General features: G+C 47.1%; 7 protein-coding genes across 7 annotated transcripts; 3 read left to right on the top strand and 4 right to left on the bottom strand.

The window, feature by feature from the left end:
* Nucleotides 1–25,787: 25,787 nt before the first annotated feature.
* On the top strand, nt 25,788–26,788 carry LOC120951493 (endocuticle structural glycoprotein ABD-5-like). The gene is made up of 2 exons (XM_040370255.2): nt 25,788–26,069; nt 26,197–26,788. Exons 1-2 carry the CDS (start codon nt 25,897–25,899, stop codon nt 26,435–26,437), a joined length of 414 nt encoding a protein of 137 aa, XP_040226189.2. The 5' UTR covers nt 25,788–25,896; the 3' UTR covers nt 26,438–26,788.
* Nucleotides 26,789–27,665: 877 nt separating this feature from the next.
* Nucleotides 27,666–28,787, bottom strand: LOC120951494 (endocuticle structural glycoprotein SgAbd-5-like). Its single transcript, XM_040370257.2, has 2 exons — nt 28,258–28,787; nt 27,666–28,178 (listed from the first exon to the last, which is right to left on the bottom strand). The coding sequence occupies exons 1-2, from the start codon at nt 28,395–28,397 to the stop codon at nt 27,923–27,925; spliced, it is 396 nt and encodes a 131-aa protein (XP_040226191.1). The 5' UTR covers nt 28,398–28,787; the 3' UTR covers nt 27,666–27,922.
* Nucleotides 28,788–28,845: 58 nt separating this feature from the next.
* LOC120951491 (uncharacterized) lies at nt 28,846–30,079 on the bottom strand. The gene is made up of 3 exons (XM_040370254.2): nt 29,843–30,079; nt 29,629–29,768; nt 28,846–29,081 (listed from the first exon to the last, which is right to left on the bottom strand). Exons 1-3 carry the CDS (start codon nt 30,022–30,024, stop codon nt 28,951–28,953), a joined length of 453 nt encoding a protein of 150 aa, XP_040226188.1. The 5' UTR covers nt 30,025–30,079; the 3' UTR covers nt 28,846–28,950.
* Nucleotides 30,080–33,129: 3,050 nt separating this feature from the next.
* Nucleotides 33,130–34,739, top strand: LOC120951490 (uncharacterized). Its single transcript, XM_040370253.2, has 2 exons — nt 33,130–33,504; nt 33,576–34,739. The coding sequence occupies exons 1-2, from the start codon at nt 33,365–33,367 to the stop codon at nt 34,333–34,335; spliced, it is 900 nt and encodes a 299-aa protein (XP_040226187.2). The 5' UTR covers nt 33,130–33,364; the 3' UTR covers nt 34,336–34,739.
* Nucleotides 34,740–34,919: 180 nt separating this feature from the next.
* Nucleotides 34,920–35,843, top strand: LOC120952571 (uncharacterized). The gene is made up of 2 exons (XM_040371964.2): nt 34,920–35,046; nt 35,125–35,843. The coding sequence occupies exons 1-2, from the start codon at nt 34,970–34,972 to the stop codon at nt 35,564–35,566; spliced, it is 519 nt and encodes a 172-aa protein (XP_040227898.2). The 5' UTR covers nt 34,920–34,969; the 3' UTR covers nt 35,567–35,843.
* A 429-nt stretch (nt 35,844–36,272) lies between these two features.
* On the bottom strand, nt 36,273–37,465 carry LOC120952570 (uncharacterized). Its single transcript, XM_040371963.2, has 3 exons — nt 37,047–37,465; nt 36,867–36,967; nt 36,273–36,784 (listed from the first exon to the last, which is right to left on the bottom strand). Exons 1-3 carry the CDS (start codon nt 37,376–37,378, stop codon nt 36,657–36,659), a joined length of 561 nt encoding a protein of 186 aa, XP_040227897.2. The 5' UTR covers nt 37,379–37,465; the 3' UTR covers nt 36,273–36,656.
* Nucleotides 37,466–37,768: 303 nt separating this feature from the next.
* On the bottom strand, nt 37,769–38,492 carry LOC120952572 (uncharacterized). Its single transcript, XM_040371965.2, has 3 exons — nt 38,280–38,492; nt 38,075–38,205; nt 37,769–37,999 (listed from the first exon to the last, which is right to left on the bottom strand). Exons 1-3 carry the CDS (start codon nt 38,408–38,410, stop codon nt 37,878–37,880), a joined length of 384 nt encoding a protein of 127 aa, XP_040227899.1. The 5' UTR covers nt 38,411–38,492; the 3' UTR covers nt 37,769–37,877.
* Nucleotides 38,493–69,566: the final 31,074 nt, after the last annotated feature.

The raw sequence follows: 69,566 nt of genomic DNA, 5'->3' as shown, positions 1-69,566 counted from the left end.
TTCAGGATAAGGATGCACTTCACACGCGAACACTTTAACAATGCCTTTCGTACAAACTGCACTGCACTGAAAAAGTCTTATTTGTTTTTTTTTTCAACTCGTCGCCACTGTTATATTTTTGTTTTATTTCTAATAACGCTAAAGAAACGTTATCGCGTTACTTCCTTTAAAACGATGCAATCGGAATGTCCTAGTTTATTATAATTTACTTGTAACCGATTTGTAAACACTTTGCTCCACGACCTTGCTCAAGCGAGCGCCATATCTTTCTCTTCTCCGATCGGGATTCACGCAACGTGCCGAGCGCGCGTTCGCTGGGAGGTCAGCGGATAGATCGCACACACACTTCGATCCACGCCCGATGAGTGTCCTCGGTGGCGATCTACGGGACCATCAGGTTGGTCCATAACAATTCCGGTATCCTATTCCTGATCTCTACAGGTGGGAGCCGTTTTGTGTTGCACAGAACAAAACAATGTCACATCGGTGGGCGCGCACGCGGCCTTACGCTTGGCCTGCAAAGGAAATGCCCAAAATATGTTAATTTCCGCCGAAAATCGCTGTTTGTTCTAGGCAGCCGATTTTCAGGGCGTTGTGAGAAGTGGGACATACGCCCGCGAACATGTACTATACGCGAAGGCATTAGGAATTGGGCTTCGTTTGCGCTTTTATTAGGGCACTGCGCGCCGTTTGGGGAAGAAGCAGTTCCTACCGTGGAGATTGTTTTTCGTTTTGTCAATGAATAAGAGCAACTGCACTTTTTGCAACCATTACACACAGTACTTCACTTCACCGGACAGACAGAAGAGAATACAGAAGAAGGGTTATTAAAAGCAAGCTGTGTAAAGTTATTACTATCCGAAAGTAACGTATCATTAGTGCAAGGCAATAGAATTCTTGTAGATATAGTAATTAAAAGTTTGTGTCCCTGTCCCGGCGAGACTCCGCTCAGTCGCGTACCAGTAACGCATGGTGATGTTGTCGTCCCGAATCTTCCTCGTGCTGTGTAGAATAGCGATCGGAGTTATATTCGGTGCCCTATCGCCTACTGCGGAAGTTGCCAAGGTACCATCCGCTCTCATACGTTTTGTGCAAGAATGTTTTCGCCAACACTCGAGAACGCTGTACTTGGTAGGCTTGGAGGGAATGGTCAGCTATCGAAGTTATCTCGCCCTGCCATATCCTAAAGTGATCGTACAGAGCGGCGTCTCCATCGGTATGCCCGATGAGTCAAGTTTGATAGTATTGTTCGTGGATTGTAGGACACGTGTGAGTTACTGGACCACTTTACGTGGTATTGATTTTGTTTTAATCTGTGTGTTTTTTTTGTTTTGCTCCTCCCGCTGCAGAGCTTCATGTACAACACACTGAGCATGATCTTGCGAGACTTTAACCGAATCGTTCGGAACGGAAAATACCTCGTGCTGGTAGAGGATGCTCTCCTGCGGCACGGAAATGGTACGATTTCGGCCGATCTTGGGCACTTCTTTGCAACGTACAACATCGTGTACTGGTGTGTGACGGGATTTCGGCATGCGGCAGTGCTCCAGTACTCTTTATATCTTGCCCGGCATGTTCACACGATCGGCAGCACGCTGACACACGCACCGGTGTTTGAGTGGAGGCGAGGACTGTGGCGTTATGAAAGGTCAACAATCAACGGTATTGCGTTTACTTCATTTCCATACGTATACTTGCGAGGGGAAGAGTATCGTGGTATAGATGTGACAGTTATGTTCACTATCATAAAGAAACTTGGGTACGTACTGGAACTGCACGTGGTAGAGCCGACGGACAATAGTGACAGTGATGTTGTGCATATAGTTGATAGTTTGAGTCGCATAAAGGACGACATAATGCTCACGCGCAGACACGTGGATGCGGGTATTCTGCCCGTTGTGTATATTGCCGAAGCGACCTACTTTTGTCTGGTCGCTCCACGCGCTGGGGAAATCAACCTAACGCAATTGCTGTTGCGCCCGTTCTCGTACGAAGTGTGGCTGTTCATCGTGGGCTGTGCAGTGGCAATAAGTGTATTGAATGAGCTCTCGCAGTACGACACCCGGATGGGTGTGTGGCTGAGGTGGATCTGTTCCTGCCCCCCGCTGCCTTCGTTCTACAGCACCTGTTTCGCGGTCATTTGCTTCGTCCTTATCGAGTCGTATCTCGCTACGGTGACATCCTTCTTTCTTGCCTACCGGTTCGTGCCGGATGCGAAAACGTTGGAGGAATTTTTCGCCACGGGCATTCCGATAACGTTGGAGGAAGGAATGGACACATTTTTGAACAATCTTGAACCACGCGTAAGAGATCTTATAGTAGCACGAGGCGTTCGCGGTACGGAGTGCGAAGAGTTCTCTAGCGGATGCGCCCATTTGGATACGTTCGCGAGAGCTTCGGTGAGGATTAAGGAACTGGTTGGGGTAGATCCGATCAGTGGCCGCAAGCGATCGTACATTGTGCCGGAGATGGTGGCAAGATACAACTGCATGTCGTACGCGTTTGCCCGCGGCTCACCGTTGACCGATCTGGTGGCGATGTACCTACGGTGGATGTATGAGGCCGGGCTGATGCGTTTGTTTCATCAAGATTACGAGCAGTATCTACAACCGAACGATCATGCACATACGCTTGAAGATTCGCTGGCGTTTGAGCATCTGATGTCGCTGTGGGTCTGTGTCGGTATCGGTTGGGGAGTGTCGTGCTGTGTGTTTATTTTGGAACTGGTCCGAAAGGCTTTAAATGAGCATCTGTGAAGCATACATTTCTATCGCAATTACTATCGGAAGCACTAATTAGTAGCAACAGATTTGTTTCGATGTGTAATTATCTCTCCCAAGAGACACAGCAGGAACGGAGTGGTCCATGTTTTGAAAGAAACACACTGGAAACACAATACAGAATTATAATTATTGGGAAGATATAGGCAATCTATTGCTTTGAGAGTAACATATCATTGGCTAGGTCAATACCATGATACCATTACACGTTATTTGGATAGCAATTAAAGTCATCTTGGGCTTAGGATACTCAGTAGGATACTTTCACACACTTCAGTCATACCGGTAAAGCACGATGGCATGGAAGCGAATGGTATTGGTTGGGCTGGCTGTTGGAGTTATATTCGCTGCTGCAACTGAAGCTACGCAAGTTCCCAAGGCAATCTCCAGTTTGGTGCAAGAATGCTTTCGCCATAACTCGAGAACGTTGTACTTGGTAGGATTGGAAAAGCTTGCCGCTTATGAGAGTTATCTTGCCTTGCCACACCCTAAAGTGATCGTACAGAGCGGCTACTCCATCGGCACACCCGATGAATCAAGCTTAATCGTAATGTACATGGATTGCAGCACATTGGTAAGTGTTTTGCAGTGCTTAACTTTGAGTTATGAACCCATTTTACTAACGGTTACGTTTTTCACCTTGTTTTAGAGCAACTTGCTCATCCAATTCAAAGCGATCATGCGTGACTTTACCAGGATCGTTCGGAATGGAAAATACATCGTGCTAGTGGAGGACTCGTACCTTCCTAAAGGCAATTTAGCAGTCGCAATCCAGCTTGGATCTGTGTTCTCAACGTACAACGTCGTGTACTGGTGTGTGACTGGGTTGCACCGGGCGGAAGAGCTCCAGTACACACTGTTCTTTGCGTCGAACGTTTACTTTATGAACGGTCCACTGACATACGCACCGGCGTTTGAGTGGAATCGCGGCCTGTTGCGCAATGTCAAGTTCGATATATACGCCCAAGCATTGATATCCTTTCCATACACCCACTTCCAGGGCGAAAATTTCTCGTTTTGTGGGATTGATATGAACATTTTTGATACCATTATGGAACGGATTGGTTGTCAGCTGCAGGTGCGCATCTTACAACCGACGGATAGTAGTGAAAATGATATCGCGGACATAACTGGCAGTTTGCATCGGTTGAAAGCGGACGTAATGATGACGCGCCGACACGTGAATGTGGGTATTCTGCCCGTCGTATACATCCCGGACATTACGTACTACTGTTTGGTAGCTCCACGCACTACGCAGATCGACTTGACGCAATCGTTGCTGCGTCCGTTCTCAGGCACGGTTTGGTGGTTTATCGTAGTGTGCACGGTTTTGATAAGCGCATTGAATGAACTTTCCAAGCAGCACACTCGGTTGGGACGATTGGCGCAACAGCTTTTCACTCGCCAACCAATCGCATCCTTCTATCGCATCTGTCTCGCGGTCATTAGCTTCGTCCTTATTGAGTCGTATCTCGCTACGGTGACATCCTTCTTTCTTGCCTACCGGTTCGTGCCGGATGCGAAAACGTTGGAGGAATTTTTCGCCACGGGCATACCGATAATGTTGCAGGAAGGAATGGACGATTTTTTGAACAATCTTGAACCACGCTTGAGGGATCCAATAATGGCGCGCGGTGTTGGCGCATCCGTGTGTGCGCCATACTCTACCCAGTGCGCTCATCTGGAAAGCTTCGCAATGGCTTCGTACCAGATCAGTGAAAACGTCGGCATTGATCCGGTTAGCGGTCGAAAGCGGTCATACATTGTGCCGGAAATGGTGACAGGATACAGCTATTTATCCTACGCGTTTGCCCGTGGCTCACCGTTGACCGATCTGGTGGCGATGTACCTACGGTGGATGTATGAGGCCGGGCTGATGGGTTTGTTTCGGCACCAGTACGAGCAGTATCTGCAGCCGACCGTGCACGTACACACGGTGGTGGACAGTTCGCTGGAGTTTGAGCATCTGATGTCGCTGTGGATCTGTGTCAGTATCGGTTGGGGCGTATCGTGCGGTGTGTTTGTCGTGGAAATGGGTCACGGATGGTTGCAAAGAGTTCTAAAAGGAAGGCGCCAGGTTGCTGGAAAACAGGCTTGGTGTAAAGTGGCCAGCAAAACGGGTCCAATGGCTGGTACGAAGAGTGTGAAATGAATTGCCCTGCCACCGGAGCATATTAACCCCTATTTGCTGAGGAGCAATCGATGTCGCACTAATTAAAAGCACACGTTTTATTGTCGCTAATTGCACCCAAGAGTACAATAAAAGTATCACCCTTTTGCACTGCCGAGTGGTTGCAAACACAATGGTGCTTTGAACGACTTATCGGACAACACATTTTTTTAGTTTACTCAGGGGTCGGTAAGCTTTTCAAGTAAAGGGCTGGAATGAAAAAAAATCCCTTATTACGACTCTGTTTTCGAGGGGTTGGAATTAGTACGTGTACCCAAGTTTGAATATGTGATGACACATGTTACCACTCTGCACGTGTCCGGATAGGAGTTAAATAGGAGAGCCTATATTATCCCTCAGAAGGGCTTCGGATCCTATCCCATTGCAGAGCACAGAAGAATCAAAGCAGCATCATCGAAGAATTTCCAATTCTATTATGTTTTCCTAAACTAGCTTAATCTTGGCATATCTCTCTCTCTCTCTCTCTCTCTCTCTCTCTCTCTCTCTCTCTCTCTCTCTCTCTCTCTCTCTCTCTCGGTTGGCCTGCTCACTATAGAGCACGTCTATGTGACATGGCCTGGTCAACAATAATTCTCCAAGATGCTCTGGCCGCAAGATGGTCTCTGGCCGCAGCCTCCCATCCATGTAGACACCCGATCTCCGACAGGTTTCGCTTAACCTGATCCTGCCATCGAGTTCGCTGTGCTCCCCTGCGCCTAATACCCGTGTTCGGGGATCGCTGTCGATCATCTTCTTGGTGGGGCATAAGTTCGGTATCCTCATGACATGCCCCAGCCATCCAGCTTCTCATAAGTTGTTATAAAATAAAATAAAACTGTTATCGTGGGTTTCAAGCAATAGTTGTCAGGGTTATCTTGAACAGGGGTAAGAAAATGAAGCCGTCGGTATATGAAAAATGCTAAAGAAATAGTTAGAATCCTTTCAATAGACTCTTTGAGTGCTCAATTACGATTTTGGGCAGATCTAGAAAATTAAGGCAGAATACAATAATCTCGCGGGCCAGATATACCACATTTGACCGTGGGCTGGACTTTGACGTCTTCTTCGTTGGACAGGTCGTGGTCGTGGAGATGGTAACGGCGATGAGGTCATACCACGGACCCCGTTGGATGATGATGGTAGGAGCGGTGAGGATATCACTGTAGGGTCCTCAACTGGCACGACATCTCTTGACATCTGTCTGCTGCAGGGAACGTCACGCCGGATTCTGCCTCGAACCGAAACTCGTTGATGCTTCCTGCCAAAGTATCTATAATCAGCTCTGGATTCCTTGGTGCTGCGGGCTGCTGTGCATATTGTTGAGCCTACCGGGCTTGTTGTTGGGGCTGCGCTGTCGTGTGTGGTGTTTGTTGCATCATGTGTGCCATCATTTGTTGCTGCTGAGATAGCTGTTGCTGCTGCATTTGCTGCTGCATAAGATTCAGCATTTGCAGAAACATTCCCGTTTCAGAACCGTTCATGACCAGTCCTGCTTGTGCCGATGAAGCAACGGGATTTTGCGATGGCGGTTGTGCTGGTTGCATCGGTGCACTTTGCGTTGGCTGAACAAAGCCGGGGTTCAGAGCCCTTGCACCGTTCAGAGACAAACGTCGCTACTCTTCCATCTCGGCATCGCCTTCAGGATTAAAGGAACTCTGTTCTTTGAAATACATTGGAAGTTTTTTTTATTTAACAAATTTCTCTTTAATGCGACCGTTCTCGTCAATGGACGATTTGCGACTAACTTGTAATGAAACGATCGTTCCTAAATCTATTAAAGACTACTTCGATTACACGCGGCTACTTCGTTTACAAGGATTAAACATTTTAATGCCGCTTCGATGAAATTGCCTCTCTTTTCCGGATAAGGATGCACTTCACACGCAAACACTTTAACAATGCCTTTCGTACAAACTGCACTGCACTGAAAAAGTCTTATTTGTTTTTTTTTTTCAACTCGTCGCCACTGTTATATTTTTGTTTTATTTGTAATAACGCAAAAGAAACGTTATCGCGTTACTTCCTTTAAAACGATGCAATCGGAATGTCCTAGTTTATTATAATTTACTTGTAACCGATTTGTAAACACTTTGCTCCACGACCTTGCTCAAGCGAGCGCCATATCTTTCTCTTCTCCGATCGGGATTCACGCAACGTGCCGAGCGCGCGTTCGCTGAGAGGTCAGCGGATAGATCGCACACACACTTCGATCCACGCCCGATGAGTGTCCTCGGTGGCGATCTACGGGACCATCAGGTTGGCCCATAACAATTCCGGTATCCTATTCCTGATCTCTACAGGTGGGAGCCGTTTTGTGTTGCACAGAACAAAACAATGTCACATCGGTGAGCACGCACGCGGCCTTACGCTTGGCCTGCAAAGGAAATGCCCAAAATATGTTAATTTCCGCCGAAAATCGCTGTTTGTTCTAGGCAGCCGATTTTCAGGGCGTTGTGAGAAGTGGGACATACGCCCGAGAACATGTACTATACGCGAAGGCATTAGGAATTGGGCTTCGTTTGCGTTTTTATTAGGGCACAGCGCGCCGTTTGGGGAAGAAGCAGTTCCTACCGTGGAGATTGTTTTTCGTTTTGTCAATGAACAAGAGCAACTGCACATTTTGCAACCATTACATACGGTACTTCACTTCACCGGACAGACAGAAGAGAATACAGAAGAAGGGTTATTAAAAGCAAGCTGTGTAAAGTTATTACTATCCGAAAATAACGTATCATTAGTGCACGGCAACAGAATTCTTGTAGATATAGCAATTAAAAGTTTGTGTGGACGGCCCTATCCCGGCGAGACTCCGCTCAGTCGCGTACCAGTAACGCATGGTGATGTTGTCGTCCCGAATCTTCCTCGTGCTGTGTAGAATAGCGATCGGAGTTACATTCGGTGCCCTATCGCCTACTGCGGAAGTTGCCAAGGTACCATCCGCTCTCATACGTTTTGTGCAAGAATGTTTTCGCCAACACTCGAGAACGCTGTACTTGGTAGGCTTGGAGGGAATGGTCAGCTATCGAAGTTATCTCGCCCTGCCATATCCTAAAGTGATCGTACAGAGTGGCGTCTCCATCGGTATGCCCGATGAGTCAAGTTTGATAGTATTGTTCGTGGATTGTAGGACACGTGTGAGTTACTGGACCACTTTACGTGGTATTGATTTTGTTTTAATCTGTGTGTTTTTTTTGTTTTGCTCCTCCCGCTGCAGAGCTTCATGTACAACACACTGAGCATGATCTTGCGAGACTTTAACCGAATCGTTCGGAACGGAAAATACCTCGTGCTGGTAGAGGATGCTCTCCTACGGCACGGAAATGGTACGATTTCGGCCGATCTTGGGCACTTCTTTGCAACGTACAACATCGTGTACTGGTGTGTGACGGGATTTCGGCATGCGGCAGTGCTCCAGTACTGTTTATATCTTGCCCGGCATATTCACACGATCGGCAGCACGCTGACACACGCACCGGTGTTTGAGTGGAGGCGAGGACTGTGGCGTTATGAAAGGTCAACAATCAACGGTATTGCGTTTACTTCATTTCCATACGTATACTTGCGAGGGGAAGAGTATCGTGGTATAGATGTTACTGTTATGTTCACTATCATAAAGAATCTTGGGTACGTACTGGAACTGCGCGTGGTAGAGCCGACGGACAATAGTGACAGTGATGTTGTGCATATAGTTGATAGTTTGAGCCGCATAAAGGACGACATAATGCTCACGCGCAGACACGTGGATGCGGGTAATCTGCCCGTTGTGTATATTGCCGAAGCTACCTACTTTTGTCTGGTCGCTCCACGCCCTGCGGAGATCAACCTAACGCAATCGCTGTTGCGCCCGTTCTCGTACGAAGTGTAGCTGTTTATCGTGGGCTGTGCAGTGGCAATCAGTGTATTGAATGAGCTCTCGCAGTACGACACCCGGATGGGTGTGTGGCTGAGGTGGATCTGTTCCTGCCCCCCGCTGCCTTCGTTCTACAGCACCTGTTTCGCGGTCATTTGCTTCGTCCTTATCGAGTCGTATCTCGCTACGGTGACATCCTTCTTTCTTGCCTACCGGTTCGTGCCGGATGCGAAAACGTTGGAGGAATTTTTCGCCACGGGCATTCCGATAAGGTTGGAGGAAGGAATGGACACATTTTTGAACAATCTTGAACCACGCGTAAGAGATCTTATAGTAGCACGAGGCGTTCGCGGTACGGAGTGCGAAGAGTTCTCTAGCGGATGCGCCCATTTGGATACGTTCGCTAGAGCTTCGGTGAGGATTAACGAACTGGTTGGGGTAGATCCGTTCAGTGGCCGCAAGCGATCGTACATTGTGCCGGAGATGGTGGCAAGATACAGCTGCATGTCGTACGCGTTTGCCCGCGGCTCACCGCTGACCGATGTGGTAGCGGTGTACCTACGGTGGATGTATGAGGCCGGGCTGATGCGTTTGTTTCATCAAGATTACGAGCAGTATCTGCAACCGAACGATTATGCACATACGCTTGAAGATTCACTGGCGTTTGAGCATCTGATGTCGCTGTGGGTCTGTGTCGGTATCGTTTGGGGAGTGTCGTGCTGTGTGTTTATTTTAGAACTGGTTCGAAAGGCTTTAAATGAGCATCTATGAAGGATACATTTCGCAATTACTATCGGAAGCACTAATTAGTAGCACCAGATTTGTTTCGATGTGTAATTATCTCTCCCAAGAGACACAGCAGGAACGGAGTGGTCCATGTTTTGAAAGAAACACACTGGAAACACAATACAGAATTATAATTATTGGAAAGATATAGGCAATCTATTGCTTCGAGAGTAACATATCATTGGCTAGATCAAAAGCATGATACCATTACACTTTATTTGGATAGCAATTAAAGTCATTTTGGGCTCTCAGGATACTCAGTAGGATACTTTCACACACTTCAGTCACATCGGCAAAGCACGATGGCATGGAAGCGAATGGTATTGGTTGGGCTGGCTGTTGGAGTTATATTCGCTGCTGTAGCTGAACCTACGCAAATTCCCAAGACAATCTCCAGCTTGGTGGAAGAATGCTTTCATCATAACTCGAGAACGTTGTACTTGGTAGGATTGGAAAAGCTTGCCACTTATGAGAGTTATCTTGCCTTGCCGTACCCTAAAGTGATCGTACAGAGCGGCTACTCCATCGGCACACCCGATGAGTCAAGCTTAATCGTAATGTACATGGATTGCAGCACATTGGTAAGTGTTTTGCAGTGCTTAACTTTGAGTTATGAACCCATTTTACTAACAGTTACGCTTTTCACCTTGTTTTAGAGCAACTTGCACATCCAATTCAAAGCGATCATGCGTGACTTTACCAGGATCGTTCGGAATGGAAAGTACATCGTGCTAGTGGAGGACGCGTACCTTCCTAAGGGCAATTTAGCGGTCGCAATCCAGCTTGGATCTGCGTTCTCAACGTACAACGTCGTGTACTGGTGTGTGACTGGGTTGCACCGGGCGGAAGAGCTCCAGTACACGCTGTTTTTTGCGTCGAACGTTTACTTTATGAACGGTCCACTGACATACGCACCGGCGTTTGGGTGGAATCGCGGCCTGTTGCGCAATGTCACGTTCGATATCTACGCCCAGGCATTGATATCCTTTCCCTACACCCACTTCCAGGGCGAAAATTTCTCGTTTTGTGGGATTGATATGAACATTTTTGATACCATTATGGAACGGATTGGTTGTCAGCTGCAGGTGCGCATCTTACAACCGACGGATAGTAGTGAAAATGATATCGCGGACATAACTGGCAGTCTGCATCGGTTGAAGGCGGACTTAATGATGACGCGCCGACACGTGGATGTGGGTATTCTGCCCGTCGTGTACATCCCGGACATTACGTACTACTGTCTGGTAGCTCCAAGCACTACGCAGATCGACCTCACGCAATCGTTGCTGCGTCCGTTCTCAGGCGCAGTTTGGTGGTTTATCGTAGTGTGCACGGTTTTGATAAGCGCATTGAATGAACTTTCTAAGCAGCACACTCGGTTGGGACGATTGGCGCAACAGCTTTTCGCTCGCCAACCAATCGCATCCTTCTATCGCATCTGTCTCGCGGTCATTAGCTTCGTCCTTATCGAGTCGTATCTCGCTACGGTGACATCCTTCTTTCTTGCCTACCGGTTCGTGCCGGATGCGAAAACGTTGGAGGAATTTTTCGCCACGGGCATACCGATAATGTTGCAGGAAGGAATGGACGATTTTTTGAACAATCTTGAACCACGCTTGAGGGATCCAATAATGGCGCGCGGTGTTGGCGCATCCGTGTGTGCGCCATACTCTACCCAGTGCGCTCATCTGGAAAGCTTCGCAATGGCTTCGTACCAGATCAGTGAAAACGTCGGCATTGATCCGGTTAGCGGTCGAAAGCGGTCATACATTGTGCCGGAAATGGTGGCAAGATACAGCTATTTATCCTACGCGTTTGCCCGTGGCTCACCGTTGACCGATCTGGTGGCGATGTACCTACGGTGGATGTATGAGGCCGGGCTGATGGGTTTGTTTCGGCACCAGTACGAGCAGTATCTGCAGCCGACCGTGCACGTACACACGGTGGTGGACAGTTCGCTGGAGTTTGAGCATCTGATGTCGCTGTGGATCTGTGTCAGTATCGGTTGGGGCGTATCGTGCGGTGTGTTTGTCGTGGAAATGGGTTACGGATGGCTGCAAAGAGTTCTAAAAGGAAGGCGCCAGGTTGCTGGAAATGCTGGAAAACAGGCTTGGTGTAAAGTGACCAGCAAAACGGGTTCAATGGCTGCTACGAAGAGTGTGCAATGAATTGCCCTGCCACCGGAGCATATTAACCCCTATTTGCTGAGGAGCAATCGATGTCGCACTAATTAAAAGCACACGTTTTATTGTCGCTAATTGCACCCAAGAGTACAATAAAAGTATCACCCTTTGGCACTGCCGAGTGGTTGCAAAACACAATGGTGCTTTGAACGGCTTATCGGACAACACATTTTTTTAGTTTACTCAGGGGTCGGCAAGCTTTTCAAGTAAAGGGCTGGAATGACAAAAAAAATCCCTTATTACGACTCTGTTTCCCGAGGGGTTGGAATTAGTACGTGTACCCAAGTTTGAATATGTGATGACACATGTTACCACTCTGCACGAACAGGGACTTGTCCGAATAGGAGTTAAATAGGAGAGCCTATATTATCCCTCAGAAGGGCTTCGGATCCTATCCCATTGCAGAGCACAGAAGAATCAAAGCAGCATCATTGAAGAATTGTTTAAAGTATATATTTGCCTTAGCAACACCGACATACATCAACATCAACTCGGGAATTTCCCAATTCTATTATGTTTTCCTTAACTAGCTTAACCTTGACAACTCTCTCTCTTGCTTGTTGGTCTGCTCACGATAGAGCACGTCGATGTGACATGGCTCGGTCAACAATAATTCTCTAGGATGCTCGGTCCGTGGTTGCAGCCTTCCATCCATATAGACTGCGCCAACCGATATCCAACATGTTTCGCTTCACCTAATCCTGCAATCGAGTTTGCTGTGCTCCCCTGCGCCTTATACCGAGCTGGGGATCGCTGTTGAACACCTTCTTGGTGGGGCATGAGTCCGGCATCCTAATGACATGCCCCAGCCATCGTATCCTGCCAGCCTTTGCCACCGTCAGGATGCTCGGTTCGCCTCACCGCCTCGCGGTTGTCATGAAATTAAATGAAACTCTTATCGTGGGTTTCAAGCTTTAGTTGTCAGGGTCATCCAGAACAGGGGTAAGAAAATGAAGCCGTCGGTATATGAAAAATGCTAAAGACATAGTTAGAATCCTTTCAATAGACTCTTTGAGTGCTCAATTACGATTTTGGGCAGATCTAGCCAATTAAGGGCGTCCTTACCCGGCGTAACTTATAAAGTGTCTTGCTAAATCAGAAATTGTTAATTTGTCTAATATATCCCAGTTTTGTAGCTTATGGCCTTATTAGACTACAAGAAGAAATAACTGCACTCATTGGTCCATTGCAAAGAATTCATCAAAATGTGCCCAAAACTGTCCATACACGTCTATACATACAATTTATAAATTAAACAGCGAATGCTTTTTTAACAATCCAATAATCGTTTGGATCCAACTACATACCGATACAATAGTTTCGGGGGCCAGATAGACCACATTTAACCGTGGGCCGAACTTTGTTGATCCCTGGAATATCTGATCGTTATAGCTAAAAAACACATAAAAAATGTTATTTAATCCATCTACCGAAACGCCCCAACTTTGCATGATCATTTCAGCGTGTTTAACATCGTATCATTTGCATTGGGCGTTTTGGGTGCTTCGGGAAATTCGAGACCCAGTACTGCTAATAGGTACAACATCGGCACACGCCCGTCTGGAAAAAAAAGAGAAAACATCTCACCTGATGACGCTGAGATAAGGTACCACACCCACACCAGGTAGTGATTATTTGTCGATGTTCCGCTGTTTTATTGCACCAAATTTGATCGGTGTTCCACCGAAAAATCCCATGGGATCACCAACCGAAACAATGGCCAAAGTGCGATTGCAACACACTGACAAAGCGGGCAGTAACTTTTGATGTTAATGTTATATTTTCCTTGTTTGCAAACGAAGACAAAGAACGGTAGAAAATGTGACTATTTTCCCCCGGTCATTGATCTATCACGCCGCCGTCGCGGGTGATGATAGCCAGACTGTGCAGTGCATCTCCGGAAGATTCGCAGTTACTCGTACGAACACCTTTTTTGCTTCTTCTTTTTCTGATCTCGACAAGCACCTCTGAACAAAGCGCAGAGAGTTAATCAAATTCCTGTCAGTTAATCAACACACCCGCCCAGCAATGCGCTGTCGAGAGAGGTGTCTCTGGCCACGCCACAAAACACGTTGGGAAGGAAAAGTCAAGGGCCAAGGGGAAGTAAAATCCGCGGCCTACGCTTGCTCTCGATGCTGACCAACGTATCGTCCGTACTTGAGAGGTTGCAAAGCTCAATTATCTGAAGTTAGCCGACCTTCGAAGGTGGGAGCCGTTTTGCGTTGCCCCAGAACAAAGCAATGTCACATCGGTAGGCGCGCACGCGGCCTTACGCTTGGTGTGCAAAGGAAATGCCCAAAATATGTTAATTTCCGCCGAAAATCGTCGTTTGTTCTAGGGAGCAGAGCACGCCGATTTTCAGGGCGTTGTGAGAAGTGGGACATACGCCCGCGGCGAACGTGTGCTATACGCGAAGGCATTAGGAATTGGGCTTCGTTTGCACTTTTATTATGGCACAGCGCGCCGCATACCTCCTGCCACAAAAGTCAAAATCAGAATTATGACACGGTGTGACTGGTTGTTTGTTCGTTCGCACGAGCCGCCCTGTCGCGCACAATCACATTCACGGAAAAGCGTTTGTTATTTAATTCAATTCGTCGTTCAAATCACACAAAATCTCAGTCCCTTTTTTCTCTCTGCGTTACGTTCACGTGGCGGCGCGCACAGCAGAAGGAAGCGAAGCAATAGAAAGTCGATCGTGGCTTTTGGGAACGATCTCGCGACAGGTCAGGGGTACGGGATCGGGTGTGCAATAATGTATTCACTGTTCCCTTTGCGTCATTTTGGAGCATCACATCTCAAATCTTTGGAGCCATGGAGCCGCTGGGTGATTGGATTGTAAGTGATTTCCATTAGTGCCCGTTGCCTCATTGCTTTTGAAAACGTTTTCGGATGCGTTCTTTCTTGTTCGGTACACGGCGACATCCATCGATCGAGGCAGAAAACTGCTAAATGTCGTCGACAAGCAAAACGGTTCCGCGAGTAGAGCCCGGTCGAGATTATATCACCCGGGGCCGTATTGTCATCATTGAGACGAGGGCATACGACGGCGAGTCGTCGCTACACAGCAGGAAATCGGGATACGTAGCCCTCCAAGCATTGCGCGCGCGTATCGTAGAATCGCACTTTGCTTCATTCCCAGTCTCGGGCCTCGGGTGCAATAGTAAGGGGTTCAATCATCGTGTACTCATTGCGCAACTGTCAATCACCGTTTGAACTCTGATAAAAATGTCATCTTGTCTATCCGACGGTGCGGCATATTGTGCTATTGGCTGGGTCCTGCGTCCTCCGATGCGCTATCGCAGCCGCCCACCGCCATCCGCCATCCGATGCGGAATATTAATTAAGACACCCGGGCACGACCGTGCACAGCCAATGTGTAACCTTCGCACCCTGAACCTCCTAATCCAATGCCGCCTACCACGTGGGCCGCGTGAAGTCACAAGCCCACCAGTCACAATGCGCCTCAGACTGCGGCGAACGGTGACATCGTTGTGATCGGTTTTGATGAACTGTGATGCGCAGCAGCACTAATCGTCGTCGTAACCATGGTTACAGGTTGATGCGCACGGCGCTCACCGAAGAACAGGAACGACGTGTATGTGGTGGGGTCCTTTCCCATTCCTTTTTCAATCATTATCACTAAACCCTCGAGCAGACAGAACAACCGTGTGAACCAAAACGGGGAAGCGGGTGGGATGAAAAATTATGTAATTAATTTCGATGAGCGCAGCCCGTTTTGGGACGACAGGGAAAACGGGGTGGAATGTGCGCGAGCGTTTTGCGTGTGTCAAAGCAGTTGTTGTCGCGCAGCGCAGGGATTATCGGATTGCTTAATCACACAGCAAAGTGGATGGCGGGAAGAGACCCCGTGCTGCAGGATGACGTCGCGCGCCGTTTGGTCGTGACAATTGCTGCACGGTGTGTGAGTGTATTGTTGTTGTATGAAGGTACGCCCTTGCGCTTCATAAAGACGATTAAACGAGGTCAGTTTAATGATGATACGGTGGGTGACCCAAAGGTGGCACCGAAAAGCTTACTTCCCTCCCCGTTCCAACGAAATGTTTGATGCTTTATGATTATGAAATTGCCTTCCCCTCGGCGGCGAGGCGAGTTTGAAGATTCCACTTTGCCTGAAATTGAAGGTCTGGTGCCATCCACCACAAACACACACACACACTGCTTCTTCGGTGTGGATATGTTTCCGTTTGCAACATCGTACCATCGATCGGTGAGAAGCTTCTTCAGCCTCCACTAATGATACAGAAATGTTGTTGAAGGCAAAAACGGCAGGCGCTTTGCCGCGCGGGGCAAATATGTTGTCAAAGGAGTTTGGAAGATGGTAGCCCCCGTTTGCCCCAACCGGTTCGTCGCTGTTGGCCGTTTTGATGAGTCGTTTGATTGTTTTTGATAGATTCCGCATGGGAGGAAAAACGCATTAATTTAAATGCCACTGTGGTGCGATAGGACGTGTAGAGTGTGTTCCATTTTTTTTTGTGAAATATCAAGTGGCACACACCTTACCCTTTGCTGAAGGTGTTTTTTTTGCGAAAAGAATTAATAAAAAACACTTGTTAATGAAGGGGACAGTTTTTCACTTACACTGTCTGGGCGTAACTGAGCTGCTATAAAAAAAGGAAGAATGCACTAAATAGGTCATCTCCTAACAAGCTCAACCTCACAGTGCACAAGAAAGATCCGTTTATCTATTACTGCTACGCATAATCGCTCGCCTAATGCTTAGCCTCACCCCTTTGTAGCGCTTGTAGTAGTAGAGGCGTGATAAATGAAGATAGGCCAAAACTGCCAAGATGAAACTCATGTTTTCATCGGCAGATGACGCGCGTGTGCCGCACGATCGTGATAGGGCTTTGACATTTGGACAAAACACACTCGTTAGCGCTGCGGCGGTGAAGATTGAGGCCAAGCGGACCCAACCGTACACGATGTACGATGTGTATGATGGACACAAAACAGGAGGCTGGAGTGTACTTTTTTCCACTTATTAAATCATACCGTACCGCAGCACCCACCTGCCCGGATTGCATTGCCCGACCTTGCGAAACGTGCCTTTACCTTGCTAAACGTGCAGTCTCTAGCGCAAGTTGTTGTTGTTTTTTCGGATCAACCACTCTTTGGTAGGCTTTTGGGCTGCTCCACTTAAGTGATAGTTCGCCCACGTGAACCCGACCACGCACGAGAGAGAGGGAGATAGTCGCTCAAGTAGCAATGTAGTGTAGCGCAGCTTCGTAATGACATTGACGCGGCGCAGCGGAAAACCAAACACTTCGGGGAGGCTCGTGTACGAAATGGCATGGAAAATGGAAGTCACCCCCCACCCCCTCCCTGTCCGCGGTCTTGTAACGGTAAAGGCGGATTTTCCAGCCACCGCGTGTGCTCGGTGTGTCCTTCGCCGGCGCCAAGATCAAGTGCAACCTGTTCGGATCGCGGGCAAAATAGCAGCGTGCCACCAGATCGGATCGATCAGATTGGGGCGTAGGGAGGAATTAAAAATAATTATCGTTGAATTGGAATTAATTCGCCCTGTTAAGTGATTTGTGTGTCTGTGTGTGGCGATTACTGACTTTACCAACATGGAGCAGCGTTGGGGTTGGGAAGGAACGATCGTAGATCGTGGACCGATAGCCATTTGGTGGCATTTTGAACACGCAACATTACTTTTTGAGATTTATGTGCGGCGAATGGAGTTGAGGTCGTTAGAAGTGCGCAAAAAACATGCGAGCAGGTGTAAAGAAAATGAAACAATTTTCGTATTGCATAAACTTAACAGCTCATCGTCCTGTGTGAGCCTCTGAATTCGGGTTTAAAGACGCAATACAACCTTTCCTGTTCTCACGCATCCAATCTTGCGCTCGAGAAGCAATACACTCCTCCACCCGGTTAATTCTGCTTCAGTCCATTGGCCCCCATGCCGTACTGTGCTGGTCCGTTGGAAGTGACGTGAGCAGTTTTGATTTTTCTTTTCCCCCAAGAAGCGTACCACCTTCATGCAAACCCACCACGCAGGGTGCCGCGGAAGTTTGAGGCGGAAACCAAGCCAACCGATACGACAGTGCGTAGATGAGTGCGCTTCTCGGTGCTTCCTTTTGCTGCTGGCCAACGGCGACGGCAACACAGACGGGGTTTAGCGATCATTCGCCACAGTCATCGCAAAGATTGGCGCTTGGCGGTAATTAAACGGTGGGAAATGTAAGCTCCAGCAACACCGGCGCGCACCAGTGTAATTAATCGAAACGTTATGAAGATGCGGAAACGCGGAGAATTCTTTCCAGCGCCCGTAGGGAAGGGAACGCGTTTACACTCTTCGTTTACTATCATTCTTTGCGCCACATTCGTCTAGCCGGTAAAATGTGTTTCCTTCGGGTGCGCTTCTTTTGGCAGAGCTATTAATTAGTGGCAAATTTTGGCGATTATTTGCATTAATTAGATAAACATGTTTTGTGTGCAAAAAATGAAGACATTTAGCGAGAGTTTTTTTTTGCTGGTGTGCGCACCTTCAAACAAACTCAAAAGACTTCAACGCGCTGTCAGGGAAGAGTAAGCGACGAACCTGAACAAGCATCGCGGCAGGTGCTTGTGATGTGATAAATCGTTTGGATAAAATTTGTATACAAAAAAAAACTGTCCTCTAACAAAGTGGCAACAACCAGTAGTGGTTTCGTATGCAATTAAATGTTTTTGGGTTTTTTTTACTGCGCACTGTGGCTCCTCTCGACAAGTATGTTTCTCGATAAGTGTGCGGTGGGCCCAACAGCGCCACCGAAATCTCGAATGCACCACCGAAGAAGCTCCGACGAATGACGAAGCGTAAAACTTCAATCGAGCGGCACAAATTAATGCGCGACAATGGTGATGTTCGCCTCGCCCTTGGCCACAGTCGCGCCGGGGTCAAGTGAGGCTCAACCCGTGCTGGGCGACTCATCTGCCCAAACGGTTTTGCACCTCCGTTTGCCGACGGTTCGTGTCAGATCGATAAATCTCACCCCCCAAAAAGGGTGGCTCCACTGAGCTTCAGAAGATTTATTTACGTTCTTACACTCGTGAAGCTTCACCGATCGCTTCTCCGATAGGCGATCAGATAAGAAGAGGTCCGCGCGCTCTTCCAGTCCAGATGGGATCATTATGGGGGATTTTTGTGAGCGTCTATCTGCCTGTACCAGCACCGCTTTGGGGATGTTTGTTTTAAGGTATGGCCGGTATCGTATTCCACCACCTCCTGCCAGGGGAGCCTTCATCTTTGTTTGTCTTTGGGGACAATCGGCAGTGCGGCGATGGCGCAAGTACCCATCACAGTGTGCCTTAAGGGCATTCAATTAATGGATTTGCAATGAATTCCACCGAGCGTGGACGGCGGTCGCTGAAGGGTTATCTCGACCCCTTTGCCAACGGATCGATTTTTAGTCAACTCTGCGCGTTGTTTCACTTGTTTCATATCAATTAATGTAAAACTTATCAACAGTTGCCGTATAATAATTACACGCATATCATCGCCGCTGTTTACCATTAAATCGCAACCCACACCATCTGTCGGGGCTTTAATTAGAACGCACATGTTGTGCAATGTTTTGGCTTTTTTGTTGTTGCTGTGCACATCACAGTTCGTAAATTAATTGCTACCCATCTGCCTGCTTGATGCGTACAAGCCTGCCGGTAGCTCTTTACCCCGAAGAGGAGCTTTTTTTCCCTCGCTTGTGCGTCCTGTCAAAAGGGTCAATGCAAATTTTCCTTATAAGCAGCGAAGAGGAGGCTACTGCATGATCTTTCGCTGCGCAATGAAGAAAGTGTAGTGCGGCAGCATCAGAAGACACAGCATGGGAAAAATGTTGGTTCCTTTTTTTTCCTGTGCCGAGAGCGTGAGCGACCGAAACGCCGGCAGCAGGATGCCGATAATGTCAAGGTGGCACTCCGCTTCGCCCGCCCGGTGGTGGCCCACTGGCACAGTGATCATGAAAGCCGGGCGGGATCGCAAGTGTGAATTGGCGCTGCTGCGGTTCATCCGTGGAGGTCCAGAAGATCACACACATCCGCAGTACCGCGCACAGGCGCAGTGATCACAAAGCGTCGGGGGGACAAAAGGAAAGTACGATGAACCTTCAGGCGGTTGCATAACGGCGTCAGCAACACAGAGACGTTTGGTACACGGGGCGGATGAAAGTTGTAAACACGATGAACTTTGCGGGCACCCAACAGCGAGTACTGCTAAAATGCGACGTTTTATGCTGTGGGGAGGTAATACGGATCGATTTACGATGGTTCCAAAGCCGAACCGGCACTATCTTCACTACCCAAACGATGTTTTTAACAAACATAACCAGCCAGGTTAAAGTTCATCTGCAGCATCTTCGTCATCTTAGACGAGCGAACGGAGCGAAACGGATCGGCGACAGTGAAGCGTCGTGCCCGGTGGAATGTTAATATGTCTACGGAAACCGTAGTGCATTAGTGCCGTAGTGCTGTGTGTGTGTGTGTGAGTGTGGCTTGGTGTGTATACACAATGATAGCAGTGTGCTGTTGGGTAATGTGATGCTAGAATTTTAAAGACCGTGTGCGCGCGCGCCTGTTTCACTTACCGTGATCATCCGGTAATGCACGCCGGGCTGGGTGCGATGAAAGCAGCAAGACATTGACATTTAGACCGAACGGGTGGGCACACTGTGGTGGATCTTCTGCTTGTGCATTACATTAGATTGATGCCAATTCAGGTAGCGTTTCGGGGCGGGCGGGTTGTTATTTCTGCAGCCTGGCCAACCTTTACCCATTCTTCGCTCGGCGTTTCATTTCATTCGCCGCTCGTAAAACGTTTGACATTGTTCGGGTGGGAAATTTTCGTTACAGAAATGTCAAGATCTTACGGTACTCGAGGGACGGTCCGTACTGAACCACCACCACCACGGTGAGACGCTAGCTCGCTTGCACAGCAAGAGGCGCAGTGACATGACCTATGATACACATAAATCATAAATCAATTTTATTACCGGCAGCATTTTATTGCACCAAAAACGCAAAAGTGCACATGATGCGCTAATAACTCTGCTGCTTCTTGCTAACTGTTTTGGTTTCGTTTGGTGAACAATCCTGTACGATCACCTCACCTGATCAATGGTGCCGATTGTTCGTCTAATTATTCAACAAAACATTTATGATCTTGGGGAGGTGACGACCCGCACCATAGGATGGCGTTTGTTTGACAGCACGCGACTACACTGCACTGCAAGCAAGGGTGTCATACGGCTGTAGACACTTCTAATTAACCAAACGCGTCGAAAGACTTCACGCGCTGGAGGTTCGTCGCCTAATGCATTTATCAACATCTTCAAGGCTTCCGAAGCAACACAAGCCTCCCCCCATCAACACCAACAGCGGGTAAGAATTCGCACCATCGCATCGGCAGGCCCGTTAGCTAATTTATCAAACTATCAATTTCCTGGTTTTTGTCTGGTAGCCTTTTGGGATTTAGGGTGTGTGACCTCACCGGCACCTCCCGTCTGTGTGTTTGCCAATAAATTCTCAAGGTTTCCGCGCATCAAAACATGCACGATGAAAGGGGTCCAGCGGTTAAGGATCTGTAATCAATTTCCCTCTTTGCAAAAGCGCGCGTTTTCGGATGGAGTTGAAAACTCAGCTCTGCTGGCAAGAAGTCTTGCCGATAGGTACACGGTTTTGCTTTAGCTCCAACGACCTAGCCCGGGGGTAAACTTTGTTTCGATTGCTTCATCACTTTCGACACACTAATCATAATGGTGTGTCGTGTAGAATGGTAAAATAATAAAATTCACCTGCCCTGGGACAGTCCGCACAGGATCCCTGAGAAAGGCTTCACTATTGATGGACAGTAATTAAAGGCGGACCTTCACAAGCGGTGAAGATGCGTCGTCGTGTGATCTTACTGTAGACAGATGGGGTTTTTTTTGTGCTTGTTGCCGTTTTGATCGACACGAACCCACATGGGATGATTGTTGGCAGTAAACGCAACACGTTATCACACACACACACGATCGTCGTGATCGTTAAGGCACACGGCGGGTGGGTTAAGTGCGATCGTTTTGCCGCTTCGGGTAGCTTCGCTTTCTGTGCCGGGTGGTTTGTTTGTTTAGCCTTACGGAAAACTGTTGCACAAACTCGTCTAAATTTCGCACAACAATCAGGTGAACCATCTCGCTCCCAAAGTGATCCCCCAAAAAAGGCACTCGGGAGACTTTTGGTCCGAGCGCCAGCCCGTGGTATAGTTTCGGGTGGGCCGGATTGTGATTAGACGATCATCCGCGGCGAGGCGGGACACGCCAAAAGGGTTTGACCCCAATCAGTGCCGGTAAGAGCGGGAGACTGAGCGCACCTAAACCACGAAAACCCACACTCTGCTTTGGGTTTGGTGTGAGGCTGACGGTCATAAATCATGCACCGTCGAGGTGTGTGAGGATGGAGTTATCGGGTTAGCAGGCTGGCGGAGAGTGCTTTTGTGCCCAACGTGGAAGGGATCGGGCTTTTTTTTGCGCATAGCGTGCATTTTTCGTTTATTTGAAACAGTGCGCCCACCTGGCCAACGTGTTTAGGTCCAACGGGTGAGGTTGAAACAGCGATAGCGCTTGTTGGAAATGTCACCAAAAGGGATTCGATGGGCTCCTGTGGGAGTGGGATATGAGTTTGAGCAGCTTTGCTTAGTAAGAGCTTCCAATCAATTGGACAAAGAAGATCTTAATTGACAAAGCAGAGAGCTGTGTAACTGTTTTTTGTTGTGATTTATATCAATTGATAAGCTAAACAGTCATTGCCCCTTCTTCCTCATCAAATAAAACCCTTTCCCACCAGCCTGCTAGTACCGTGGCACCGTTTTGGGGTGACATTTTATTATGTGCAATGTGTTGGCATGCCGATGCCGATGGTGGCACGCTTGAAGATGCGCATGTTAGGCGAGAGATACTTTGTCCGTGTGCCGTTGGGGATAGCGAGGATCGCATTGCAGCCCATTTGTGTCGATTGTCGATTGTGCAATTTGCATCGCCAGGGGAACACATTTGGGTACGGCCAGTTCGTGCTCGTTCTCACTGAATCGCTCATTGAGATCGGTTCGGTTGCCAGCCACACTGGCCATCCCGGGCAGAGGAAGAACATCTCTGCCCGGGGAGGTCGCGCGAACATGCAGCAATGCCGGCGAGCGACTTGTTGAGTGAAATTTATGAGCCAATTTGAAGCCATGTTCCGCAAAACATGGCATCTTTTTCGCCCAGTATCGTCGTTGTTGTTGTTGTTGTTGTTGTTGTTACCAGTGTTCGTAACTGTTTCTCTGCCGATTGCTCCGCATGGCTCAAATACTTTTTTCTATTTCCGGTAGAGAAGGCGTCCAAGCTCGACGCCGGCGGGGTCGGGTCAGTTTGCAATTGCTGTTGTGCAGCTGCTCTCCTGCACACTAGCACCCAGCACCAGTCAGGGGTACCAAGATGATCTGACATTTGCACCATCTAATCGCATTTGCCTAGCGCGCTTGGCCAACCGGCCGGGTGAGAACCGAAACCATCTTCTCAGCGCCATGATCCATGCAGTTGATCCCTCGGCAAAGCAGACGCCGGGGAAAGGAAGAAGACAAACCACACAAAGCGTACCGAAATGTCACGATTTATGGGACAATATTTTCGGGAAATTTATGAACCATTGCAGCAGCAGAAGAGTACCGATATCCGTCGAGAATGAGGCAAGCACCCTCTTTGGCAGGTTGGGTGGAACTAGTGGCACTGTGATGAGCGCGTCGGTGGCGAGAGCTCGAGGAGGTGGATGTCACCCGAGCGCCACGGGTTCGATCGAGCATGGTGCGTTTTATGACAGCTGTTTGCCGTTTGCTGACGAGATTAAGTGAGCAATTGATCACTTGCTAGTGCGTGGATTGGTTTGAAGGGGCTCTCGAAGGCGCTCGGGCGCCATACAACAAAAAAGTGTGTGTGATGTAAGTCCATTCTGGGCTGTGGATTTGTTGTGATTTTATATCGAGCGTCGTAGCGTTTGGGTCTTAAAGCTAATTAACTGTAATGACTGCTGCGGTAGGTGATGATTGTTTTACGACGTTCTGAAGCGTGGATGGGGTTTGAATCGCTTTTTTTAACGGCAAAAATCATTACGAAGTTCAAGAAAGGGAAGAGTACGCTAAAACATGTTGCCAATGACGCACGGGATGTTAGGGGGAGCGTTAGACACGGATGACATCTGCCATCAGAAGGTCGAATCGTTTGCGATCAACCAAACGACTAATTAAGCCATCGATCGATCAATATGAGAAGAGGAGCGCTTAAAGGATGTTTGATCGGTGCCAAAACCGTTCCATTGTTTGGCCAAAATGTCAGCCAAAAGGGTGATAAACTCACTGTTTGACCTAAACCTTTAAGTATGCTGCCGTGTTTGATCGTCAGACGATCGGACAGCAGCAACAACAAAAACCCACAAAAACGTAAATAAAACGACCATAAGTGTCATCATGTTAGCAACTACCGTCGTGTGTACGTGCCATCGTACACCGAGGTACTGCGTTGATTCGTGCAGCATCATTCGGGGGGTACCCCCATCGTTCAAACTCTGCGTAGTGAATTGATTTCCCGTTACGAAGAAGTAATTAGCTCGTTCCAAACAGGCGCTCTGGGACGACACCCCAAATGCGCGCATCTTTTCCGCGGGTGACCTTTAGCAAGGAAGGCGGAAGGTGAGCCGAAGACGACGCACATTTTTCGTAGATGGCAGAGCATTGCTTCTGGTTTTGATTCCGATGCCGCTGCTGTTCCCGGCACGGTTCCGTGCGTTTTCGAAGCAGCGGAGAGGAGGAGGAAATAATATAACCTCCATTAGGCATGTCCATTAATTCCAATCCACTTCTATTTCCGAGGCGCTAGTGCCCCGGGATTCAGGGCCCGCAGCTAAAGGTGTTATCGCCATCGAGAGGATAGAAGGAAGCGAATACTTCAAATATTTCACAGGCAACGTTTTATTATGCAAATTGTAGATTAAGATGATCTTCTAGTGGAAGTAGACAAGTCAAAGAAACATAAACGATTTCAGTAATCATAATATATGTGATCAGCTCAACTCACGCTGGTATTAATCACACAACAATCCGATCGAAATAAGCGTAGCAGCAACACCATTAATCAAAGCTATCCAAACGATCATCAGCATGCGATGAAGATCGGCCACACGCCACAACGCCGCCACTATCACGGGCACAGCAAACCGGTGTGTCACCCTAAATTAAGTCACTATCAGCGGTGGCACGAGCATCCCAGCACCACTGGACCACATTTATCTTTCCGAAAGCGCGCATTTAAAGCGGCTGACAGCAAAAAGGGGTTCCTCGCCTGCTGATGGATGGTGTCGTTTGTATCTACAGATCGCACTGTTCGGAGGCACGGCCGGCGGAGATCTTTTTGTTGTTGAATGAAAGTGAATCTTTCGATGTCGGTTGGAGAGGAACAGAGGTTTAGAGTCGGGTGGGTACTGTGGATTGAAAATTAAAACGAGTAAAGCATCGATTTCGGCGTCCGATCGTGGCCGAGCGATCTTCGAGAGAAATATTTGGAATTTATGAAACGTCGTGGAATGGGCGGCTTTTGCATATTTTCATGCTTACTCCATAAATACACGAGAGAAGAAGAAAAAAAAGCACGGTCCGTTCGGGTTGTGGTACACGTGCACGAACGCCTGCCCGCCCTGAGCTGTGTGGATGGTTTTGCGCTAGCGGCGGGGATGACGCGACCAACACCGTGCGAACTTTGTCTGTGTGAGTGTGTGTGTCCGTACGTCTGCAGATCGTGTACTCTGCGGCATGCTCGCTAGACGAAAAGCCGAAGACGAAACCGCACAGAATCTTCACCCCAAACCGAACCTCCGTGGGTTTCGTCCAGCTCCCCCAGGTCCAACACCCACCGCCACCCCCCCCCCCCCGGGCAGGCGTGGAGTGCGTCTGTGCCCCGCCGAAGACACCGAAGCCTGGCGGGTGGGTTGTATATAAACCGCGCAACGGTTACGTAGAAGCATCATTCGCAAGCCAAACTCAAACCGCGAACTCCTCTCGAGCGCTCTATCATATCCCTTGCGATCCAGCGTGAAACCGTGCAGCGTAGTGCAGCGAAGATGAAACAGTTTGTGGTGTTTGCTAGTGTGTGCTGTGTCCTGCTGGCAGGACGCGTTGTGTTGTCGGCCCCCGCGCCCCAGCAGGGCGGTGCGCCGGTCGGCCAGAACCCGAACGATGTGCAAACGGTGCGATATTACAGCGAAAACAATGGACTGGATGGTTACAAGTTTACGTAAGTGCTGGGTGCAGTTGTGCGTGTGTGCCCACAAGTGTTTGACCCGTGTGATTGATTGGTAGTGGCGATTGGTGATAATTTACCCCCTCATTTCTGCTTTTCCCATTGCCGCATCGTTCCGCAGCTACGAGCTTAGCGATGGGCAGATCCGATCGGAAGTCGGCACCTACCGGGATGTGAAGGACGCCGAGGGCAAGGACGTGAAGGCGCTGTTCGTGCAGGGCTCGTACTCGTTCGTCGGTCCGGACGGCCAGACGTACTGGGTGAACTACACCGCCGACGAGAACGGTTACCATCCGAAGGTCGGCACCGGGCCAACGGGTGGCATTCAAGCGGGTCAGGACGCGCCAGTGGCCAGCGCCTAGAGAGGACAGAAGCGACAGTCGGGTGAAGTTCAAGCGATTGAACTGCGCCCAGAAATGCTCAGTACACTCTGCTCAGTGCGTTAGATGTCTGGCAGGAAGGATATCTACAAACGAGATACACTTACCGCACACCACACAACTCCTGCAAATACAGATACACAGAAAGAATCCACAACCACACACACACAAACACAGCAACCCTCGCGTGCGCGTCAGCATGCAAAGTCAGTGGCATTCTATTTCGCTAGGCATAAGGATAGTCGATGTAAATAACGATGCTTTTTTGTGTGCTTCTTGGTGTGACATTGTCAAGGAGGCTGCAATAAACGAAGAAGCGTAGGAAAATCTAAACGATCGCGTGTATTTACTTACCGAAGGTGTCACAGTATTAATTTGCAATGGTTTTGAAAGAAAATGATCTTAAATTTTAGCCATTCTTCTATGGTTAGAATGCAACGTTTTAGCGATTTAGTTTAAGATCAATCTATCCAAAGCTAATACCTCTTATTCTTTATTGGATTATATTTGCACATTAATTGCGTAATAATTGTGTGATAGAAGCGATCGGATGGTCTAATCGTAGTTTCAGCCGGCTCCTGTAAAGGTCGGGTGCGGTTCGATTCTTATCTGGACACATTGATAGAAATATTTAAAGCTACACCAGGCTTCGGACGTGGATGTACGTAAAGGTGTTATAATGTCAAGAACATCAATGATCTCAATCATGATGTCATCAAACGTTTATAGAGACTTTTGAGCCCTTTTTCGTCTCTTATTCGTCTCTTTAACCTCATACAATGAAATAATCTTTTAATATCGAATGTTCTTCTTGGCAAAACCATGCTAATTATGGTTGACAAAGTGGCAAGAGCAATTAGAGCAAAACATTTTCATTCTATTCTCATCATTTCTCTTGGTTATGATATGTCAGTGTGTGGCTATCAGTCGAGATTATTTAGACAGAATTAATTAGTGTGATTATAAACAAACCATAAAAATCCAAAAAATTAGATAAATGATTCAAAATCATTCAATTGTCTTCCTAATGCTCATTCAAGAGATCTTCCTAATGTTCATAATCCTGCCGATAGATTGTACCTTCAAGCAAACAAAATGGATGATAAATCCATCAATGATCGTTTAGCAATGGTATTATACCTAGCAATAAGCACTCTGACCCATAGCTAAAACAAAAAGTGGTGTCGATTGGTTACTTTATAAGACGATTTTGTTATACCCCAACAGGAAGTCTAATAGCACGCTTTGCATAAGTAAGACGCCATTACTATCTACCGTTCTCACACATCATGGGCACGCTTATCCGTAAAGTAACATAACCGATGACCGATGACCGGTGCCGTGAAATTAATGATTTAAAAATCACACAAAGTAGTTTCTGCTCCCTCCAACATCAGCGCATCCGTTTATTGACCATTACCCATTCCCATACACGCGAATTTCCATTCATTAATCATGGCACCACTACTAGGCGAATGGGCGATTCTTACGCTCCCCGCCGGACAGCTCGAGCTTGCGATCGGTATCGTAGTCACCGGTGCCCATCCGGGAGCGATATCCGTTCTCGTCTGCAACGTACTCCACCCAGTACGTGCGGCCATCGTCTCCGACGTACGAGTAGTGTCCTTGGACGGCTACGAACTGCACATCTTTGCCTTCCTCGTCCTTGCTGTACCGGATCGTTCCCTCTTCCTTGCGCCGCTGCTCATCGCTCAGCTCGAATCTACGCGAGAGAAAGTATCGACAAGCTGGATATATAGCATCTTCTTGTCTGTGAACTACCACTGCTCGCTATGTCTTACCCAAAGTTGTATCCTTCGCTCTGTGCGTTATTGTTTTCGTACTGCACAATGTACGGTGTTGCGCCGGAATCAACGGGAGCTCCCACAGCGGCACCGACTAGTGTGCAGAGGACTAGAAAGGCAAACACTTGCTGCTGCATTTTGAAAACTGTGTGTTTTAAACTCGCGAATACTGTACCGAATACTGATGTGCTGATCGTGTGCTGCAAGATCTTTTATATAAGAAATTTTTGGGCGAAACTGAGATGACATTTTTTTTGGTGTGGTGCTGCATCCTGCATGCAGCGGAGATTAGAGATCCTAAATGTTTTGCATCTTTGCTTAAGCTGGCTCTCATTTGGGTGGTAACGAGCGGCCATCAATCAATACCGATTGACAAATGTGTCTATGCGCCACGAGCCAGCAGTGCAGACGGGATGCATTTGCATTTGCGAAACGTGTCATCGGTCTGCGGGAGGATTATGATATTGTTTCTATCGTGTGTCGCAAATAATACAAACATGCCAAGGTAATATGCCTTTAGCTTTAAAGTATAGCTTTAGTGTATAAGATGTATTGCTAATTTAAATAAAAAAAGAAGGTGTAATGTACAGAAAATGTTACTTTATTTTAAATACTCCAACCGTTTTACACAAATGCTTCACAGACGTTGTCATGCTGGACTTTTGGTGGGATATTCTCACTCTGGGTATGTTACTTTTTGCCAAAGTAAAACGTCTTTTCAAACGTGAACGATTGCGGTTTCACACGCTCCACTCGCTTTATGTCGGTAATGAGCCCCTTGGAGTGAAGATTGTTCAGAATTTCCTTGAAGCCAGCCGTTTCTGAAAAGGAAATGAAATAAATTAATGTTAGTAGACCTCTGAAGAAGTGAAGATAATTTATTTAACAAAAATAAAGTAAAAAACATGGAAAATGCGGTGTTCAAAACAGCTTCTAATGATTTAAAAACGATAGAAACGATCAAAACGATGAAAATGCCCCTGAAGGTATGCAATCTGTGAAGCGAGTTAAGTGAAACATTTCAGCAGAAAAATTTCACTTGTGAAATATTTCGCGTGAAATTGGAATACACTGTGGTAAAAGTGAAAGATTTCATTTTTAAAATGTTCCGTTGGAAATTAGAGTTATTCGACACGTTGAACCATATTCTTGCTGCCAGAAAATCTATCAAAGAATGGTGATCTTGTGGCAAAATGGATAGCAACTATTTTGACACGGATTTAAGTTTTTTGCTCACTTTGCCAAAGGCATAAAATTGAACGTTCTTACACATAACGCGGATCTTCACCGTAATCCGCGCAAGACCCTAATCCGAAAGACACCCGTGCCGCACAGAGCCATTCCTATATCGATCGCACACACACTTACTGTCAATCTTTTCGGTGTATTCCACAAAGTACAGATAGTCGTCGTTCGGTGAGTTGAGCACCCACTTCCCGTTCACTTTCAGCGTATCGCGGTCCCAATCGTACGCGTACTGCGAAAACTCCACGATCTTCAGCGGCAATCTGTACGGAAAAAGCAATACGAGACAGCTTGTCAGCACAGCACACACCCATCACACTGCAGCCCCAGCACTTACTCGTCACTGAGCACATTGCTAACAAACTCCGTCTGGTTGGAGATGCGCTCCGTCACGACGTGCTTTACCGTGTAGAACGCACTGCCCTGCCCGATCACTGTCAGCAAAACTACACCGAAAGCCACGTAGCTAACCAGCGCACCGGACCAGACGCACTTGCCACCGTTACCGAGGAGCTTCATGTTGACAGTTCTAACAGCACCGTGCCAATGAGTGCGGCCGGTAGTGGTGGTGCGAATTTTATATTCTTCACACCGTCCGCCCGAAACCCACCTAGAAAGAACTCTCCGAAAATGCTGAAATTCGGGTTTGGGAATCGATTTGCCACGTGATGGGAGATCGCCAGCGTAAAAAGGGTTGGAACGACCAACGGGTGCGAACGTTTGATCTTCTTCGTGCGCAGCGTACTGGTTGGCAGCAGAAGAGGAAGAAAAAGAAGGGATTTTTTTCTTCGCTCCATCAAGAAAGAAGCCGGCATTAGAAGCTTTCGGGTGTCGGGTGTTCCTCTCGCAACCACTCACCAGGGCGATTGGGTGGGATTTTAACTCAAATCGTTCTGTCTTGTAACGCACACAAACACGGAAGGAATGGCGAGCTATGGGAATCAAGTCAATGCGGCTGGCTGCATTAAATTAGATGATTTTTGCAGTGATCATCATCATTGTTTTTTTTTTTGCTGTTCCTTATTGACCATGGTAAACATATTATGAATGAGTTTGGAGCGAATGCAGTTCCATGGGATGCTTACTCGCTTGCTCGATTTACGATCATTTCAGCATTGAAGGTTACATTTTTTGTGTGTTATTAGATGCTAGAGATTGACAGTTCTATTGAGCTAATTCGATTTGTTGTATGCTTCGCTAAATGAGGAAGTAATAAGATTGTTCTTTACGGTTATGGCATGTCCGAAGCAGTGACGCTTAATCAGGTGCCACGTACCTAGCAGGAGGGTGAGTTTTGGAGTACCCTTACAGTCAATGCAAAGGAAGGCATTTTGTGAAGCACCTCCCGAAAGCTATAGAAAGCAGATTTGCGTCAAAGGCTGGGCTTTTAATTGCCCATTGAGGTGAAACCTGTTTTGTCGATTTTGAAAAAAAGAATTTGTGTTTGTGAGTTAGATCGACGCAGTCACGATCGCGCTCTGTTACGAAACCGAAGCAGTGCAATGCGTTAGAACTTGGACACGGCATGGTTTGGTCCAGCTTTCGAGCAGTACAATTAACACCTTGGAGGTGTTGACTGATAGTACGTGGATTTATTTACTTTTGGGGTTGTTGGAGCGATGGTGGGGCACTTGTTGGAGGCATACTTTCGTTTTCAGCAGCTGTGGAGATGTATTGGTAGACTTCTTTGGGAGCACTTTGTAGCTAAAACGCACCAGAACCAAACGCACCTAAAACCGGTTAACATCACATTAACTAGTAGATAAACTTTCCTCAGCAAATGTGTGTCACTATTGTCGTGGAGCTTCGGAGGGTTCGTCGCTTGGCCGTTTTCCCACATTCATCCGATCGCTTCGCATCCATCAACGCGATCGTACGGCGGCAGATATTTCATCAGCCATTCAAAGTAGGTACGCGACGCGCATTCCATACGCGTAGAGTGTGTCCACGCGTTCCCAAACCCCCGAAAATAAAGCTCGCAATTGTTCCACAAGGGAGAATTTAAATATTCATCAGTGTATGCCGGCCGCGCCGGACTGTTGGTTGCCGTTTAATCATCGAGCCGCGTCTGGTGGGATGTTGTAAAGTTCACCGGCCCAAGTAACGCGCGTCTAACGGCGTTCGTGTGATTGGTGATTCCATATGAAGATAGAGAGAGAGAGCAAAACGCTTCCAAGAAACGATCCTCCAAGAAGATTGTCTTAATTAGCAAAAGGCTTATGTCCAGCTTGTTTTTTTTGGAAATGTTCTCGCCGATTTCACCACAAAAAAGCGATAGGAGAGAGCCCAAACCCCCAAACACTTTCGGTAGAACTAGTGACATTCAACGAAGCAAAGGCTAGAATTGCTCGTTCCTTTTTAGTGGTGGTATTCCCTGGCCAGAACATCCACCCAAATGGACATTTAGCACTAGAGTGGCATGAATGAACCGGTATATGTTCGCTAGAATATACGTTCGCTATTGGGGTTCTACCCTCCTAAAAGGCGGCAACCAAAAAAAAAAAGTGCGTCTCTTTCACATTCATCAACGGGCTGATTAGCAAGCGATCCTTCCAGTTTTTTTTTCCTTCTGCGTCCGCTTCATCGTCACTTCCACCACTCTTCTGTAGGTTCGGATGTGTTTTTGTTTGTTCTGGATAAATATTCATTCCGCCCAAGCATAGCAGGCTCGTCGGTTTTGGTATTAAACCAGTTGCCGAGTCCCCCTCCCGTGCCCGTACAGCGAACCAGCTGCAGCTTGCCACCGTTGCTTTGCGAAGGTGCTTCCGTGCCGTCAGACACACTGGAACTGGTCTGGTTGCAGCCCAGTCCCCAGTCAGTCTGTCTGTCGCTGTCCGCCGTGTGGCGGGTCAGCGGATGCTCATAATGGGATGCAGATCGTGTTACAGATTTGATCTTGACACTTGCGCTGCTCCCATGCCAGCAGCATCCCGGAGGTTGGGGTTGTTTTTTTTGGGTGAAAAATAACATGCACGCAGCATTCATAATCATGTCGCAATTAAGTGCTATGGCTAATCGACGTCAGAGAGTGTAGCAGGGATTGTTCTGTTGTGGTCAGTGTTTATGGTCAGCAACTTTTGACCCTCGTGGAGATGTGGACCCCTTTGTGTGTGAGAGATGATGCAAGGATGTGAATTCTGGTGTGGTCCAGATTTGATCTTCGCCCAGGGAGGACACTGTTTTTAATGATGTGGTTGCAGACGAAATGAGTTGTTGTTCGGAGCAACAAATGGGACATCATAGGGTGAGAAAACGGGCAAACCGGAATCGTTTATTTTGCTGTTTGGTTTTGGTGAAGGTCACACAGGTTCAAGTGATGCTGCCACAGTACAGTAGTGGATGAGCGTAAGACGTGAATTGAACCATCGCACTAGGGGTTATTAATAGGCAATTGGCAAAGGGCATGGCGGTAATGATGGGCTGATTGAGGCAAAAAAAACAGGATAGATACACACATACACACCCATTTTACATGCCCATAGACAGATCTCGCGAGCCCCGCTTAAGTAGAATGGGGCTTTGCTACCTGTTCATTATGCATGAGGAGGGGAACTTTTTTTTTCGGTTTGTTGATGCGCGTCAAGCTCGCGATCGTATGCTCTCGATTGATCTTTGACGGCCGAACAAAAAAAAAACCTCTGCTAACAGCTTTGTGACGCGTTGAAATGGATGGGGAATTTTGGGGGCCCCATGCTGCTTGCTTGACGTGCTTCAGTAACACCGAGACAGTTTGGTGAAGATGTTTATTTGTTTTTTGTGATGAGGAAATTTAGCCTGTTGTCTGGCTGTCTGTGTGTGGGGGAGCTCGCGTGACGGAAGGTGCTAGTGTGAGCTTCTGCCCTGCCAACCGGCCGTAGTCATGAACGTGAACTTGAGGAAGCTACTCGTAGCCGCCGCTAGCTGCTGGTTGGTGCTCGTGTGTGGATCGCCCGAGCGGGTTGCAGGTGCCGGCCAGGCGGCCACCGTCGACGGTATACTGCGGTCGGTTGTTGCAGTACGGTACGGTATTCCCTTGACCCGGCGAACCCACTGGCGATGGCTCTGTAAGTTCTATTAATATCTCGTTTTAGTACCCAGCTGGAACCGGTGGTGCAGAATCGTTTGTCCCAGCGAACAACGCCGACAAGACCGGGAGGCTTGTCCTGCGGTGGAGTGATACGTGTGCCAGGACTGCAACGGTTGTTTAACTGTGTCACTCCCGATCGGGTTGTGTTGCAAACGGGAGCAGCACCAACACCAGTAGCACCTCCTCCCCAGTTCACTGTAGAAGCGCGTGTAAACGATAAACCGCAGCAGCAAAGCACGGTGGAGATAATCGCCTCGGATCAGCGAGCAACATGGTCAACGTACAGTGACGGAACGCCTTCAGCGATACAGGGCGGCAACGGTCCCCTGTACCAAGGTGATCCGGCGATAGGTGCGAATCCTCTCGCACTGATCATCCCCACGCAGGAGCAGTTGCAGCAATTCCAGCAGTGGCAACGACCGTACCAGCGTCCCAGCAAACCGGTGACGACCACCACAACCACAACCACCACCGCTGCTCCAGACGTGGATGAGATCTACTTCCCGCCAAGTGTTGATGAGCCGGTACCAGTGCTCGGAACGGTACGTTCTACGCAGCATTACACCACAGCGGCTCCTGCGGGAGGCTCGATCGCCGAACGGGTTCCGTGGGAAACGAGCAGTTGGGCCAGTGTGGGAGGCAACACGAAAGACCCGTCCCTGGAGGAGGAAGTAACGACCGAACCACCGCACGAGGAGGAGGAAGAGGAGCACGGGCTTGGCAATCGAATCGATCACAAGCTGCTTCTCTCGCTCGTTGGTTAAATTATTGCTTATTATGTGTTATTTGTACTTTTGCAGTGTAAACCGTGGTTCGTTATTAAACAGTGTAACATGTTGTGTGTCTTTTTGTGTGGTAAAATTAAAAAGGAAAAAAGTCTATGAGTCTAGTAATTGTGTTTCTGCTACTGCGTCGTGTTCATTGATAACAATCTATTCTGCTTTGCCTCGCACGAATTCCAGCACGAAGAAGGTTTTAGAAGGAAACCGGTTTAGGAAACCGGAAAGCAGCTTACCCAACCCTCCATCCCACCCGCTTTGAAGGGGAGGTTGGGCTGCGAGACACAGCGTTACAAAAAATCGCACACGATAAGATTACAGGTGGTGACGTAAATGTAGGTGCAGTGAAAGATGAAATGGAAAATAAACAAATTTCAAACTAATGCAGCTTATCGTGCGTCATTTCTTGCCCAAACACTTATGGAAGATGAAAGGGAATAATAATATATTTTTCAACCATTCATCTGATGCGAGCTATTTATTGCCGTGACTGTAAGAGATTAACAACCTACGAAATGGCAAACATCATTAAGAGAGTACTTGCAGATGATGGAGGCTTAAAAAGATCCTTCATCCCGTTGGTCCGCATTAGTTGCAGTACGATCGCGAACGGGTAACCATGGTGAAGATACGATCGGTGGTGTTTGCTGTGTGTCTAACGGTGGCAGTGAGCCTCTTCTGTCCAACTACAGCACGGTGGGCTTAGCGTTTTATTGTGCTTTGTACGATCTGCATACTTTACCACTGCCGTTTTCGTGTGCTTAAACCTTCCAGACCACAGTTTTCCTTCCTCGGAGGCATCGGAGTACAAACCCCAGTCGGTGGAGTGCATTTGGGTGTACCGACGGGGCTTACCGTTAATGTGGGCCGGCAACCTGTGGCACCGAAAAGTCCAGCAATTGTAACGCCCTTGCCCGAAGTTCCACAACCAATCGGAGAGAGCAGTGGGTCTCCTGATGAAAGTGTAGGCACGCGGCTTGATGGAGCTTCTGAGAGTGCATCGGACGTAACGGAGGCACCAATTCACATGGAAGTGACCGAGCTTTCCCCACCGGGCGAAATTCCCTGTCAAAAAGTGGAACTACCAAGTGATCCGTCAAACGACACAAACGCTGACAATGAGGAAGGCAACACGACGGAGCTGCCGTGTCTAGGGATTGGTGCAGGCAACCGGATTAGTCCGAAACAGGCTGCATTACTGTCACTAGTGGGTTAGCAATTGAGAACGAGATGAATGTGAAGAAAGTGTATGTTTAAAATGAAAAAGCTCTTGCATCAATTTTGGCTTCCGACTTCCTAATACAACTCCAAGTGGCTCGTCAAGGTACACCCTTCTAGCTAAGAGGTTCAGCTTCTGTCCAACACCGTCCAACGCGTCAAAGGAAAAAGGGTTTTCCCCGGTTCTGAGATTTGCCGCTCTGCCCAAAAGATGATAAATTTAAAGTACGGTCAAGTTAGTTTAGTCACGAATAAATTTATTATTATTAATTTCATTCAATTAAGTTTTACTTCGAAGATGCCAGTAAGGTAGCAAACACAAGGAGCACCACCAGCAGGTTAGCTTCCGGATCGCACCGACCATCGTTGATGAAGAACTTTACCTCCGGAAGTGGGATGGATGGTTGGTTGGTGATGTTCTTGGTGGCGGTGCTAGCTGTGGTGATTCCTTACCCTTTTGTCATAGAGAAACCTGTGCGGTCGGCTGTGGGGCGTTGGAAAGGATGGGTGAGTGTACAATATGGAGCTCGGTTGGTGATTCTTCACACTCGGGTTTTTGGGAATGATTAGAGAGCGCTGGAATGGATGGATCGGTGGTGCAGAACGGGCTTACCGTGTGAATGATAAAGGTTAAAAACCCTGGGCAAGCAATACTTTCGGCGTTCAATATCTGGTGTGGTTTTGGCCGGAGAAAACACACTTCATCTCGACCTGGACAGGCAGCCGAGAGGCGCAACCTATCTCGGGCATGGGCTAATATTTATTCGAAGTTTACCGGCGCAAGTTTTCCAGCGATTGAGAGGAACGCCCTCTTCCCTTTCTCAGCACAAATGTGACGATTTAAAGCCTGCCGGAAGTGTATGGCTATATGTTATCGCTTGTTGTAATAAATTATAATTGGATTTGTTTGTCTTTCGGTGGGGGTGTACTTTGGACGGTTTGGTTTGGTTTGGTGGACGGGATTAGATGAAGATTAGACCCCGGTCCCGGTGTGGTGTGGCCGATCTTTCCGAGGCCGAAAGTCACCGGCACTGGGCAGAGGACGGTGCGGTGATTCCGTTGCCATCACGTTGACAGGAGGGTTGAAATTAAGGCTCAGGTTTTTTCACTGGCTCGAAACTCTTAATACGCCCACCGCTGCCACCACCGACAAGCGATAGGAGAAGCTTCTCCTTCGCACTCACACCGCCAAACTTTGGCTCGAGTGCAATTGGTTCTATCGCGTAGAGAACGGGAGAGAATGAGAGGGTATTAGCAAAGGGCACGGGTGATAAGCGGCGTCTTTGCGAAGGGGTTACCTTCAAAGTCACCGGTTCGCTCAAGGGTCAGCAGGTATTCACCGTCCACGGTGAGCACGGTTATGTACTCCACAATGCGATGCTTTATCACCTCAACCACACTATAAAGAAAAGGTATCACACACAACCATAAGGTTCACGCCTGGAGAAGTAATCTTCTGGACTCCAAAAACCCCTCACCTGTCGTGTATTTGCTGCACAATATGATCCTTCACACTCGCATCCTCTTCGCTCGTACCATTGTCACTGTCCAAAAACTCACAGCTCGAAGTTCGCGTCGTGTTTGCACTATCGCCCGCAACAATTTCGAACGCCTGGCTGGGCCGGCCAACTTGTAGCACAATAATCGACGTACCCGTCGCCTCCAGCTGACTCGCTAATCGATCACAGTAGCCGCCGACGTCCAGCGTATCCAAGGGTACGGAGAACACTTGAAACACGCTGCCGAGTGTCATGCTAATGACACCGCCGATCGACAGCAGCAGTAGCGCGAATATCTGCCAACGATACATCACGAGCGCGGCCAGCTAGGACTGATTGATCAAGCGGTTGCGCGCGTGGTGATATTTAAAGTCTCTCCACTTACCTCCACTTTGTGCGCGCGCCGTGGAATGCAAAAGGGGTTGAACTTGAAGCTCACGACGACTTTTACATATCGTGTGGAGTCAGCATCGGGCGTGCGTCTGAGTGTGTACGGGAAGTTGCCTGAACTCGGTGCAGTTCCATTGTAGAAGTGATTTGGTTATCATTCTAACATCTTGTTTGGGATCATGAATTTATGTGGAAAGGTGTCAGGTAGAAAAAACAAATCCCAATCAAAAGCAGTTTATAGCCGACACGGGTTTAACACGTTTCGGCATTGGATGTGAATAAGAGCCGTTTTGGAAACTGGTTTCCTTGCGAGCTGGATAGAGTGGGTCTATTTTTGGGTATTGAATTTATTATGGTAACGTTTGCTTTGCCTCAATAGCCATGCAGATAGTGTGATAGCCTCATAAGCTTTCCGGAACTTTACTTCTTGTTGATGGTTAACGTCTTAATGTTTCCTCCACCAAGCAGCGAGAGCAGAACCTTCTGTGCGTCGTCATCTGTCACATCGAAGTAGGACACCACCTTTGGTTGGTAGTTTTTATCTGAAAATTGAAGGAAATGTACCATTAGAATGAAAACGAATTGTTTATGGTTGAGTACGGGTGCGTAAGACTTACCTAGAACTCGCTCCGAGGTTACAGTAAAAACGAGTCCATCCTCGCTCGCAAAAAGAAAGTTCTCTATGATCAGGTTTTCTGTGTCACCGTCAACGAATCGGGTCTGATGCTGCTCCAGGTTGATTTGCACACTGCAATAAAAACGACGAAGTTAACAACGTTGCCAACTTCTGCCAATTCGTTTTCCTGCCTCTCAAAACCTTACCCACTCGCGAGCAGATCCGTCACGATCGTTCGTATCTCTGCGATATCGTCTTTCACGATCGGCTCTGCCTGCTGAGGTGCAGCTAGCGACATCGCAATCGCTACGCACAGGAGAAACCCATGCTGCTTCATGCTGGAGCAGTTTGCTGTGTATGAGTAGTTTCGGGGTTTTGTTTTATTCGGTATCGTCCGGACACCAAGCGACTCTCAAGACAACTGGAGAACGAATGATGAGGTGGCTCGATCAGTTGAAGTGTTATATAAACAAGGAAGACAAGAAACGAGCCTGTGATAATGGTGGAGTTGTTGAGTTTGGAGGTGATGGGAGTGAAGAGATTGGAACTGTTCCGAAAATGAACCATTGCGAGTCGAATTCATTCCTGAAGTTTGGTGACGTGTTGGGGAATTTCTGGAGTCAACTGGTAATCAGGAGTACTTTGGGGTTATCCAAAGACAGCAAGTAACATAAAATGGGTAACGATCATCACGGTTTGTTAAAATGTGGGTTAAAGGCACTCTTTCTTCATTATTTTGGAGATCATTTTCAGTGACGCAATTTGTCCCGCGTGGAAGCTGTTGATGCATTTCGTCCCATTGCGCAGCTGTTACCGTGGAAAAGCCCTTTTCGTCGGATGCATCACCCTTTTTTTAAAAGATCCCCGTAATCCTTTACCCATCGGGGAAACCCTCGAGTACGCGGGAACCGCATGGTGCTTCATTCGGCGCGCCCGGGGTTAATTCGATTTATGCATGCATCGGTGGCACCGAGCGCGCTCGCGAAGGGAAGGAATCCTTTGCATACCAGGGGGTTGTTTGCAGCTCCGTAATACCGAGCCGTTACGTGTAACCCCTTCGAACGAGGACGCGTATGCATGCCATGCCTGCTTAATCAATAACCAATCAATATAGCACGGACGCGGTGCAAACTGTCAGCTGCTCATCTCTCCCAGGCGCGTGCTTTCGAGGGTTTCACACATTGAGTTTCTACAAAAAAAAAAAACGGAAAGACCCAAGCACCCAACATAAGCGAAACGGAAAAGGGTATGATCATTTAACCGGAAGCGGTGTTTGAAATTAAAATTATGCCTGCATCGAAACGCGGCAGGACAGTTTTCACCGTTGCCGCTGGGTGTTGTGTACCGTTTGGCGCAGTTTGCTCGAATTGGTACAAATTGAAAGCGCAAACATGATTGGGTTTGAGCTGGAACTGCTCACAAACCGAAACGGCGAGCGGTCCAAGGAAAGCGCAAACGTGTGTCGAAAAGGGTTTCGAAGGTGGGTGGTGTTTCGGTTTTCATTTTAATTTAGACAGGAAATAAACAAAGCCCCAAGACCAGTGCGTTGCTGCAAAACACACACACACACACAACAGGGTCTTGAGAACGAGAATGAGAAAACAAACCGCTGTCCTGTGCTTGGTCGATGAAAGGGAGGGCTTTCAGTGAAAAACCATTCCATGTGGGGGGTTTTCAGTCCCAAACACACACACTCAAAGACACAGAAATAGAGAGGCGGCCCGAATTCCCGGAATCCGGAGAGGACACAGGGATTGAGGAGGGACCCGGAGGCTACTCCGGAAGGCTATTGCTGCAATGTGGTTTGTGCTGGGGAGTGCGAGTGGGAGTACTGGTGGTTGGAAAAACAAACAGACCACTCGACCAAAACCGATGTCCAACGTCTGTCGAGCTGGCCATGGTAGAGTAGAACCGGCATGGCAAGGAAAAACATTCCACCGGTCTGAAGTCCAAGGAAAGGCGTCCCCCGCATGGGGGGGGGGGGGGAGTGAAAGGTTCGGAACACATTTAGCTGAAAAGTTTCTTCAAAAGCGCCCCAGGAGCTACACAGGACACAGACACAAACACACACACATACAAAGCGTTTTCGGGTTGGGGATGGTAGCTACCGCTACGATTCGTATATGTGTGGCATGTGCTCCAAAGAGACATGGACCAACATGGTCTCTGTCCGAATGTGGAAAAACCCTCTCCGTCCGAGGCGAGGGCTTTTTTGGAAGGAAGGTTAAGCTTGTTTGAGGATAACACAAACATGGGTCGAATAAGGCTGAGGCTGCCCATGGCGCTCGGCAAGCAAACATTCGGCCGGCACTTCCTCACACAAAAAGACGTCTCGGTAGTTTCGCCTCAGGGGAGGTGGGAGGCCGTTTTGGCCACAAACGAACGAAAAAGTATCCCTGTGCGCTAGAATGCCGGGGAGGAAAAGATGTACGAGCAGATTGTGGTAGCGGTATAGCGCAGTGTCTATTGAGAGGAATATCGATCGACGGTGGTAGCAGTAGTAAAACAAAGCGGGCGCCTAACCTAGCCTTATCGTACTCACCTTCGTTGACCGTGTGCAAATGAGACAGAAACAGGGAGCTCGTTGACCTAACCTCAGAAATTAATTCCCATATCCCAAGACGTTCGTTAGGGGATTTTAAGCGTTGGTCATCATTTTAAGATGCCCCTCGCTTCGGACCCTTCCCCGTGCCATTGTGGCCTCTGCCGACGACTTTCATGCTGGCAGGAATTTTAATCACTTTGATTTATCCATCTTTGCTTCCCTTCGCACGAAGACAACTGGTCGGGTGGCAAGAAAGGACGAAGAAAAATGAAAGAAGGGGTTTGCGAGTTTGATCCCTTTACCCCGGTGCCCGGCCGATGGGTCACACCAGAAAACTCGTACGTGCATAAGTGACACCCGGAAAAACGAATGACCAAAAGTCGTCTCTACATTAGCATGCCCATTCCCGGGTGCCATTTTCACTTCCCTTGCGCTCCGTACCCATTTCCCTTCCTTAAGAGAGAGATAGAGTGAGAGAGCTCCTTTGAACGCAACGAACCATTTTCAATTCAACTTCAACCGACACCGTCCGTTATCAATCGTCCGAAACGGCTCGTGCGAATACCCGAATGTGTCCCGGGTCCGTCCGGTCATGGGCAACGGCGTCATCGCAGTATGGCACTGGTGAGCCCGGCGCCCGGAAGAAATATGAAAAGTTCTTAAGTCTTTGATTTAAATTTCGGTCACCGGTTGTTCCCGCCGCCATCTCATCCGCCTGCCGTTTCCATGGGGACACAATCTTCTGCCTGACTGGGTCCGGTCCTGGCGTACGTGTGCACATACGAGGCTTTGGCTTTGAGGCGACCTGAACCTGAACCTTAGGGGAGGATATGAGAATGCTTATGGTCATGGGCTAAGTAGGTGACATTATTTAAATTCTAGCTAGCCTGTTGGCCAGGCCTGTTTGGTTCGGGGCTTTGCTGTTAAGACGACCGATGGTCTGTGTGTGTGTCGGTCCCTGGGAGGAAGGAGGGATCAGAATGAAGAGTTTTCGATTTTTCAACGTATTTATTAGCTAACCCAAAGGGCGCTTAGTAGGGTATGGTGAGGGTTTTAACGTACTCTCGGCGCGTGTGTGGGCCGAGGCAACCATGCGTGCATTGGACCCGGTCCACGGAAAATAGCCAATTTCGTGTTTGAAAGCATGATGAATGGGGAACGGTTTCTTTCGTCCTCAGAGCTCTTGAACTCTTTTCCTTTGCTGCCAGTTCCGTTGAGTATAAAGTTGGACAGAGTTGAATCGAAAGATTGCTGCCAGTAAAGTGACAGGAGGCGGTTAGGTCATGCAGACGAAAGGGGTGTTTTGGGCAACCAAAATTAATACACACTCGGGTCGGGACTGGGATTAGGGCACTATTAATAAGTCACACAAGCGCGGATGTAGGCCAATGAGTGCCGGGGTAGTGCCGTTCGTTCGGCACAATGGACGGGGCAAGTTACGGGTAGTTTGGTTTACTATGCTTCAATTAGCTGTCTAGAACGACGCGGGTGACGTCAGCCGACGATGCGGTCCAGCTGCTTACCCGGAGAGTGATGGCGGTAAGATGGATTTCGGGAGACAGTTTCGGTCACTTTGTGATTTGGGCGATGGAGATGATTGAGGAAGATGAAGACCACCAAGAAGTGGTACAAATAGTCGGAGGATAGTTCAATGAGTTATCATTAGTGTATGTGGAGTAGATAATAACTTAGAAAGGTATAGAAGTATGAAACATCTTTCAGAATTGATAGTTGTCATCTTGCCCACAAGATGGTGTTCACAAATTGCTCGTACATTAAAATGAGACCAGAGACTTTGGACAATGGACACTTTTCATCATATCCTATAGACGCTTTTTATCGTGAGTGTTGCGACCGCAGACGTGTAGTAGTCCATATTACTCTTGAAACAGAATTATGACCTCAAATGACCGAACATTTTCGCTAAAATATGACAATCAATGTTTAATAATCTTTATATTTAGCAACTAATTCAATGAAAGATGATCTGCAAAAAGGTATCAACATGTTTAGTCTCACACAAGAAATGGCCACAACATTACTATAATACTTGAATAAAAAGTTAAAAGTACCTTCAACATAGCGAGTCACTGTATAGACGACTCGACAATAGTAAAATGCGGAGACTAATGCCCACCGGGGGAATTGACTCTGCAAACCGTTGGCTCAATTCTTCAATATGCCAATTCGAAAGCAAAGGACGACGCGTTTCTCTTACCAACTAGAAGCAAAAAAAACCTTCACATTCTAACTTCTATGTCCGAGCAATGCAAAACTCATACACCAGAATTTTGGCGTAGAACTCCTCAAACTGTTGGCCATAAAACGATTTTCACCCTCCGAGGAGCGCTCACAAACGAAGTTGGAGTATTATTTATCGTTTTGAAAAATATAAATAATCTTCCTATCCAAGGGTCTGCCAAGCTACGGGGCCAGGAGCGGACGACTTTGCTTCTTTTATTCCCAAAACCAAACCAATCCGAACCCGAGGTAGGCGATGGCCGGGCGTTTGTAGCTAGCAATGGAAATTACTCCATCGCTCCCGGGGCTCGTGTACGTGATCGTAGCGTTTTAGGTGAGGTTTCTCCGAATGATTCCGCTCGGGCAGGAGGGAGTTGGTATGGCATGGTGATGAAAAATAGCACATGATAACGGTTTTGGACAGTTACCAGCCAGCAAAACGGACGACCGCTCCGTTAGCATACCCAATGCCTAGCCCCTTTTACACGGAATGGACGCGGCAGAGGACGTATCTCTATTCTGTTGTATGGTGGTGGTGTGCTTGTACGGTACGGGGGAGAGGCGAAAGAAGTTAGAATGTTTCCTTTTACACCCACCACCCACTCTCCCACACACCGAGTGGGAGAGTTAGTTTTGCTCTCACTCACTCCTCGTCATCATCTGTTTGTGTGCCTTGATAGTTACCATAAATGGACGCTTGTTATCTTGACCCAGGGTGATTAGAATTCCTAATGAATTCTTCCCTTTCGGGCGTCCACCCCTTCAGGCTGGTGGTGGTGTGTGGTGTGTGTGTTTGTGTGAATGTTTGCAAAAGGACAGGACGGTGTACCTAGTGCTGGTCCGTTCTGGGAATTAGGAATAGAGGAGGGAGTTTTCATCTCCTAACAAGCACCGCACCGGTTGGACTTCGATCGATTGGGCCAGGTTTTAAGATGGAAGAAGATTCCACATCTCAAGATTGGCCTTTTTGTAGCAGTGCTGAGGGGGAGGGGGCGTCCTGTGGCGGTCTTGTGGCGGAGAAGCAAGACGGGGTTTCTTACATAACCGCAGAAACCAACCATGGGGGGGGGGGGGGCTTCATCCAAGGGACCATCTACCAAATTGACTCTCGATAATGGGGTTTGCGAGACGATCCTTCCAGAAGCGATGATCGACGCAATGATATGCGTTGGTTAGCCGATTTAATTTTATAATAAAACAAATTCAATTTCGCCCAGCTTCGGTGGGTACTCTGCAGGATCTGATCGGTGGAAGAACACGGTACAGAACGTTTTGCATCTCCTACCTATTCCACCATGTTTTCCATCACACCGAACCTGACGGGGATTTTCATCATATTCAGCTGGAACGATGCACACGAGCCGTTGTTTGGAGAGATGCGCTTGGGAGAGCGGTCGAAGTTAGGCAAAGGGAACACTGGGGTCCATTGTTCCCCCGTACAACAAAAAGAAGAAACCCCTTAACAGCGAGGGAAAAAGCCGGAAAGGTTTATAAGCGGCCAACGGGAATCGGGGGTTTTTTGGACATGCAACACAAAAGCAGCAACGAAAGGAGCTGTAGCTGAAATTGAGAACCTTTCAGCTCGATGCACCTGAAACTTGGAATCGGTGTACGGGTTGGGATAGACAGCACTGTGGTCGTTTTGTAAATGATTCAAAATTAGAGCCGTATTTTCAAAGTTTCCCACTTTATTGGTATTAAAATGCTTGGTTCTGTTAATCATATAATAATTGTAGTAAATTTTGCATAAATGTTTTCAATACTTTACGATCATTGCAACGATGCGCAGACACAGCTTCTTCCAGCTAACTCCATCCCCAACCCGACTAATGGCTCCGGAAACCGGAAGCCTGCATCGAGGAAAGAAACAAGAGCCAAATCCTTCGCCTCTCGGGGGTGGAAAACGGGTCCATGCCTTGGGTTCGTACAGCTTATTGTTCGTGTATGGCCGTTGGCTTCCGCCCGACTGCATAGTAAGCTCGGTTGCATGCTTTACGTCCGCTCAAATTTTGCTCTAGAAAGTGCAGCCGAAAGTGTGCTGCAAAGTGGATTATGTTTTATGTACCGATTGAAACTATTCACCTCTTCGGTGGCTGTTGGAAAGTGGTACTATTTTGATTAATACGGTGCGAACGGTTGCATACAATTTTTAATGGGAAGGAGGAAGCTCTTTACTTCCGTTTTCCGTCCGGTACCTAGAAGGGAGCGCTTGATTCTTCCTGTCCCGGCTGCCAGTAAACGAGTTAAAGGACGCCTTCATTAGCACATTAAATTTACATACTAAAGCAGCTGAGAAATGTCACAACGGATCCCTTTTCTGCGCCCCCTTTTGGAACAGTGGTGTGAATTCAAAGGAGGAGGAAAATGACATTTCAACACACACGAACATACACAAACGTTGAGCAAGTCTCCCTACTGTCCCTCATAGGATTTCTTGGACGTCTATCCATTTCCCCGGTCACAAAGGGAAGAAAAAACATAAAACGCATAAACGCTCAGAACGCCCGTACGAACGGTAGCGATAAAGTAAAAGCATGCGAACCCTTGTCTATTTATTTCTATTAAATAAAATATGTGCTGTCCTGCGAATGTTTTTTACACCCTCACCCCCCACTCCCCCCCCCCCCCCCCCAGTGACGCTTCGACCTTCAACTAGAAAGTTGAGAAATGGACAGGAAGCTGGGAGTAAGTTTAGTGCTAGTGGGCGAGAAGAAAATTGTTGTTTTTCCGTGCCGCTTTGCATCAAGCCTCCTTCCCTTACCACTGCACAAAACTTTTCCCCGTGCAAGGGAAATGGCGAGGAATTGTAGAGTCCGCGAAAGGGAAGGAAGAAAGAAAACATATCAAGAAAGAAAAATGTTCACTTTGAAAATCGAAGCAACCGCGCCAAGACCAAGGCAGGTTTGCCTTGACAACCGCCCCGAACCGTCGGGCGGGGTGGTTCATCCCTTTTTCTTTTTATTTGCCTTTTTTCCTCCGATCCGATGGACTGCCTGTTTGGCCTGCTGTGCCAGACTGTGGTCAAGTGGAAAGGAAAAAAAAGGATTGGGTAAGGAAGGTATGCTGTGCGGAGGGGAAAAAAGGGTCGGTAAAGGGGGTTTTAGAAGACAATCTCAATATTCATCCATTTCGTATCCAGGGAGGCCAGAAATTCCCAGTATCTTGTTAGCACATGCCGACCATTTTTGCACTCACGTGTGTGTATGTGTATACAAGGGTTGTCCTTTGCCTTAGTCCCCTTCCCACACGCAAATAAATACACAGCCACACACACACACACAGACTGGACGCCCATTTTATAACCTCATACCGGCAAATATTGACACATTCACACAAATGTGCACACACTAAAACCATCTCGGACAAACACACACACGCACACACAGCAACACACGGACGCACGTGCAGGATCCACCGAATCCCTTTTTTCCCAGCCCGGAATGTCCTTTCTAAACAAACCATACCGGCGTTACCCATTCGGGAAATGCGAAAAACCCTCGTCCGTCCGGAAAAAGGGACCAAACCCGCTCACCCACCCAGCCGGTCCCGTCGGACGAATATTCTGCACGGTAGGCTTTGCCCCCGGGGGTGGATGGGTTGTGCAAAGGGTTCTCTATCGTCCAGTTCGCCCAGCAAACTACCTACGAAAACGCCATCCCCGAAACGGAAGGATGCTTCCGCGTGTAGTTCTGCTGTGGGCTAACTCTCTCTCCCACACACACACACACACACACACACAAGCACACGTGGTCTTCTGTTTTCCCTCCCCTTTCACGTAACGTTGGCAACTGGAGGCAACACTTTTTCCGACCAGGTCTTTGACGGTCGGAATTTTCCATCCCTCACTCACTCACTCACTCACCCACCGCGTGCAGAAGGGTGTCTTCTTTGCGCTTTGCAGAAACCCCTCGCTCGCTCGCTCGCTGCGCTTACGGGCTCTGTAACAAGAAAACGAGTCAATTTTATTAGAAAATAAATGCATAACGAAGGTCCGCACTATTGAGGTGGGAGGGAGGGAGATAGGGACGTCCGAAGGGAAGTGCGATACGGAAGGGTTTTTCGGACTATTGGTTGATAGTAAAAAAAGGACAGTCCAGTGTGCTGGGAAGGGTCGCGGCCGGGGTTTGGGAGAGCCGGAGAGTGGACGTAAGAGAAAACAACCCCTGACTCGTCGTATCGCATCGTAAAGCGATCATTTTTACCCCTTTCCGTCCAGTGCAGGGTTTTACGGGGCATCCCTTTTCCACGCCACCACTTTGCGGGGGAGAGGAAGTGGGGTAGCGACGGTGGTTGGGTGGCTGGGTTCGTGTTGGACCTTTTCGCCCCCGGAATGTCAGATGGAAATCGTTCACACATTTTGCAAGGAATTTGCTTGGGCCAGACGGAGAAAGAGGGGGAGCTAGCGAGGGGAAGGGTTTGCGAAGGACTGTCCGGGGCTACTGGTTGAAGAACAGCATAAACTTATAACTAGCCAACCCACTTAAAACCCCTCCGGTGGCTTCGAGTGGCTCGAGTTGGGCTGGCCGTTTTTTGAGTGGCTGGTGTTAGCGCCGAAGCGTTGTTTCAGCGCAACGGACATCCCACCGTTTTCCCTTCCCTATCCCATCCTGTTGCCACTCGGTATCTCTTTGCGTGTGTGTATAGGTGGGACGTGCATTCATTCGCTTTATGTCCGGTCGAGGAAAAACTATTCTCATTTTTCCTCTCTCTACGCTACTGTGTGTGTGTGTGTGCTTTGTGCTCTCTCACTCCCTTTCGCGGCCGGACAATGTTAACGCTTTCGCTTGCGTACCTCCCATGCGTGCGCAAAGTATCGCCAATAATAAAATGGTGGACGATGATGGCGAATGGATGCTGGCCAGGGCACGCTGATTAGAATGTGTGATATTTCGATCCAACGGGAATACAATGGTTCGTGCGAGAATGGACATTCCGGCGCGTGGGGTGTGAAATGTTTGGCGTGCAGAACATGCTGGCCCGTGCTAAGCGATTCGGAATGTAAGGGAAACATAGCTAATGCACTGATTTGTTGATGCTTTCGATGATTTGTTTTATTAACGAATTATTGGGCGAGAGATTTTGACAGGAATTTGGAGTGTTTTAGTGTGAGCGAAACGTGAGAAATATCAAATAAAAGGAAAACTTTAAATAAACAATCGTTTTATTACATTCATTAACCTAAATCACGATTGAATTAGTGTAACATTTTGATATGATAAGAGCTACAATTGATAATGGTTCATGCGTAATATATAACCTGAACATGATTTATGAGATAAACCTTATAAGCAATCGATATTTGAATAAATTGTGTTGACACTATCTCATTAATTATTTTATCTATTTTATGAACATGGAGTGGTTAAACTTGAGCTACTTTTCAATATGTATTTATGAAATGTTGCTTTATATTCCAAATATAATGTTTTTTTTATTACGTCTTAAGTTCTGATAATTAACTATATGTTCGCTTCATCAATTATTGGAATAGAAAAAATTGAGCTTTGGCACACAATCTCAGCACAATCTAGGTGTTTGTCAGTAAATATTTGTTATTTCAAACTTTAAAAGTCTCTGTTGCTTCTTTTAAATAGAATGAGCGTTTACTGAATTTCTTGTTATGTTTATATAACACTTTAACTGCTGTAGGACACTATGTTTACGATCATTTTAAAGGTGTTTGTGCAAATTTTCGGTCGATTGAAACATCAAGTAAAGTATTTTTTCACAGTAATTGTTTGGAGTTTGGTTAGTTTTAAAAATCTAACCAATTGTTTTCAAAAAGAATTGATATGATAATTAGATGATATAGCGTTTAATGTAAGATTTTGTATTGAAAGATTTAACACTTAAATTAGGAACTAAAAAGCACTTCACATGTAGCTGCTGTTCGAATCACTCAATCAAAACTTCTATAAAAATCGTCGTTCAAAATGTACACCTATTTTGATATTTAAATTCACAAGCCACAATCACCACGATTTCACTTAACTAAACGAGCCTTGAATTCGCACAAACTTCCGAAACGAAGGCTTCTGAACCGAACTCACGATCCTGCTACCGATCGTAGCTGCTGAACGACTAAGGCCTCTGCCCAGACCCGTGCCATACCCATTCCAGTGGCGCAACGACACTAACACGAAAGCACGCTACCTACTTCCCGGGGCATTCCATCGTTGACGGCGAATGACGGCTTTGCTTTTGACGCAATTACCTTCAGCCGTTTCTTACCGTCCTTTTTCTTACACCTCATCATCCGGGGAGCGGGTCCACAGGTCGAAGGGTTGAGGTTGAGGATCTTTTGTGTAGAAGGTCTCGGGAAGGAGCAAAAGCATGAAAGGGTTCGTGTTTTTTTTTTGGTGTTGTTGTTGTCTGAGACGTGTTGTTCGTGTTTTTTTTTTTTGGTGTTGTTGTTGTCTGAGACTAACGTTTTGTCCTGCTTGGATTCTAAAGGAAGCCCAAATGGGTATGAAAAGGATTAGGTTAACGTGAATGGCTAGTAGAAAAAGGAAGAAAACGCTATGAAAAGAATGTAAAATAATAGTTTGAAGATGTTTATTTTGTTTCCTGAGGATGATTTTTTGTTCGTCCTTGTGGCTTTTGACGACTAATTACATCAAGAAGCTTCTTTAGTGTTTGCTCAAGAAGATAATCACCATTTAACTCTCACTGCAAGGGGACAGTGAAGAACATGTTTAACCGATGATAAATGCACTACGAACGTACAATCAGCTACACTTTCACTCTTTCCGTCGCTTGATCCGCCATCTGCCGAAAGGCAGCTTGTTGCACAACCTGCCCTGTTTAAAATCAAACGCTTAATCAAACGCAACATCCACAGCCCCGGACAGCCGGAAGTGGTGACGGCTTTTGTCTTTGACTGTTTGTTCGTGAAAACACAAAACCGTCACCGCCGTGCACTTCCGGCAGTGGAATGGGTTTGGTGACAAAGCGGAGGAAAGTGCTCCAGCTAACAAGGTTAAACAAATCGTACAGTTTAAGCTCCGCGGGTTCATTTCATTTCATTTTACACACAGCACAGCAGATGCAACAACTGGCAAATAACGAGCGAAGGTTGACGGGCCCCGACAGGAAAGCAATGGTTTTTGTTTTGAAAATTCCATTCTGCCTTATTTTGTTTTCCAACCGTGTGTCACTTAACGGAAGCCCTTTGATTGAGTGCAGGCTGATCAGATGAGAACGCCTGTGCACGGGGTTAAAGGGATAGTTTGATGAATTCGTTTTTGTTTGGTTGACAAATACGTGGGCCTTGGGGGAACTGGTGACAAACTGGCAGCAAACGGTGACGTCAAAGGTAAGGGAGCTCTTACTTTCAAATTATTGCGCTGCTCTTAACGACTAAGTGCACAAGGGAGAAAGTGAAAATCATTTCTCAAGGGCGCATTTTCTCGCAAGACGTAAGGAAATGAAGCTCAGGCTAAAGGGGACACAGTAGCACGTGACTGTGGTCAACAAAACTGCCCCTTTACGATGTCAGTGTCGATGGTCGGGTCAAAAGGAGTTCCTTACCTGACGTTTTCTTGACCGAAATGTGTCCGGTCATTCTTCCGGCGTCCAACCGAATGTCCAAGGTTGTATGCAAAATAGACTGAACAAAACCGACGCCATCGAACGGGCGTTGCGTTGAACTCGGGAACAGGACCTTTCACGAGGCACACATGTCAGAATTTAGCGGATGTATGCGTACTACTGCAGCACTGGTGCCAGTGCCCTGGCAAAGGATGCATATTTCCCCTTCCAATCCCTCGGGAGGGTTTGATGGCAGACGATACCGAGTGTAACGCTTATGGGTCATATTCTAATCGGGCGAACATTTAAATTTAGGGACCTTCGCAAAGGGATCTATCGCGAACAGGGGACAAAACGGCCGATGATAGCGAAAGGGTCCCGGAATCGGAATTAGGATATTTATTCATCGTAAAAAATACACACAGCCGAAGAAATATTTATAAATTACCGGGTGTTGCCGCGGGAAGCACTTTCGCCTCGCCAAAAGCGTGTGCCAGAGTGCCAAGGATGCCGGTCCGGGGACTCGTTGCTGCGGTCCCAAATGAAGCGCCCGCGGGAAATGGGATTCTAAAAGGTGTTAAGCGACCAACCGTAGCCCGGGAACGACCTAGCCGGCCAGGTAGGTAAGGATTTCAAAGCGACGGTTTTAAATTTCAGTGTACCTAAACAACCCCGGGGAACCCCTTTCCGATGACGATGGCGCAACAGTCGATGCATTATGAGTGCGTGTGTGTGTGTGTGTGTGTGCAGAAATTTTGGCTCCGTTGGGCGAAATTACCATAACAAGCTGCATACGCAAACGAAATAGTGAATCTGGCGTGAGCTGGGACGTGTGTGCGATGGGACAGATGTTTGGCTGTCCTGCATGTGCGTTTGGTGGGCCGTTTCGAGAGCGGTTGAGTGAACGTTGATCTTTCGGTGGGTTTGTTATGTTTTTTTTTTCGTCGCATGGAAATAGGGAAAGCTGCTCAAACTGAAAGCATTTTTCCAAATGGCATCAGGAACGGATTAATTTAGGAAAGGTATTTCTTTTCCCAATCTGCATTGGTTAGAAGCATTGGGCAATGGTTTAATGGCGATTTCAGTAGAACAAAGCGAGATTGATGTTTTTTTTTTTAAATTCAAAATTGATTGTTACAATGAAAGATAGCTGGAAAGATTAGTGTTAAGTGATTTTTCAAGTTGTCAGAAAACTTCCAAATTTCAGGGTATGATGTAAGAAATGTCCACAAAGCTTAGATGTACTGCATTTGTCAAGTTAACAATTGCTTTAATGTTGATTTATCTCAATGAATCATACAATTGAATGATACGTCTAAGTAAAGACACCATAAGACCATTAATTTTAGCATATTGTATTTCTGCATCAATCTATTTACATGCAATCTTCGATCAATGCCATTATATCGTTGATAAACTTTAACCTTACATTCTTACCTTATCGACCATACAACGATCTATCTCACCGTAACATGGCTAAGGTGAGTATCTAGCAATGAATAAAACATATGTGAACATTATCTGTAGCGAAAACTCGAGCACCAATGCTCTTTCAACTCACCATATGGCTGTGATGGCTTACAGAATCTTCCGGCTAGTGCGGTAACGAGATCGCAGCGTTTCGGTAAAAATCCTTCAAACCAACGGAGTAGCATCAGTCGGCAGTGACACACACACAGACGCTAGGGTGGCGTATTGATTGTAATTCAAATTTAAAACTAATCCTCCTTTTGTGGCAAAGGTCTGGCGTGCTGCGTGTCTCGTATATTATGCCGGTTACAGTTACACCAAGCAACGAATGCTTTCACTTTTGTTCCAGATTCCGGCCTATACACAAGGCCCTCCGATTGGCATCGACGCACGCGGGATTATCTAGGATGTTGGTTTGATGAAGTGCAAAATAAATTGCACAATACCGTACCAGTGGCCCGAAATCGAAATCTGCCCAAAAGCTCCGATCGGTTGCAGCTAGTGAAAGGGGTTAACGGGTTGTGCCACGTTCCGTGGGAAAACGGATGTAGCACGAAACACATCATCCGCTCTCCGTGATCTGCAACTCGCAGGATAGCGTAAGAAGGCTAACACAGCACAGCTGCATTACCTGGCAAACATTCGGGACACGACCTTACACGGACGCGTTATGGATGTGCACGGTACAGCCCCGCGTTGAAGAACAGTAACGGTTTTGCCGGATTTGTACGACACCCGAGCGCAGGTAGAAGGACGAAACGGTTTTTCTTCGACCGGCGAAAGAAAACTTTGTAATTATACTGACGTAACGATCCGTTTTTTTCCCCGCTCGCTTCTTTATGTGGTGTGTGATTATTTGAAAGAAAGAACGCACCCAACGAGCAAGGATACCTTGCACAGTTGGCGATCGTGGCGTCATCATAATTCACTGGCTTTTGTGTTTCAATTTAAGGTAGCGAGGCGCATCCCAGTAGGTACCTGAGAAGAATAGAAGATCCTGCTCCGAAGGTTCTAACTTTTCATGGGAAAATTGTTAACCCTTCGACAACCCTTCGAAAAAAAAAACGGGACACGATAGGATGACGTAAGGTTTCTGGAAATAAGGCCTTGCACAATTCATTTGCTTCCCGGTACGGTTAGCTCTCTGCGTCAGCAGCGGTACTCGAACTCGAGCGGCCGCACCGATTACGATCAAATCGTACGATCAGTTGGAAGTGGATTCCGTTGGGAGGACTGCTTACAACAACAACAGAGAAAAAAAAACCTCATCAGACACTTGATTTCGATTGCGTGATGCCCTCTATAGTGCGTCGATAAGCCGCCGGAAGTCAACAGGCACTCCCGTGGAACGGATTCACACCGATAACACGCTGATCTGTTGCGGTCTTCAACACTCTGCGGGAGGTGCTCAGAGAGTGGAAGAAGCGAAGCAGCAACAAAATTAATCGTTCACCCCTCAACGATGGAAGAGGTGCAGGGAGCAAATGGTACCAAAAAGCATGTTTTTCCACAAAAAATAGAAAACACTTTCCCTCTGGGTTGTCCCCGGGAAAGAGCGGTAATGAAAATCTGAGATTGCCTAATAAAAATAGCAAACACCAGTAGCAGCATCGAAGGATCGATGGCAGTGGAAGTACATACCCAAAAGCCAACTGGGGGAAAACGACTGCACCAATCCTAATCGAATGTTTTGTCTGCGCTTAGTGTAAATATTGTTGCGTCTATAATTGCCTCTGCCGTTCTCCCAGGTTCTCGATTGCACCAAATACCCAAACAGCAAACAAAAAGGGCAACCTAAACCGTGAACCATTGCAACAAAGCACCACCGACCGATGCACTCGATGGAAGTGGCTTTTTTGTTGTTTTCTCACGTTTCACCGACAGCCCGGTGTATCAATGCTTTGGCTTTGGGTTTTTTTGGGGTGAAAAGTAGATGTTTTCACACCAAATACGATAACGTCGATTGTGATGTCGGTAACGGTTAATGAATGAGCTGCAGAGGATAGGGTGCGACTGTTTGACCTTTTTTTTCGGTCAGACAGAATTCGCAACGGGTGATCAACGGGTGTAATGAGCTGTTGGGGTGCAATTTGTCAGCGAGCGAGTTAATAGCGTGGATGGGTAGTGGTGAAGGATGCTGGAAGCAGGGTAATTAGGAGTGTAAAATATGTGCGTATTTTGGTGCAAGAATCCTTGAAGTTTGTTAAGAAGTGTCAAGCGAAAGGAAGATTTGTGCGAAGAGATTGAAGACCTGGTAACTCCGAAACGAAGAGCTTAAGATGGTTTCCCCATTACTCCACTGTTGCCAATAGATGGGCGAAATAAACAAGTATTCTTTACAGTCCTCCGAAAGCGCTCAATCCAAAGCAACAAAACATCAAAGCATTGTTGGCTCATTCTTTTTCCACCATAATCCCCCCGTACCGTATCACACATCACCGAGATGCTAAGGCACCTGATACTCCGATCCAATCCCGGGTGGATATATAATAGCCAAACGAAACCGACGGCGCACAACGGACACCCAAACCCGCGGACGCTCCAAGGTAAAGGCGAAACTCGATCGACCATGAACCATGATAGGATATTGGAAATTACGATTCTGCTGCGCCACCGAACGGCCCCCTTCCCCCTCCCCCCCTCCTCATCGATACCGAGAAGGTGGGATCAGTGGTTTCACGTCGGCACGTTTGGGAATCACATTAACCGCGTCAGCCTTGCCCGACTCGGCCGTCGTTTCCGGTCCAGTTTTAAGCTTCGAGAGATGAGCAGAAAATAACAAACTACAGCAACACAGACCTTCCCCGAGAGTCGGGCGCAAATCTCGGTGCAGAAGGAGGATGGAAGAACAACAAAAAAAGCATGCAAAACTCCCGAAAGTCTTATACGTGCTCATATGAGTGCTTATTCTTGGGGTGGTGGTCTTGAGCCGGCCAACAACACGCAAAGAGTCGCAACCGAACGCGGAAGCGCACTGAGGGAGGTACTGTGTGCTGTGCTAAATATATGACGGGGACGAAGGCTCGTGCAAGGAAATGCTGGAAGAAAAAGTGCAAAGCAAACCGAGAGGAGATGATTCGCCAAGGATAATAAAAATAAATCCCACGTACTTATCTTTTGATATATATTTATACATTCACTGTCCATTCCTGCGGGGGTAGGATGGGCGCGAGGACGTTCAGAGCTCGGGACCGCGTTTTTGCTCGGTAAGTTTGGTTTGGTGCTCGTATGATTACGGTCCCGGTATGTGAGCCGACCGGGGGGCGGTCGAAACTGGACCAGGCTGGACGAGGGTTGGGCAAATCCCCAATGTTATAAGCAACATATAAAAAAGAGAACGAAAGACCCGAATGCCAATTCCAATCAAACGAATATATCCTTTCGGTCGCTTCGGCGCTTGTGGAAGGTGACGGTGTTTTTCGGGGCCACTGGAAAGGATATTGGCTTCCTATACACCGTCCCGGCTTGGCTCTGCGCACTGTTTGTGTGTCTGCGGTAAGGACAGACTGCCCTAGCAACGGTAGCAAACTACAATTCCGCCCATTCTTTTCTTCCCGCCCCAGCGCATGCAGAGGGAGCTTGCGCTAGATGGCGGGAAAAAAGACATGGGGATGCCTTTCGAGGACTGAAATGAGACGACCGGGTGCAGGAGTTTGGCGAGCTGCCGTTGGCGGACATCCGAGGCGAGGTGATGCGGGAACCGCACGGAGCAAAAAACGGAGTACAAAGCTTATAACGTTCTTAGAAGTTGCCATCGTTTCCTAAATCCCTTGCAAATCCTTGCTCCGCTACATTCCTGGAGCGGACCGCTCTCCTGCTCTCATTCTCTCGCTCCTGTTGGTAGTCCTGGTCGCCACTGTCATAGGTCGTCGCCGACTTCGATTAGCGATCGATGCCAAACGTGTGGTCTTTCGTCCTCTACGGACTGTACGCTAAGCATTGTTTATCTTGGTCGGTTCGATTCTCGTCTGTTCGGTGGAGTATAGAGCATTTTGGTTTTTTTGTGTAGAATGGAGACTCGGCATAGCTTATTAGCCAGTTGTCGAGAGGGTTAGCATAGACCAAGGGGTGAACGGCCAACCAGACGGTGGTATTTTTGCCCGTCTATGGAGGCGTTTTCTTTTATATTGCTCATGTGTTTTGTTCTGTATTTTTGGGTGGAATTTAACGTATTTTTGGTTGTAATGTATTCACTTGTTTAGGACGTGTGGGCGCTTATTCAATGGCATTGTTAATGTTTGGATGTTGTTTCATTCAGTTGTACTAATTTATTTTGTATAAAATCTGTATAAGTCTTCAAATATCATTCGTTTTATGTCCTCTATATAAATATCCTTTACACTTGATCTTGCGGGAGCACATCTTCGTTCTTAGAGCACATCACTCTAACACTTGGGCGACTTGCTCTGTCCGCCGCATTGGCAAGAACCCCATCCACAACACATCCGATGTACAATGGGCAGGGAGACAACAACGACGACATGGTAACAAGAAATACCGTATCATAAATAAAACTCATGAAAAGTTCTGAAATCATACTGCAGCTTCCCAAAAGAAGACCACCCCCGCTCCATCCTCCCACGGACATTGCCACATGTCACCACCGTGTAGGGGAAAGCGGGGCAAAATGGGCATGTTAAGCAGATTACTGAATATTCCATTGAATATGCCTCAAAACACAATTATTCATGCATTATTGTATGCCTCCACTATTTATCTATGGATTAAAATTGCAACATAGAATGAAAACAACTTAAAATCATGAAAACAGTGTAAAATAAAAGTTGATGTTTTACGAGAAGCTATTTTGACACGCGGGGTAAAATGGGCATAGCCCTGGGGCAAAATGGGCATATGTAAACAAACTGTGAAACGTCAAAACATTGGGGTAAAATGGGCCACAACAACTGCGCTTAGGTAATGGTCTATGCTTTTGCGCACCGTTTCGTGAAATGTATTTTCGTTCTATTTTTTGTTTTGCTGGTCAGGAAAGCCCTTAAAATTCTTCCAAAAATATGTTATCAAAATTAAAACAGTTTTTACACGTTTAAATCTACAAAATCGATTCTTTTGAAGCTGTGTCTGTTATCATTATTGAGGCGACAAATACAACACCATAGCCTCACCAAACGCCATTTGTCAAAAGTATCTGCCCATTTTGCCCCAAGCGTAACTGCCCATTTTGCCCCACGTGAAGCATTTTTGTATTTTATGTTATATTAGTAAAAATACGCATTCGATCGCCTTGCTTTCTTCAGACAAATTGTATAGAAATATCATATCTTTAATAATATATAATGTAAAACTTCAACGCATCCCTGTGACACTGGGTTAAGCTTATTTTCGAAGTGACAAAAATTACATCAATATGCTACTAAACCTTATTTTGCACTTTTCTTGGTTATTTTTTGTGTTAGGGTTATGAAACTTACATGGTGTTCATAAAACACTCTAATGAATACATTTTGAGCATTGGAAAGTAGCTTTGTAGTCAAATAATGCTTAAATAGAGGGTGCCCATTTTGCCCCACATGCCCATTTTGCCCCGCTTTCCCCTACGAATTTCCCCCGGGGACTCGTAAGCTATGCATAGAAACGCGTGTCTCGCGTACCATTTGGCGGGAGGGAGCAGCATCCATGCACGTGGGCCTTGGAATTGGAATTCGATTTGCTAGCCAATGGTGGCAATCCAACTGGTCCACCGTCGTGGGTCGTGACCGTGGTCCCACGTGTGGATGTTTGCGTTTTATGGAGCCAGCGAGAGAGGTCGATTTGCCCTCCCGCCCGTTCCGGCAGACGCAATTCGACGACGTTCGATCACTTCTTTGTGTGCCCGCTCGGTTACGGTTTTATGACAAATCGAGCAGGGATTTGGGCATTGCTTGCCGCTCGCTTCCAACGTCGGAAGGTAACTGGGATGTGTTTTTTTGTTGTTGATGTTACACGCTCGTTCCTCCCTGGGCCATCGGGTTCGGTCAGTTCTGGGCCGTACCGTACGGCAATGCGTTCAGTACGGTTGCTAATCCTTTGCACGCGCGTCACCAAGGAGTGTCCGTAAAAGGGGGGATTTTTCCCTCCTTTTCGATTGGGGTTTCGCAAAAGGGTAACGTGGCGTAGGGCGTGGTGGGGGTTGAAGTAGAGGTAATCCTTGAGGAAATTAAATTTCCTTACCCCGTTACACGGCGAGAAGTGGGTTGCCGTTTTTATTCAGCGAACCGCAATGCAAATTTGGTCATCGCCAAGGGTTTCTGAAATTGATCCTACAGATAGATCCTACACACACACACACACACACACACGCACGCAGTGGCGCCTTGTGAAGGATAGGAAGAGCCAAAATAAATCCATCTTGAACACCGTTCTTCACATGCACCCGGCATAGACACCCATTCTCCCAATCCAATCGGTGGCATTTGGAGCAAACATCAAGCTGGGTGAGGGTTGTTGTTTGCCAATAGCTGGACGATGTTGTTGATAAATAACACCAATATGACACAAAATTATGATGACGATCAACCCCCTCGTTTAGCTGTGTATGGCCATGGGGAGGGATTTTTTCCAGCCAAAACCGAGCAGAGATTGAAACGGATACAGAAAAAAACGAGGGTGTATCGCGGTGCTTTAGGGTGCCAGAGCCATGGAAATAAGTGGAAAGGAAAAGGAACTCAATTTTGACCATATGTGGCACACCGGCAGCATCGCCATCGTGTGTCCTGCCTTTGTCGTTTGCTGTGTTTATTGCAGTTTGTGGCTTGAATGTGTGTGTGTTTTTTTTGCTTCATTTTTATTCTCAACTTTGTGGCTAGTTCGTACTACCAAACGACATCCGTGGAAAATTGGAAACCCCCAATGCTGTACGTAACGGGTAGAAACGCCATTAAACGTACAGGGGATTCGGGTTCGGTTGTCGTTGAGCTGACCGTTTGAGGGCAGTAGGGTGTGCAGTGCTCCGACGCCGACCAACCAAATGCGTCGCATTACGTCCAAGTTGCATTGGATTGGAAGGTGGAAAATAAATGGACGGGAAAACTACCCTTTTCTGGCGAGCGTAATCCTCCGGTCGGTCTGCCGGGAGGGTGGGAAACAAAAGGCTGAAATGAATAGCGGCCTGGCGTACGCTTGGGTTTTGCGTGAATTGGGTCGGGTGTGGCCATTAGACGTCGCGTAAAATTCGCTCGTTTTGTTGGAAGAAATACCTATTTTTTTTGCTCTCCGTTTGTGTGGTGTGTGTTTCAGTGGTATCGAATCACTCGTTTTTTTTGTGTGTAGAGGGTTATGTTGTTTGTTTTCAAAATGGCTGCCATCAATGGCTGAATGATGAGGATGTATGTTTGCTGAGCCTTTGTTGTAAGTCACATCATTACGGGACGGATTTGCTAGTGCTCCTGGTTTTGCCGGTAATTAATTGAGTCGAATGTTGTTCGTAGCTGAATGAAATTGTCTCAAAGTTGTTACATGCCGATGCAAATTGTAATGAAAACTAGGTTAGCTAGATTTGTTCAAGCGACATCAAATTTTGTTTTACACGAAATAAGTTACATGAATGGTGCATAAAAGCGTTTCTTTCATCTCTTCCTGCTCGTAGAAAATGTCAGCCCTAGCTCTTCTAGAATATTGATGATTAATATTTTTGAATGAGGTTAAATATTCAAAGAGATAAATTTTTGAGTTAAACTTTTCGTCCAATAATCTGTGTGAAAAATGCATTCACATCAAAAGATCAAATGGTCTTTAGGATTTTATTGATTAAGTCAGCTATAAAACCATAAAGAGAGAGTAATTTTATAAAATTGTTGTATTTACTCAAGCGCTGAGTTTGAATTATTTTTAAAACGCATATGCCTATGCATATGCTATTGGGCGGTCCCGTGGTACAGTCGTCAACTCGAACGACTCAATAACTTGCCCGTCATCGGTTCAAGCCCAGAATGGACCGTCCCCTCGTAGCAAGGATTTGACTATCCGGCTACGGGATAATGAATTAAGTCTCGAAAGCCTGTATAGGCCGGCATGTCCGCCTAGGACGTTACGCCAAATAGAAGAAGAAGATGCCTATGCAACAATGCATTTTTAGATAAATAATTGATACGACATGTAGTCGGATAAGTAGTAGACATAAAAAATATCACAACAAATCATTACACAACACGATTATGCCAAAGAGGAAAGATTTTTTGAATGGTAGAACTCTTGTTAAATCTTTCAGTTTAGTTTTTGAAAATATGGATAAACTTCATCAGTGTCACTTAATGATTCCAATTCATATGACATATTTTAATTAAGGATAATAACGACGAAGGATAGGGCCACGTTTGATCTGGTGGTACAGTCGTCAACTCGTACGACTTAACAACATGCCCATCATGGGGTCAAGCCCCGTGCCCCCATACGTAGGACTGACTATCCTATCCTGCTAAGGTAACAATAAGTCAGTGATAGACAAGCTCACTTCACTAGTGAGTACAGACAGGCCTTGACCGACAACGGTTGGTTGCTGTGCCAATGAAGAAGAATAACGATGACAGAACATGCACTGTAGAACAGTTATACAGTTGAACAGATGAACAGTGAGCATAGAAAATTGAAAAAAAGTATATTTATATTAAAAATAGACACGGAATTATCTAAAATCTATTGGCTAAAATCTATATTGCAATATTGAGCTCTATTTTGAATGTAAGATATAGACATAAGACTTTACTTAGTAATGAGGTTGTACTTATAACTCATCTATCCGTAATCGAACGACATACTTTGTAATTGTAGTAAATATTTCAGAAAAAATATATATATTTTACATCTATTGTATTTATTTAAACGGTTCCTCCTGAAGAAACAAAAATCTCTGAGTGCTGATTTGTAGCACTGTTATTAGTATAATTTAACAAAAATGCCATCTCTTTTATATATTCCAAAACTCACCGTTTTGCCAATGAAACTGCTCTCTTAGAATTATTTTCCAAAAAAAAAAAACGAATAGTTTTGACTTTACTCCTCAAATCCCGGCTTCAATCCAAAGCACCGGATTTGTATGTGTGTGTGCCCGTAATTCCCTACACCACTTCAACCCTTTATTAAGGGAAGTGCGTATGTGCAAAAGTTTGCAAAAATTCATCCATCCTCAAGCATAAATCAATGCATTGCGATCCGTTTTTTTTGCTATTTTAAACCCTTCACGAAGCAAAATATAGCAAGGGAAACATCCCATCCCCGAGCACAGGTATAAAATGGGCTGGTAGTGGAATTAAAAAAAATACGCTACACTCATCCTTTTTAAAAGTATAAGTTTGCAGCGTCCACGATGATGTAACGGTAGCGATGGACTAATAAATAAAAATTTTACACTCCTCACTGTCCCTGCTCGTCGAGCGAAGAGTGTGAAGCTTCGGTCAATCACTGCTGCAAATGTGGGAAAGTAGCGTTGCGATGTGTGCCACCGAAACAGAAAAACAAAAAAAGGAACTCGCGCACCCCAAGAACAAGCGCAATGAAAAACAGAAAAGGATCGATATACAATTCCTATCGAAATCGAAACACACCGTTACAAAACCATGACAAGTCATTTTTCCCGGACCCACGGTAGGAATCGAGGGGAGTAAAAAGTTTAAAAAAAAAAAAAAATCGTGACAATGTTTGGAACAGCAAACGAACTGCAAGATGCGACGCGCCAAAGCCGGCGAAGGACCAAAATCGCACGGATTACCTTACCACCGTGGTGGCCAGCAGGCGAGTGTGTGTGTGTGTGTGTGCATGTGTCTTCGCACTGGCGAAGTTTAGCACCCCGGGGTGAACATATTAACCCCTTTCTCTGTCAATATTTCCAATCGAACCTAGTGGCCCGGCGACCCCTTTGCCCTTTGGTAGACTGCTGTAACACGGTGTGCTTGATTTTATTCTGTGCGCTGAATCCGCTGAGTCCGTGTCTCAGTTTAAAGTTCATGGCTCATCCCCGAACGGGCCACCGGCGTCGTAACGAACAGGGAGCATGGTGTTGCTGCTGCTGCTGCTGAGAAATGGAATTGACGCAGTACGATGCGAGCACTGAAAGCAAGGGGGAAAAAAGGGTTCAATTATTGATTAATGTCATTCCGTGACAGGGAACAATCGAGTTGCTGGTTGCGGCCGAATGTGTCGAAAAATACACACACACACACTTTTCAGAATCGTTATAAAAAATCGCTCCATTCGAAGGTAAAAGGAAAAACAATCGCACAGAAAAATTCAAAAACAGAAGGAAAAAAGAGAACTCAAAATTCGAACTTACGTCGATGGGAGTTGGGAAACTGGTGGGGTGTTTTATTTTGAGCCGAGTTAGTATTTATGGCCCTTTTTCTTGGGCCGATTTTCCTTTACAAAAAGAAGCGCTCGAGTACACAAAAGGTAAAGGGGGCCATCTTTTTGTTCCATTTCATGCTCGAGCCAGCCAATATTGTCCGAAAAGGCGCTTCCGGGAAAAGTGAAACGAACCAAACCACACACGCACACACCACATATGTGTCCAGCTCGGGTGGACTGGCCAGCTTTTGCTCGCTCAGTCTATCCGCCCTCCCGATGTAGTAATTCATCCAATAGTCGGCCGAAGGAAGAATATGCTAATTTTATGTTCTTTCATAAATTCTCATGCATAACAATCGAAGGAAATTGAAACATATTCCAGCCTCCGGGCACATGTTAAGAAAAATTGGAGGGACAGAGAAAAAAAAGGGAAAGTCGAGGGAACGGAGCAAACGGGGGATGGGATGGAAAAAATAGAAATTTTCCCATTCAACGCCCCTGTACCGGAATGGAAGTACGGAGTCGCCAAATGTGGCGCGTCCATTCCATTGTCCAGGCACACATATACCCACACACACACACATGTACCGGCTGTGGGCTACCGTGGGTCCCCATGTGTTGAAATCTCGATGCAAATGGCTATTTCTTTACCCCACCCTACCTCGTCCCATCCACCACCACCACCATTACCACTTCCCACACACACACACTGTTGGCCACTTGGTCGTAACAACAACAACAACAAACGAAATTCCCTTCCCGTCTCTTCCACGAAGAAGAGGAAGATTTTCCACAACACAAGAAAAGCGTCTTGGGTGGGCGCGCGCACCACCAAGGGGAAAGAGAATAGAATTTGTGCTTTGTTATGGTTTTCCCCGCACATGCTTTTGCCCCGCTTTTTGGGGCAGAGGAAAGGAGACGCGAATGTGGGGCGGTTTGCGTTTAGTTTCGGGAAATTGGACACAGTTGTGTGTTGCCCATTCGGCAAGACTGGGCTGGGCTGGGAGGAAAATTTATCCATCCCCTTCCACACGCTCTTTCTATCTCTTTCGCTCTCTCGCCCTCTTTCTCAGAAACCTCAAGTGTAACGCTTTCCTTCGGCGTTGGCTCACTGTGCTTGAGAACACATTTGTCCTGCTCGGTTTTCGGACCGTCCATGGGCGTGTGTGTGTGTGTGTGTGTGGATGTGTTTTTTCTGTGTATGCTGTTGTTGCCGCAAGTCCACGTCTGTACGGTCGCTGTAGGATGAACCATTGCTCTTGCCATGTGCTTTTGGTGGTGGCGGCGCGGGGGATGGCTGGAAGACGACCACACAAAAATAAACACAGCGCTGTCTAGTGCACGGATTGGTATAGCTTGGCAGAATGGGGAAGCGTGGGGGCGATGGGAACCATTATCATCATCCGTGTGAGTATGTTGCCTTTTTGTGCTCATCCCCCCACATTCGAACGAAAACCCTCGGACCCTCGGATGCTCGTCCACAAGGGCGCACACACACACAGAGTGGATGTGAGGAAGACTTGGGTTTTCTTATGCATCGCCGTTACCAACACACCACGGCGAGCAGGTCCGTGGAGCCCGGGTAGAGCCGAACCGAAATCGTTATGTTTCGTTATTTATTCAGTAGCGAAACGAAAACATATGCGGTGAATTAAGGGAACACAATCCGCCTCACCCAGCGCCCAGCGAGCGGTTCTGGTAGGTTTGGGGTGGTCCTGCAACCGTTTGCTAGTAGCAGCGAACCTCGGCAAAGGTATGGCCACATGTGTCCATCCAACAGTTTGACTCATGTGGGGGGGAAAGGGGGAGGCACGTTAGTGAGCTTGAGTGGGAGTGATGTTCGCTCGAGAGCACCAGGCACCAAGTTTGAAGCTTTGATGATTTTGCGAGAACAACCTGCGCTCGTTTGCTGTTTGGACAAACCGGGGGTGGCTCGTGTCGGGTGACGGGGTGAGACAAAATCTAATTGTGACGAGCGTTCGTGGGGTTGTAAATCATTTGAATTTTGGGGTTTGCGTACTCGGTACACCGCGTTCCTTGGTTGCTTGAATGCTTGAAAAATGTGTTCTCGGTTTGGCGTAAGCGTTTTTCGCACCGTGCGTCGTTTTGGGAAGGATATGATGACGAGCTAAGTAACACTTACGCTTACATCAGGCGAATTAGAATATTAGATACAGGCGATAGGATGATAGAATGTCATTGAAGCTTTGCGGAAGAGTTTGTGGTTTGGAGTTTGAGCGCTAAAAAAAGGCCTTTTCATTTAAATCACAACTGACAGCTGTCAAAAAATCGACAGGAATGATACAAATTTGGTCTTTAAGATCTTCACAATTCAAAAAAGTTGCTTATTCTTTACTTTTAAGTAGAGTATTTAGTGAAATCGTTAGACTTAAATTCCAAAAAATAAGAAAATATGTTTCCAAGCACCAATCAACTTAGCACGTGTGCAGCCACACTGCTATGCACGACCGCGAGCGAGTTATTTCGCACGAAACGTCCTGCAATGGCCAGCCCAATAACTCATGTCACCGACACCGATGACTCCCGACGGCACCCCCGCCCTCCGTACAATGTTGATTGGCTGAGAAATGTCCTCACCCTTTTGGGGGGATGGAACTTTTTGCATGCTTCCTGCACCCGTGCATTCAGCCTCGCCGCTTCCAAACGCGCAAACCCTGTCCTGCCAGAACTACAGCAAGGAAAAACGCAATAAGAGAAATTTATGGGTACGGATGTTTGGTCCATTTGCGACGAACAAACGCAGCATTACATGCACCCGGGCACAGTGGTGAAGTCAGAGAGGAACAGAGGAAAGAAACGACAACAAGAAACACAAGCACACACACACACCAGGGCAGAAAAACCTTTTCGGACGCCGAATTGGACGGCCAATAAATAACAATAACCGTGCTGCCAATTTCACTCGCTGGAACTTTTCCACCCAACTCGCCTCAAAGAACGGGGAGCTGGAAGGTGGCATCGGCTTCGGGGGGTTTGGGGTTTTTACGGGGACGCTTTTTTTACGGTGTGCTAGTGAGTGGCCATTTTTACGATTATGTTAGTACGGGGGTGATAGAAGCGGCCGTGAGGTAGAGAGGGTGGTCCATTGTGGGAGAAAGGTCTATTTTCCCTGCTTCCGGTACAATGGGCGAACAAAACAGCGAGCAAAAGTTTGTGACTGTGCGGGATGGGAAAATTTGCCAATAACGATGCGAGTGCGATGGCTGGATGAATGCCCATCGAATCACAGCCCAAATAATAAGCAGTTCAGCACAAACGGGCAAACTTTCGTCCCGGGGGCGATTGCCGGCCTGGGAGGGCCGGTGTAGGGAAGGGAAAAATTGGCGTGCGTCATTTTTTTTTTCATCGTCGATGTCTGCCGGAAACCGTTTGCTGGTCTCCATTTTCGGTTATTTTTAGTTTATTTGTCGATTTCCGGACGATAAATAACTCTGCCCGGTCGGTCGGGCGGCAAACTTTCGCTTTCGGCCGCGTCCTTGGGCCGGTCCTTTTGCCTGGGCTGGCCGGGTCATTTCCGGACGAGCGGTGAAGGGTTGCTCACGTTAGGGGGAAGCACTTTCTTTGTGACCCCTTATGTGTGTGTGGCACATCGTTGGCAGCGTTGGTGATGGACGTCGTCGCTGTCTGCCCCTGTTTCCACATATGTACTGGGTCGTTGAGTCGTTTTGTACATGTCGCTAATTTCCTGTTACAAGACGTGCAGAACCACAGGACCGTGCAATTACTTCCGGGCTGAGCGCGTGCCGTACGGTGGAGGGCGATTGACGACAAGGGCGGAGTTGGCGAGCGAATGGCAGAATATGTAACCGGGGAGGTATGGTCAGGCTTTAGGTGGTGAAGAAAGTTGGTGCATTTGTAGATTCTGGCCTAGATCACTCCAATGATTCATTTCAGTCTATGAATACAATAAGGCTTACGGTTAATATTGGTTTTGAGCGAAGTTCTTCGAATGCATTGGCGCAGCATTGCAATGGTGAGTGCTTTTAGTGTCTGATGAAATGGAAATAGTATTACAGCAAGTTCGCTTGGTTCTACTAACCATGATAGTGTGCATCCGTTGTGGACTGTAAAGAGCATTTTAATCTGAATCCATGATTCCATTATTAGATGTTAAGAGTTCATCCTTAGTTTGTTCGAAGTGCTTCGTAACCGGCTAGAATCGGATAGGATCGTGCAGTTGCATCTGTTCTGCATTCATCCTTCGTAATGGGCTGTAAACAATAAACGCAGCACTTAGTTTCAAACTTAATAAACAAATTTGCGGTATTCCTGCGAAGGAAATATTGATTTCATATGGCTAATCGCAATGTAAATGTGTTTTCTTATTAGCTTAGCTTGATATTCTTTGCTATTGTTTTCCTCATCGATCTATACATCTATTGAATCACTAAAAGCGAATACCCATCATTCGCATATATAATGGACATATCCATATTTTAATATACGTAAACTGTTATCTTTAAGCAAATATATGCTATCAAATCGAAGAAATTTCGTCCTCAAATCTCCATAAATTTTTCCACCTAGAAGTTCATTCCCATTCCTATCAACCGTGTTTAAGCTTTCGCCCACCCAAAATTCTTTCCCCAATCAAATACGAAATGACCTCCGAAATTCAGCTGCTGCTTCATCGAGCAATTTCACTCATAATCCTTTGCCGAGACAGACAAACAATTCTCGTTCGATCGCGAAACGAGGAAACAGCATTGCTCGTTCAGCCGGTAGCGGAAAACACAGCAGAAAATTGTGTGTGCGTGTGCAATTTCGTGGCTCATGATGGCCACGACGGGGTTGATGCCATCGACTTTTGCCTGCTTTTGCAACAGAAAACGAAAAAAAACCTTGTCGCTTCCCGAAACCCATCAGTCGCTTCATTTACCCGTGACATTTTTTTTTTAAAACGGCTACACATTAAGCCCCCACAAGGAGTAGAGCTAAAAAAAAGGGTGAACAGAAAAAAGTAGTGCGCGAAATCCCAAACAGGCGGACGACTGTGTGACTTCCCTTTTGTTGTAACCCTTTTTGTGTACTCTTTACAATTCCTTACTTTTTTGTTGTTGGTGCTCGTCGACGGATAATAATTCAGTATTCAATGCACTGTACACACTCTTACACACACACACACACACACACACACACACACACACACACACACACACACACGTATTCCGGGACTCTTTTCGGACAGTTTTTGGTGATTTGGTGCGCACGGGGAAAAAGGCGGTAGCAGCATCCTTCTGTCGATATTTCCAATCGGTTCCGTGATGTTTGGTACCCCTTTCCCGGTACCCAGGGGCCGGGAGCCGGGTGTCCTCTAAGCCGGCCAATGTCTGTATGGTGCGCGACAGATAAAGAGGAAAATCGGGAAAATTATGTAATTTATAGCTTATCCATGTAAGCCAGCCGGGCTAATAGTCTGGGGTTAGCGCGAGGGTACTCTCGGCGTACACAGTCGGGCGGATCGATGGCTACGGCTATTGACACATGAGTTATGAAAAGGGTTGAGAGAGAGAGAGAGAGAGAGATAGAGAGAGAGCGGCCGGCTCCGTCCGTCCATCCAAGTAACGAGCCGGAAAGCATTAGACCAGAGTGAGCCAGATCATTGGCGTGGCGGGCGATTTAAAATAAAAGTTTAAAATACAGAAACTACCCTGCCAAATCAATCGCCGTGCGAGGGATGAAGATTCATTTCGCTTGCAAAAGATGTTGTAAGCTCAAGGGGTTTTTTGGTGCAGAAAAACAGTGCACAGAGCCTTGTGCGATTAATCTAGCTAAGAGGGCTGCTAACAATTTTTATTCTTCACCGCCACAGCCGGAGCCATAAATCGTTGCGTTTCGGACTGCTGCGGCCCAATGATACTGATACTGCTGTTGTGCTGTGTGTACGTCCACGCGTACAAAGCACATACGCATAAAACTCGCCAACCGAACCGAAAGATGTAAATTCATTCAATTTCAATTTATCAATTTCGATCCATTCGCAATGTGAGGATGGGACGGTTGCCCCGCGTCCGCGCTTGCCAGTCCACGCGGGTTCAATCAGCAAGATGAAGTGTTTGCAGGCTGGTGCGCTGGAAAAAGAGTGGTAAAAAGTCAGCACAACCAGGAGAGCAAGCAGGTTAGGCCGCCGTTCTGGACCGACCGGTGAAGATAACGAGTTGGCCACCGTTTGGGTGTTTGGACGCACGCAGCATACAAACTGGCCGGTAGTGGTGGTTGTTTGCTTGTCCGACGTTACTTGTATTCTGCAAGACGAATAATATCTTGCGCCAGTTTTCGCTAGGGTTTGCGGAGAGGGAAAAAAAAACCTTGGGGGAAGAATTGTAAAAAAGTATTGAATTTCATTTTTAACATTGAACTTCTTGCGCTCCGTCCGGGAGCTGTTCCCCGTGTGCCGTCTGTGCTCTGGGGAATTGAAAACCATAAGTTTTACGGGCTTGAGAATCCCTTTCGGAGTTGGATGGTTTGGTAGGATATCACATCACGGCGCGGTAGAATTTGTCTGGTTTCAGGCACATTCAGGCAGTTTTGTGTAGTGATCTCAAGCGAGTATACCTTTTGGAACTGATCTTTAGCAAAGTTACTCAGTTACTAAGATAGTTTGTATTTTGCAAATAAAGCCATTTCCATACAACTGGTCCACTGTTTCCAAAGCCTTTTGACGGACACGTGGACATCCGGCAAAGCCCAAGTCCGGGCGACATAAAAGTCCCATCCCTCGTCCGTTCCTTACCATTCCTTTCATCCGCCTTTCCATGGGCCTTGGCCACAGCTGCCTTGCAGGAGATAAAATTCCACCATATAAAAACATCGCCCATGAACGGGGCAAATGGGGTCGATAATGCTACCCAGGAGAGCAGTTTGACACTCGTTTCCAGAAATAAATGTACCACACTCTTCCTTGTCTTCGTCTTCGTCCGGCTCGATTCGGGGCACTACCCGCGCGGGGGTTCTAGAGCCGTAAAAATCCCACCCTCAAGCAAACGGGTGGCTTACGCTCGTACGCAGTAGATGTGGTGAGTGGGTTGGCGCTACGTGCCTTTAAGGATAGCTCGCCACTGGTCCGATGCCCATGCAGGCCCATCATCAAAGCAGGCCTTTGGGCAGCTTGGCGGTAGGGGTTTATAAATTTTATATGACCATCAACTACTGGACGTCCGGGAAACTGTGTCGTTTTCAATTTCACTCCCGCCCCGCTTAACGCCCCGCTGGTGCGCTATTCCAGTCGGCCGACTGTGTGGTCCATTAAAAACGGCTCCGCAAAATTCCCACTGGACACGCGACGGCAACAAACACTTTCGCTCTCTCTCTCTCTCTCTCTCTCTCTCTGGCTGTATGTTGTGCAATGTGAACCGCAGCTGGAAAAATCGGAATCGGTTTCGGAGTTTTCGAGTGCAAAACGTAATTAAAA

The sequence above is a fragment of the Anopheles coluzzii genome, chromosome 2 (assembly GCF_943734685.1).
Source record: "Anopheles coluzzii chromosome 2, AcolN3, whole genome shotgun sequence".
Lineage (NCBI taxonomy): Eukaryota > Metazoa > Arthropoda > Insecta > Diptera > Culicidae > Anopheles > Anopheles coluzzii.
Note: the sequence above shows the minus strand (reverse complement) of the source record. Positions and strands in the feature narration are given on the sequence as shown.

Excerpts from the sequence above, each read along its gene's own strand:
- LOC120951491 (XM_040370254.2), bottom strand. The coding sequence starts at position 30,024 with ATGAAGCTCCTCGGTAACGGTGGCAAGTGCGTCTGGTCCGGTGCGCTG. Across the intron at positions 29,769-29,842 it reads AGCAATGTGCTCAGTGACGA|ATTGCCGCTGAAGATCGTGG; the intron begins GTAAGTGCTGGG and ends TTTTCCGTACAG. Across the intron at positions 29,082-29,628 it reads ATACACCGAAAAGATTGACA|AAACGGCTGGCTTCAAGGAA; the intron begins GTAAGTGTGTGT and ends TTTCCTTTTCAG.
- LOC120951493 (XM_040370255.2), top strand. The coding sequence starts at position 25,897 with ATGAAACAGTTTGTGGTGTTTGCTAGTGTGTGCTGTGTCCTGCTGGCA. Across the intron at positions 26,070-26,196 it reads CTGGATGGTTACAAGTTTAC|CTACGAGCTTAGCGATGGGC; the intron begins GTAAGTGCTGGG and ends ATCGTTCCGCAG.
- LOC120952570 (XM_040371963.2), bottom strand. The coding sequence starts at position 37,378 with ATGTATCGTTGGCAGATATTCGCGCTACTGCTGCTGTCGATCGGCGGT. Across the intron at positions 36,968-37,046 it reads GTGCAGCAAATACACGACAG|TGTGGTTGAGGTGATAAAGC; the intron begins GTGAGGGGTTTT and ends TTTTCTTTATAG. Across the intron at positions 36,785-36,866 it reads GCGAACCGGTGACTTTGAAG|AACCAATTGCACTCGAGCCA; the intron begins GTAACCCCTTCG and ends TCTACGCGATAG.
- LOC120951490 (XM_040370253.2), top strand. The coding sequence starts at position 33,365 with ATGAACGTGAACTTGAGGAAGCTACTCGTAGCCGCCGCTAGCTGCTGG. Across the intron at positions 33,505-33,575 it reads CGGTCGGTTGTTGCAGTACG|TACCCAGCTGGAACCGGTGG; the intron begins GTACGGTATTCC and ends ATCTCGTTTTAG.
- LOC120952571 (XM_040371964.2), top strand. The coding sequence starts at position 34,970 with ATGGTGAAGATACGATCGGTGGTGTTTGCTGTGTGTCTAACGGTGGCA. Across the intron at positions 35,047-35,124 it reads TTCTGTCCAACTACAGCACG|ACCACAGTTTTCCTTCCTCG; the intron begins GTGGGCTTAGCG and ends TAAACCTTCCAG.
- LOC120952572 (XM_040371965.2), bottom strand. The coding sequence starts at position 38,410 with ATGAAGCAGCATGGGTTTCTCCTGTGCGTAGCGATTGCGATGTCGCTA. Across the intron at positions 38,206-38,279 it reads ACGGATCTGCTCGCGAGTGG|TGTGCAAATCAACCTGGAGC; the intron begins GTAAGGTTTTGA and ends TTTTTATTGCAG. Across the intron at positions 38,000-38,074 it reads AACCTCGGAGCGAGTTCTAG|ATAAAAACTACCAACCAAAG; the intron begins GTAAGTCTTACG and ends TTCAATTTTCAG.
- LOC120951494 (XM_040370257.2), bottom strand. The coding sequence starts at position 28,397 with ATGCAGCAGCAAGTGTTTGCCTTTCTAGTCCTCTGCACACTAGTCGGT. Across the intron at positions 28,179-28,257 it reads AGCGAAGGATACAACTTTGG|ATTCGAGCTGAGCGATGAGC; the intron begins GTAAGACATAGC and ends TCTCTCGCGTAG.